The sequence below is a fragment of the Phaseolus vulgaris genome, chromosome 6, assembly GCF_051622355.1.
Source record: "Phaseolus vulgaris cultivar YP4 chromosome 6, ASM5162235v1, whole genome shotgun sequence".
Taxonomy (NCBI): Eukaryota; Viridiplantae; Streptophyta; class Magnoliopsida; order Fabales; family Fabaceae; genus Phaseolus; species Phaseolus vulgaris.
This window is the reverse complement of record NC_143503.1, coordinates 15,408,908-15,480,996: the sequence shown is the minus strand read 5'-3', so window position 1 is coordinate 15,480,996 and position 72,089 is coordinate 15,408,908. Positions and strand designations below refer to the sequence as shown.

The window sequence follows — 72,089 nt, the reverse complement described above, 5'->3', positions numbered from 1 at the left end:
GTAGCAACCTTGGAGTCAGGGGTGAGTCTCGGCTCTGGTGAGTACTTCATGGATGTGTTTGTTGGCACACCTCCTAAGCATTTTTCTCTAATACTGGATACTGGTAGTGATCTTAATTGGATTCAATGTGTTCCTTGTTATGCTTGTTTTGAGCAAAATGGACCGTATTATGATCCTAAGGATTCTAGTTCTTTTAAGAATATAACCTGTCATGATTCAAGGTGCCAATTGGTATCATCCCCAGACCCTCCTCAGCCCTGCAAGGCTGAGACTCAAAGCTGTCCATACTTCTATTGGTATGGGGATAGTTCCAACACAACTGGGGATTTGGCAATTGAAACTTTTACTGTGAATCTCACCACGCCTAAGGGAAAGCCTGAACTCAAGCTTGTTGAGAATGTTATGTTTGGTTGTGGTCATTGGAATAGAGGACTTTTCCATGGGGCTGCTGGATTGCTAGGCTTGGGGAGAGGGCCATTGTCATTTGCTACTCAGCTGCAATCCCTTTATGGTCATTCCTTTTCTTATTGCCTTGTGGATAGAAACAGCAATTCAAGTGTTAGTAGCAAGTTGATATTCGGTGAAGACAAGGAGCTTCTCAGCCACCCCCATTTGAATTTCACTTCTTTTGTTGGTGGCAAAGAGAATCCTGTTGACACCTTTTACTATGTCCAGATAAAGTCTATCATGGTTGGTGGTGAGGTGCTGAAGATTCCAGAGGACACTTGGCATTTGTCAGCACAAGGTGGTGGGGGTACAATCATTGATTCTGGAACCACTCTCACTTACTTTGCTGAACCTGCTTATGATACAATCAAGGAGGCATTCATGAGGAAAATCAAGGGCTATCCACTTGTTGAAACCTTCCCCCCTCTAAAGCCATGCTATAATGTGTCTGGAGTTGACAAAATTGAGCTGCCAGAATTTTCAATCTTGTTTGCTGATGGAGCTGTCTGGGATTTCCCTGTGGAGAATTACTTCATCCAGATTGAACCTGAAGATGTTGTTTGCTTGGCTATTTTGGGGACTCCTAGGTCTGCACTTTCAATAATTGGAAACTATCAGCAACAGAATTTTCACATATTGTATGATGTGAAGAACTCAAGACTTGGATATGCACCCATGAACTGTGCTGATGTTTGACATCTTGTTAAGGATGAAAAAAGATGTATAGGAAAGAAAAACTATGAACATGGCAATTCTTGGGGTCGATTTTTTTTCTTTGGGGTTTTCCCAGTGATGGACACTAGAAAGTGATATACAAGAAGACAGAAAAGAAAATCAGGTTTTGTTTCTTCAGGTGGTATAGAACTAGTCCTAGGTAATTACAGGAACAAGGTCATTACAAACACAAACGTTTCATTGTTTTGTACACATTTAACTGCTTCAATTTTGAGTTCCTTGTCCCTTTCAATTCAATATGATATTGTATCTCTGACTAGCAAGTTTTGTTTTCTTTTTGTTTACCCATTCTCAAAAGGAAAATTGTTCCTTACCTCTGTTTACAAGAAACATGGTCTCATAATTTCACTAACTGGCATTAGCAACAATTTCTATGTTATGTCTATATTCTATATTTCAAGCAATGATTTGCTAGTATATATTCTACTTTCTTTTGGACCATTTACTTCTATCAATACATTTCTTTTTTCTATAATCTTTGTTTTAAATTCTCTCTCTCTTTCTCTCTCCTTTTTTTTTCTTGAATAACTGGTCAAAGGGAATATGGTTGTTTCCAATATCAGCCAGCAATACAATATATTATTCAATGGCTCCTCTGTTAGGTATGTGGCACAATAATTTAACAAAAACAAAGAAAATGAGCATGCAAACAAAGACTTGGTCAGCTTTATCGGTAGGTATCTCTTTATCATACATTTTGCCATCTTCCTTTATACACTGTGTTTGGGAATTTCAGGGTATCCTAAAACAATAACACATACCTATCTATTTTAAACTTTATTAATGTGATTTTTCTCTACCTACCTAATTTATATTTTAGTAATGTTACTTCTTCAGATACCTTTTTTGTTCTTAAATGATTCTGAATATTAGTATTGCATAGAAAAGTGCAATACTATAATATTTTTCAATTTGTATGCTTAGTTAAAAAAGTGAGTTAAATTTTATACTATAATATTTTTTAAACTAATTGTTACAAAACCATAGTTTTTAACAACAATAATTATTCATGATCAAATAATAATATAAGAAGAATTAAATATGTTTTTTTCATGAAATATAACTGTATTTTATTTTTTATCCCTAAAAGATTTCTGTTTAATTTTTTAGTTCCTGTAATTTTTTTTGATCTTAATTATTTTATTTTAATATTTGTTAAAAAAAATTTCATTGTAGATCAAATATTTTTAGTTCCTACAAAGTATTCTCCAAAAGGGCTAATTTTAAATAAGCAAAATATCATAGAGACAAAAATTGAAAAAAATATATTTAAAAGAATAAAATGAAATAACAACAAATAAAATTGAGACTAAAAGTAAAACATGACCATATTTGAAACACCAAAAAAATATTCAAATTTATAAAAACAAATATAGTAGTTAGGTGGGTTAGTGTCCTTTTTCTCTTTTAATTTTTATCTACTTTCCTTTTGCGATAAATTTTCTCCCCTCACACCAAAGACTTGTACTATTGTTTTCCAAGTTAGTGCACAAAAGTAGTATTCATACAAAAACCCAATTTGAAAAGGGTTTGTGATAATGAGGTGTGAAAAGTGATTCTTTACTAGTGACCTAAATAATTGTGAGTGCATTCAAGTGGTCGTGTATTATATGGAGAGAATAATCTTCTTTGACTAGGAAACATAATTTTCTTCTCCAATAACAACACTATTAGAAACAACACTATTAGTATATAGTAATAGTATTTTTTTTAACTTATGAGACACGTTAATCCATGAGTTGAGTGAGTCATCAATAAAATGAAGTAGGTGAAGTAAGCTTAATGTAAAATATGATTCTTAGTTAGAATAGCTATTCTTTGTGGGATACACGTGAATTGAGAACTCACCAAGGACACATCACATGCACTAAAGCAAAAACACCATTTTTAGAGATGAGAAAGGGTCTATGGATACTATAGTAGAGACACATCAAATTATTACTATTCTTTTTATATTATGAATAACTATTAAAATATTCATTAGTACTTAAAAAAAAGCGAGTTTCAAATAAAATTATTTTTTAAAATATAAAATAAAATTACAATATCAAAATTTAAATTCAAATAAAACCAAGAATATCATTAAATATAAACCAATTTTAGAGATAAAAACTAATTAGTTATTATAATAACTAAATTATATATTATTTTAGAAATTAAAAAAAATTGTTAATATATAAATTTTCTATTATTAATAAATACTTTCTGGTATCTAATTAGCTACCAAAGTTTTAGTTACAAAATTTTAGCTAACAACTTTTAGAAAATAATTGGTAGCTAAAACTTTAGTAACTAATTAAATATCAATTTATAAACTATTTATCAATAATAGAAACTAATTTAGATACCACTTTTTTTTAGTTTATAAAATAATATCTAATCTAATCAATATAATAACTATTTTTTTCTCCAAAATAGATTTTTATTTAAAGATTTTTTAATAGTGTTTTAAAATTTTAGTAAAAAAAAAAATTTACATTACGTTTATTTTAAGTATGAAAAATACAAGTAGAGTAGAAAAATAAAAGTAAGAAATAAATAATAAAAAATAAATAAATATGAAAAAAAATGTTTAACTTAATTAAGAAAAAATAATTGATTATAAATATAAAATACTTATGATATAATCCATTAAAAACATAATTATATCATAAATATTTTATTATATATAATTAATTATATTAAAAATATAATGTGTATTTATCCATTATTTTTCAATATAATTGATTACTATTAATCTTTCTTTTGTTATTCCCTTTTTATTATAATAGAGTAAATAAATAAAATAAAAATATTAAAATAATAAATAAAATGAATTTACATTGTGATATTTTGTAAAGTAATTTATGTTAATTAACTGTTCTAAAATGATTTTTTTTCATTTTTTAAGATTTTACAGTATTTTTTTATTTTAGTTTAAAATTATTTCTACTGTAATTTATATTTTTTTTTATGTCAAATTATTTTAGAAAATTATGGATAAGGATAGATATCAAATAGTCAATAGATACACGATTCATAGCGAGATATTATTTAACTTAAGGCGTGTGATATGTATTTAAATATTTTTTAACATTTAATTATATTGAATTTTTAATATGAGGGTAATTTGATCATTTCCCAAATATACTATTTTACAAAACATATTCTATCATATATGTTACATTTTAAAATTTTAAAACTATATACTATATTATAAACCTATACAAAATTTATAGTAATTAAGAATAATAATAATTATATATATATATATATTCACACACACAAATTTATATACACACGGTTAAAAAATTAGTAATTATAAAAAGAGAGTTAAAATAAAAAAAATTCTCTTATTCTCTTTTAATGTATAATTATTATTAAAGTTTATAATACAAATAACTCATATATAAGAGTAAACTATTGAAATAAAATATCAACGTAAGAAAAAGTATATTGTACCAATCAGACCGTACAATCGAATTGAAGTTTAGTGTCCGGTCAAGACCGATCGAGACCATCACACTCAAGCAGAGGAATAACGACTAATCAAAGGTTAAACATTAAATAATCTATTCTTAATTACATATTAAATTCTTAATTGTTAGAAATTTAAGTCTTAAACAAGAAGGGAGAGTGAATTGTTTATGGAGAATTTTCGCAAATACTGAAGGTATAGTGAAGGCCAATGAGAATTAATCAATCAGAAATCTGTTCAGCTGATTTTAAAAAGAGTTTTCGTTTAACAGCAGAAAATCAACCGGTTGTTTTTGCGAAACAATCGGTTGTTTATAGCAGTAGTCATAAACTTCAAGCAAAAACAATTTTAAAGAGATAAAGGATAGAAAGATTCACACACAAAATTTATACTACTTGGCTCTTAGCCAAGAGCTACATCCAGTCCCTAGAAAACCTTTGAGCATTCCACTCAGCAATCAAACACTTTGATTACAACACACGCACTAAAGTGGTGATCTTGAACCATTCAAGAACACACACCACCTTTGACAGTCACACCGCAGAATTTAGAACACCCTTTGAATCTGCACACCAACAGTTCTTTCAGAAATACAATAGTCAAGAGAGAAAAGTGTTAGAATATATGACTTTAAACTAGAGGGGGGTGAATTGTTTAAAGAGGATTTTCGCAAACTTTTAAGCCTTGAATGAAATTACTTCGAGAAAACCTTGATTGAGAAATCAGTTTTTCAAAACACAAAGCTAAAAGAACAACACTAGTAAAACAATCGTTTGTTTCGCAGAAACAATCGGTTGTTTATACCAGTAAACAAATATCAAAACTGAATTCAAATAGTTAGGGATAAAGAGAATGCACACAGATGTTTATACTGGTTCACTCTAAACCCAGAGCTACATCCAGTCTTCTTAGAAACCACTAAGGAATTCCACTAAGCAATCAAACCTAGATCACTTACAACACAACCAAGAAAGTGACCTTGATCCCCTCAAGACACACACTTCTCTTGGCCAACACACCAACACTAAGAATGCTGATCTTGATCCCCTCAAGAACACACAACACTTCTCAGCAAACACACAAACAAACTTGTTCAACAGAATACAAGGATTACACTTTTTACAGAACCAAATATGAAATCAATACAAGCAGAAATCTTATCTCACACTCTTTGATCAATCACAATCTCTAAGCAATCTCAACTCTTTGAAAATCAGAAAACTTGTGTTCAAAAGGATTGTTACTTAAATCTGTTTTTCTGAATTTATTCAAAGATATTGTTTGTTATCAAATCTTAACAAACTTATTCATTGCATTTAAAAGATTGGTCAAAGCATTAAAGACTGGAGCGTAAACAGTTAAAGCATTTAAAGCTCAGTCAAAGCTAAAACAGTTTTTCTGTTATGGTACCAAAACAAACAATCGGTTGTTTCCTCGAATCAATCGGTTGTTTTGGTTTTAACAGCTCAACCATTTGAAAAACAGTTCAATCTTTTCTAAAAACATCTAAGTATAAAACAATCGGTTGTTTCAACAAAGCAATCGGTTGTTTTTCACTTAGTTTGAAAAACACTTTTCTTTTAAAAGATTTAGAATGCCTATGCTTTGGATTAAATATAGAGTGGATAACAAAACTCAAACTACCCCAGATCCTAACTAAGACAGCTCAGCAATAGCAAACACAGCCAAGCCTTCAACATCCTTCAAAGGGTTTGGATTATTCAAAGCTTGAACACCACTTGGTTCAACAATCTCCCCCTATTTGATGAAGCCAAATCCCAGGTGCTTGTGTTTGATTTGATTGAATCTGAAGCAGTACCTGCAAAACTAGCATATATACAGTCTAATGCTTCTTACAGCAGCAGGTTAGATTTTCACACAATTAAAGCATAAAACCTGATAAAAAATCGGTGTTTACTCGAAACAATCGGTTGTTTCTATCAGCAGCAGCAGAAAATAATTTTATATCAGAGATTTTTAACAGATTACACAATTTCAGATAAAGATATACAAGAACCACAAATAGACTTTAGCATGTACCAAAACAAATTTAAGAGAGATTATTAAGATCAAGGATACCTAACTCATTTCTTAGGAAGAAAAACCTCTCTTTTGGTAAAGGTTTCGTGAAGATGTCAGCTAATTGCAGTTTGGTCTCCACAAACTTCACTTCACAGTTCCCATTGTTTACATGATCCCTGATGAAATGATGCCTTATCTCAATATGTTTGGTCCTTGAGTGTTGAATCTGATTTTTGGTAAGATTGATGACACTTGTGTTATCACACATCAAAGGGACCTTGCTGATTTGTAATCCAAAGTCTGCAAGTTGTTGTTTGAGCCACAGAATCTGTGCACAACAGCTTCCAACAGCAATATACTCAGCCTCAGTAGTAGAGAGAGCAACACATGCTTGCTTCTTGCTATGCCATGAGATTAGGCTTGAGCCAAGAAGATGGCAAGTGCCACTTGTGCTCTTTCTATCTAGCTTGCAACCTGCAAAGTCAGAATCTGAATAACCAATTAAATGAATTGGAAAGTGAGAAGGATACCATAACCCAACAGATGATGTTCCTTTGAGATATTTCATAATTCTTTTTGCAGCTTTGAAGTGTGACTCTTTAGGATTTTCTTGATATCTTGCACATAGACACATTGCAACCATGATGTCCGGCCTACTAGCCATTAGATAAAGCAAAGAGTCAATCAATCCTCTGTATTTTGTTTGATCTACATTCTTTCTAGCAGCATCAGCATCCATGTAACAGCTTGATGGCATTGAAGTGCTTGCTTCTTTGCAACTCTCCATTTCAAATTTCTTGAGAATTTCTTTGCAATACTTTGATTGACATAGAAAGATCTCATCCTTTGTTTGCTTAACCTGCAATCCAAGAAAGAAAGATAGTTCTCCCATCATAGACATTTCAAACTCACCTTTCATTGCAGCCACAAATTCTTCACACAAACTATCTTGTGTAGCACCAAAGATGATGTCATCAACATAGATTTGCACAAGAATTATTTCTGCATTTGACTTTTTGATGAAGAGAGTCTTGTCTACCATTTCCCTTTCATAACCATGAGATAGCAGAAAGTTGCTAAGCCTCTCATACCACTGTCTTGGAGCTTGCTTCAGTCCATACAAAGCTTTCTTCAACTTGAAGACATGGTTGAGATACTTATGATCTTCAAAGCCCGATGGTTGATCTACATAAACTTCCTCATTGATGTAGCCATTTAAGAAGGCACTCTTGACATCCATTTGGAAGAATTTGAAACCACTCATACAGGCAAACGCCAGCAGCAGCCTCACAACCTCCAATCTAGCAACAGGAGCAAAGGTTTCACCATAATCTATGCCCTCCTCTTGATTGTAGCCCTTGACAACTAGCCTTGCTTTGTTCCTTGTGATCACACCATCTTCATCTAACTTGTTCCTGAAAACCCATTTCGAACCAATAATGTTCATTTCATTAGTTCTAGGGACAAGAAACCATACCTCATTCCTTGCAAACTGATTCAACTCTTCATGCATAGCTTCAACCCACTTCTCATCCTTGAAAGCTTCCTCAATTGACTTTGGTTCAATTTGAGAGACAAAAGCTCTGTGCCTGCAGAAGTTTGAGATGGATCTACGTGTGGAGACACCTTCCTTTACCTGCCCTATGATGTTTTCCATTGACAGATCTCTAGGAATCCTCCACTCTTTGGGCAGCTCACTCTGTTGCAAAATTTCAAATCGGTTGTTTCTGCGAATCAACCGGTTGTTTTTCTGCACAGATTTCCAGCTTCTCCAAACTGATGCTCTGTTCATCTTCTTCAGCACTGGTCTTCGGGATTTGGATGTTTCTGTGATCTACCTCATCAAAGACAACGTGAACTGATTCTTCTACAGTCATCAACCTCTTGTTGTAGATTCTATATGCATGACTTGTGAGAGAATACCCTATGAAGATGCCAAGATCCGCTTTCTCATCAAACTTTCCCAAGTTTTCTTTTCCATTGTTGAGAACGAAGCAACTGCAGCCAAACACTCTGAGATGGTTGATGTTAGGCTTCCTTCCATTGAAGAGTTCATATGGAGTTTTCTTCAAGATGGGCCTAATAAGCACTTTATTCATCACATAACACGAAGTGCTCACTGCATCCGCCCAAAAGTACTTAGGAAGAGATGATTCACTAAGCATTGTCCTTGCTAGCTCTTCAAGAGACCTGTTCTTCCTCTCTACCACTCCATTCTGCTGTGGAGTCCTTGGAGCAGAGAAGTTGTGCAGAATCCTCATCTTCTCACAGAATTTGCTGAACTTCTCATTTTGGAATTCTCCTCCATGATCACTTCTAATAGAGCCTATGTTGTTGTTCTTTGTATTTTGCAACCTTCTTGCTAGCTTCTTGAATGCAAAAAAGGCATCACTATTTGATTCCAAGAAAAGAGTTCAAGTGTACCTAGAAAAGTCATCAACAATAACAAGAGCATAATAATTTCCACCAAGACTCATAGTTCTTGAGGGTCCAAAGAGATCCATGTGAAGTAGCTCAAGGGGTTTTAAAGAGGAAACAACATTTTTTATTTTGAAAGAACTTTTCACTTGTTTCCCTTTTTGGCATGCTTCACAAATGTGATCCCTCTCAAACTTGAGCTTTGGTAGCCCAATCACAAGATCCCTTGAAATTAACTTGTTCAAGTGATTCATGTGAATATGAGCAATTCTTCTATGCTAAAGCCAAGATTCATCTTGCTTGGATAGAAGACAACCAATTGAACATGGTGAAGAGATATCTAGAAGATACACATTATTGACTCTCTTACCTACCAACATTACCTCTTTGGTGTTGGGTAGACAGATTTCACATGTGTTTGACTTGAACATCACTTGATATCCCTTGTCACATAGTTGTCTAATGCTCAGCAGATTATGCTTTAGGCCTTCTACATAGAGCACATCATGGATGACCAAGATGTCTTTGTCTCCTATGGATCCTCTCCCAAGAATTCTTCCTTTGTTGTTGTCCCCATAGGTGACATGACCTTCTTGCTTAAAGGAGATGCTCAGGAACTTTGATTTGTCCCCTGTCATGTGCTTGGAGCATCCACTGTCCAAGTACCATTGTTGCTTGCTCTCCTCCAAGATTTCCTACAAAAAAAAAAATTCAAGTACAAAGATTTGGTCCCCTTATGAATGTGGGTCCATTTGGTTTAGACTCATCAATAGAACCTTTACTACACTAATCCACTTCATAAAGCCCCTAGGAACAACATATTTTCTGATTTTACAAAACCTCACAGAATGACCTCTTTTCATGCAATAGAAGCATGTAACAATCGGTTGTTTCGATGGTCCAATCGATTGTTTTTCTAGCATTTTCGAAAATGATTTTGAAAATCTATCTTGTTTGTTTTATGGGTTAAAACCCAATCCAACTTTTCCAAAAACACAGTTTTGAGATGCTAAGACACTTTCAAAGTTGGATTGGCCTTTAGAAAGTTTATCCACAGTTTTAACAAGATAGTGGACCTTCTTTTCAAGATTTTCACAATTTTCACAAGCTAGAGCATCACACTTGCAAGAGGAGTATTTGTAAATGATTTCAAGATTTTCAAAATCTGTTTTTGAATTTTCTAATTTCTCTTCCAGTGTCTTTACTCTGTTTTCAAGTCAGCTGTTCTTTTCCTTTAACCGATTGTTCAAGAGGGCTAATCGGTTGGCTTCTTCATGCGTTTCTTGAAAGGCTTGAAACAATTAACCATAATTTCCAGAGTTTGATGAGTTAGATGAACTTACACTACTTGAGTCATCTTCTTTTCTGGCACCATAAAGCAGAGATTGAGGCTTTTCTTGTTTTTCCTTCTTTTCCTTCTTGCTTGGCTTTTTGACCTTGCCTCCTTTGGTTCATTGTTTCCATGAGCAGCCTTGAGTGTGTCCCACATCTCTTTAGCAGTTTTGCATTTTGACACCCTGAAAAACTCATTAGTATCAAGTGCAGAAGCTATTATGTTTTGAGCAGAACAATCAAGCTTGGCCATTTTACATTCATCATTAGTCCATTGAGACCAAGGTTTTGCAATGAAAGAACCATTCTTTTTAAACTTTGGAATGTAAGGACCATTCTAAATTGAATCCCAAATTCCTTGATCAATATATTCCACAAAGATTTTCATTCTGGCTTCCCAATACTTGTAATTCAATCCACAGAATAAAGGTGGTTTGTAGATTGAAGCACCTTCCTCAAAAGATTGTTTTCCAGCCATAGAAAAAAGACTTTTGGATCAACTTGAATAACTTTCAAGAACCAAGCTCTGATACCAATTGTTAGAATATATGGCTTTAAACTAGAGGGGGGTGAATTGTTTAAAGAGGGTTTTCGCAAACTTTTAAGCCTTGAATGAAATTACTTCGAGAAAACCTTGATTGAGAAATCAGTTTTTCAAAACACAAAGCTAAAAGCACAACACTAGTAAAACAATCGTTTGTTTCGCAGAAACAATCGGTTGTTTATACCAGTAAACAAATATCAAAACTGAATTCAAATAGTTAGGGATAAAGAGAATGCACACAGATGTTTATACTGGTTCACTCTAAACCCAGAGCTACATCCAGTCTTCTCAGAAATCACTAAGGAATTCCACTAAGCAATCAAACCTAGATCACTTACAACACAACCAAGAAAGTGACCTTGATCCCCTCAAGACACACACTTCTCTTGGCCAACACACCAACACTAAGAATGTTGATCTTGATCCCCTCAAGAACACACAACATTTCTCAGCAAACACACAAACAAACTTGTTCAACAGAATACAAGGATTACACTTTTTACAGAACCAAATATGAAATCAATACAAGCAGAAATCTTATCTCACACTCTTTGATCAATCACAATATCTAAGCAATCTCAACTCTTTGAAAATCAGAAAACTTGTGTTCAAAAGGATTGTTACTTAAATCTGTTTTTCTGAATTTATTCAAAGATATTGTTTGTTATCAAATCTTAACAAACTTATTCATTGCATTTAAAAGATTGGTCAAAGCATTAAAGATTGGAGCGTAAACAGTTAAAGCATTTAAAGCTCAGTCAAAGCTAAAACAGTTTTTCTGTTATGGTACCAAAACAAACAATCGGTTGTTTCCTCGAATCAATCGGTTGTTTTGGTTTTAACAGCTCAACCATTTGAAAAACAGTTCAATCTTTTCTAAAAACATCTAAGTATAAAACAATCGGTTGTTTCAACAAAACAATCGGTTATTTTTCACTTAGTTTGAAAAACACTTTTCTTTTAAAAGATTGAGAATGCCTATGCTTTGGATTCAATCTAGAGTGGATTACAAAACTCAAACTACCCCAGATCCTAACTAAGACAGCTCAGCAACAACAAGCACAACTAAGCCTTTAACATCCTTCAAAGGGTTTGGATTCTTCAAAGCTTGAACACCACTTGGTTCAACAAAAAGGAATGATAACACTTGATACAATCACATATTGAATAGAAGAAGTACAAAGGAATCCTATTCCACTCTTAGAAAGAATCCAAAGCTTGAAGAAATCTTGGAAAAACTTTATTTAAAAGTATTCTCATGAATCAATAACAACAAGAGCGTAAAATAGATTATATATACTCCAATCAGTTGTTAAAACATTTAATGCAAAAGACAAATCAATTTTAAAACAAACATAATATATTAAATTAGTCCAACTGAATTATGTTGAGAATTTTCAAAAATCAATAGATTGAAAACACGAAACAATCGGTTGAATTGACTTGACAACAAAGTCAACTAATGTCAAGTTTTTTCAAATTCTTTTAAAAAACACTAAGTGTAAAACAACCGGTTGAAACGACAATTCAACAGATTGATTATCCACTTTCTTTAGAAAACACCTTTTTTTCAAAAGAACTTGAATCAAGCAACCTTGGATCAAATCTATAAGTGGATTTACAAATTCAAACTACACAAAACCCACACTCACAAGCAGCAACAAAGTCTTCAAGCAATCTTCTTGTATTTGGACACATCAAAGCCAATGTTCAACATTAATCAGGCCCAATAACGAAGGACTCACAATAATTATATAAATAAGCACAGATCCCAAAGGATCAGGTACGTTATCATCTAGTACTAAATACACTGTGTCGAGTGCCAAAGTTTGACTTGAGCGTCAAAGTGCCTTTTGCAGGTACCATCCGAGCTTGGAGTTCACGAAGATGAGGAGTGGAAAAGTGAGAGGTGAAAAAGAAGTTCATTTGAGAGGAAGGAAGGAAGGAAAAGTAGGTCAACCATTGGAACGAAGGTTGTTGAGGAGTCGAAACCCACTCGTACTTAGGAGATTGTGGGTGAATCATACCCAAATAGGTATTTTCCACCGTCCGGTGCACCGGGTGCATCTCGGAGGCACCCATTCATTGATTATGTGATGGGAGCGCAACTTCCACCTATGTGGAAGGGGCTGAATATGGATCGTTATGATGGGACGACCGACCCCGACGAGCACATGGGCGTGTACACCACGCACATGAGTTTATACACCTCAGACAATGTAGTCCTGTGCTGAATGTTCCCCACCTCGCTTAAGGAAGGGGTCTTGAGTTGGTTCACAAGGCTTCCTCCAAACTCCATTGACTACTTCGAGACCTTGGTGTCCAAGTTTGGGACACAATTCGCCACTAGCCGACCGCACCATCTGACTTTTATTGCCTTGGTCTACATTCGCCAGGAGAAGGGAGAATCTCTTAGATTGTTCGTGGAAAGATTCAGTAAGGTGACCCTAAACATTCGGAATCTCCATGCATCACATGGTCACAACCCTATGGTTGGCCATTTTCTGATAGTTTGTGTAAGAACCCAACTGCAAACATTAACGAGCTTAGCCAAAGGACTACTAAGTATATGCAACTAGAGGAGTTAAGAGAGTATAAGAGTCAGGCTAAGGTCGAGGCAGGTGGGGATAAGGGGAAAGATAAGGAGAAGGAGCGCTAGAACCGACTTGTTGTTGGTCGAGGAGATAGTCATAGGGAGAATCGACGACCCCGATTTACAAGGTATACCCCATTAAATGTTGACAGGGGAAAGATTCTGGATGAGGCCTTGAGTGCCGACCTAATCCCACTGCCGAGAAGGGCTGCAAGCCCTCGAATGGCCGCGTAGGTGCATGTACCATAGAAATAGTGGGCACACCACCAAGGAATGTCTTGCGCTAAAGGATAAGCTTGAGGAACTTATTCAAGTCGGACATCTCCGTCAATATGTGCAGGGGGAAGCAGGAGTTCGAAGTTGTCTATATGACTTAGACGATTGGTGAAGCAAGGGGATCTCTGTTACAACATAGGCGCCAATACTTATTATACAACTGAAACAAAGGTTAATAGATGTATATATAGGCATGTATTTTGTGTGAACCTTTGTAATAAAATCATAGATCAATAGACATGTATTTTGTGTAGAAAATGTGAAAAAACAAGTAAAAAGCCCTTAAACTTCAGCTACACCTAGAGATAAAGAAGAAAATAAGAAATTTGCAAAAATCTTGCAAAAAGGGAAGAAAAACAAGCAAAAAAAAAGAAATAGAAAAACGAGTCAATCCGCCCAACGCATGAAAAATGGCTTAGCAGATTGAGTCCAGAGGACATGCCTCATGAAAAACACTCAAAATGTTGAGCATTTCTACATACGTTAAGCATGAAGGTACAGTTGGATCTAGAAGGGGGATTGAATAGGCACAAACTCAATTTGAGTACCTAAAATTTATCAAAGCAAATACAATATCTAAAAGATAAAGGACAGAAGGAGAGAGAGATAAAAGTACACACAAAGTTTATATTAGTTCACCCAAGACTCGGGCTACATCCAATCCTCTTAAGCAACCCGCTTATGAGCCTTTACTAACACAAATATTCTATACTTCTCCAAGAAACAAGTATTCTACACTTCTCCAAGTAACAAGTATTTTATACCTCTCCAATTACAAATATTCTACACCTCTTCAGGTAACAAGTATTTTACACCTTTCCAAGTAATAAGTCTTAATCTCCCTAAGACTAAGACCTCTCAACAAGTGATAAACACCCTCAATCAAAGAGAAACAATGAAAGTGCACAGGGTTATCTTCACACAGTGAAGGATTTGCAATGTATGACTCACTCCCCTAATATGAATGCTCTAAACAGAAAATTAATATGAAATGTGAGATACAAAACATAGTAAGACTATGCACACTAATGAACACTTTTTATGTTTGTGGTCTCTTATGTATTCTCATGTGTTCTTCTTTATCTTCAAGGTCTTTATATAGCATTCAGATTATGACCGTTGAAGCTTTGAACTCTTCTTTTGTTCATATAGTTGTTAGACGTTGGATATGAAAGTTCTTTAATCTATTTGGACCTTAAATGTAATTTGAATTGTTTCTTTCTTTGTCCAAATGTGAATGTTGATACTTCAATCTTGTAGTCTTTAGTATCTTTATCATATCCTCCTTTGGTATGTATTTTTCATCATTTTCTTCTTATCAAATGCTGAATATGACAACTCCTGCTTTGATTAAATTCTACCTATCTTTGAGTGTGTGAAACAATTTGAATTGTTTCCTATTAATCCTCTGATGTGAATGTTAACCCTTCGATACATTGTAACCTTATCTTCAATCATATTTTCACATTGTATCTTCATAAATACAATGGACACTTCATAAGGAAGCTTTAGCTTTGTTGATATATGCGCATCTTCATCATTTGATATCTGCATCAATGCACTTTTGAATTCCTTTCTATACTTGTGGTTGTCGTGAACGTTGTAGATATATCGGGTAAGGCTTGAATTACGTTTTCCATTTCTTCATCATGTACATGTTCTTTTAAATAGTTTCCTTAATCAACTGAATAAGAACATGGTACTTGATCCGATGGAAACTCAATCTTCATTTTGTGTATCTTCCACTCTTTGTATGAGACGTTGAATTAGGAATGTTCTTATACAAGTTCTGAATATGTCTTTGTAATATGATTTCTCTATAAATGAATTCATTGCACGTGCTTTTTTCTAACTAAGCAATGACTTGATGATACTTGATTTACATAAATCTCGTTCATCAGTTTTCATGATTTCCTTAGTTAGCCTAAGTATGTAAGCTTTGGATATTGACTTGAGTGCATCTTGAAGTTCCTAAAACACATTTAGAAATCCTTCGCGAATCTCAACAATCAATATTAAGACATGGGTATTACCGAAAACAATATCTTTAAATATCTCCGGATTATCAAGTCTTTTCATTCTCGGATATTAATTTAGAAATATGTTTGTAATACTTTCCAAATTAAATTAAATTTAAAAAAATTAAACACAAATAGATTTAATTTGGTTTATATGATTTTAATTACATTTTTGGAAAAACTCTTTAATGTATAATAAATTATATGCTCTATTTTTTTTAAACCTTTTCATACAAATTTGAATATGATCAATAAAGCATAGTTGTATTAGAAATCAATTATTGTAATTACTTAGGAAAATATATTTCTTCCTTGAAACATTTAAGCATATGTATAGAAATAGTTTGCACTGTATTTCAAATCAATTTTGAAAACTTATTCTATTCTCGGCTTATGTTGTTCGTTTTGATTTAAATTATTTCCAGTAAAATCTTAATAGCAAAACAAGTATAGGAATCATTTAATAATCATTTGCACATGCAAGTAATTGAATTACTGAGTATGAAAATTTTTATTGTCAAATGATCATTGTCTGACGCGTTGTTGGAATTTCATCATTTGTCATATATATGAGTTGATCCTCATCTAACACGTAGTTGGGCTTTCATCATTTGTCAAGTGTGTTAGCTCCCACTAACACTGTATAATGAACTTGATCCATTGAGTTCTTTTATAGACATCGTCTACCATCTTTCTAAGACCTTTGTATAACTTTTGTATAGATTGAACATCATCTGACGAGTTCCTTGAGACATCGTCTGAAGCTTTCTGTAAAGGAAAGCTTCTAGCTCTTTTGTGCACCCAGTTCGTTTGATACTTTTAGCAAATATTATGTTTGTTCCTGTCATCATCTAGTAAGGATATATAGTATTTGACAATGTCAAATACTTTGGGTAACACCATCTTTCTTCCTTCTCGGACATCGTTTACAGTTTTATTATCTTCTCCATAGTGTTGTTAGAACTCATAACATATCTTTATAGTTTTCTGTTATCATCAAAACATGCTTGGAGTTTCTTATCAGGAGATCGTCTAGTGTGTCGGGAAACCATCTGAGACTGAATTGTCTAGTGTCTTAACAATCTCCTCATTTTCAACAATGACAAAACTATAAGTGTAAAGATGTCTTTCTAGTTTTTGCCATGTCACTATTTATAACATCATATATATCAAAGATTTATGGGCAAAGGAAATTTCCATAAAAGCTTTTAAAACCATAAACAATTATAAATTGTTCTCAAAGCATATACTATGTCAAAACAAAAGAAGAAACAAAAACATCAAAACAAAACACATTTCTTTTTCTCCCACATTTTTTCATTAGCAAAAAGGGTTGTTGAAAGAAATCACTACTGCGGGAATTGTGGTGGCTGAGAAGGCTGACTAGATAAGGGATTGCCACTCATCACCTAGTTAATTTGGTGAGTGAAACTAAGGGCTAGATCATTTAGTTTTTTCGCCCATTGTGCCTTCATATGATGTGCAAGAAGCATATCTTCTTCTCTGTTTGTCCTCACCTTTTCCTCTAGCCTAGCAATGTACTGATTGATTTAGCGACGTTCAGTAAACAACGTTCTCTTTATCATCTCTTAAGTGCAGTTTACCAACCATTCTTCACTATGGTATGGTTTAGGTTAGCCTACATCCTTAAGCAAGGGTTTAAGAACCTTGTCAGTGTTCTTACTAATGGCTTCTAACCTCGTTCTTTTCTTAAGGAAGCTAGTATTTTTTTCTCGAACTGATTTTCTGCGTTGGGATGAAAGGATTTTGAGGAAATTGTAATGGGTGAGAGTGCCTAATTGGAATGACTCATTTTGAAGTTCGAGGAGTTTTCGAATGCTCTACGACTTTTGGTTTGGATGTTGTGACCTTAGGCTAGTTGTGTTTATATAGATATTGATGTAGGTCCTAATGCAACTCAGATATTATCTTTCTTAGAAAAATAAATAAATTAAAGGTATAAAAAATAGATTTAAAAGCTTACAAATATTCACACATATTTTAATGAAAATGTTCAAGAAAAAATGATTATATCTAGTGTACTAATGAAATTTACGATTTGTTTAAAATCATTCTTATTTGGATAACAATTTGATTGTCTACTGAATGCACAAAATGACTTAATCGTGATGATGAAATATTTTCTATGTTTAGAAAAATAGTTTGTGTTTTACTAAATGATTTTAATCATCCTTTAGTAAAAATAGTGAACTTGTCTCCAAGTAAAAACTTTTTCAACTTCTAAGTTTTATAGTTTATACTCAAATTCTTTTATATAAAAAGAGTAGTGAAACCCTAAACCCTACAATACAAAAATCTTCTATTTTCTCCGTCACCTTATAAAATCCGAATGAAGCATTGCATCATATTACATAATACAACAAACGGTTGGTGGAAACCCCAATTCTATTTAACAACTAGGGATATATATATATATATATATATAATGTTAATGATATATTTATAATTAACAAGTGTATATAAATCATTGGTGTGCATAATGATAGTACATTATTAAATTCCATGCATATAGTTGACATTTTCCCTTTATTTTTATTACAATCTTTGTGAATATATATGGTAATATTGTTGTGTATATCAGATGACCATGACAATTTTGTTTCGTATTCTATATATATATATATTAGAAAAGAAAAATCTTAAAATTGATATTTGTGTTTTCTTTTCTGTCACATTTTTCTGATGCCAAAGCACTTTTATTTTTTTTTACCAAAAAAGGTATTTTTAGTTTTCTTGCCCAATATACAGTAATAGTAGAAAGATAATTTTAATCTTTTACTTCTATCTCATTTATTCCAATGGGAGTGAATAACGTGTTTGAGGTTTTGATAAACCAATATTGTGGGGCTAACATATTTTAGGTCTAGATAACAAATTATGTAAGTTGGGCCAAAAATTCAATGCAAAATGTTCTTTTAACTAAATCAAAATGTATTATAAATAATCAAATATAAATCTACCAAACACCATAAAAAAATGTCTCACGCCTTTAAAATATACTCTTATTTCAATCCTTGTTATGTATATAAAAAGCACACTGAAATTAATGGGAAGTATTCAATTACTTTCAGGGGTGCAGGAAGAAATAAGATGAAGAAAAGGGGCTGCACAAAATTAAGAATGGGAACCCAAAATGTATATCTTGGGGGTTTTGTTTTCATTTTCTCAACATTTAACAAAAGAACATTTAAATTCATCCTTCAGTTTAGGGTTTTGCATTCTATGTTTATGCACAGAAAAAATATCTGCAACTGAGACACTGTAGTAAGCAGTTGCAACCATGGTCACCTTCAGGGTAATCTTATCATGGATTTTTCACCATTTTCCTATCTTTTAACATTACAATCGTGCTATATTCTTTAAATTCCTTGCAAGATGGGTCTTTTTCTGATTTTTTACTTAAAAAACTCTTTTTTATTAATTTTTGTTTTGTAGTTGATTTCATTTTTTTCTCGTGCTTTGAAGAGTTTATAACTTTTTTTTTTTACTGAATCAGTTTCACCAGTACCAAGTTGTTGGGAGAGCTCTTCCCACTGAAACTGATGTGCATCCCAAGATCTACAGGATGAAACTCTGGGCCACCAATGAGGTCCGTGCCAAATCTAAGTTCTGGTAGTGACAACCTTAACTTTCTGTTTCTGTTTGATGATGGGATTGCATGAAAATGCTGAAAAAACATGGAAATTTTCAACCTTAGATTTTTAATCTGCGTGTATGGCTGGTAGGTTCGCACCATTGATAGGCAAACATGCTTTGAATCAAGTTTTTTAATGAGCATGATTCACATGGAATGTTGTTGTGGTGTGAACTTCAAAGGTCTTGTAATTAATTCCTCATCCTTCACGTCAAAGAATAATTTTATTTTTCTTTTGTACAATGAAATTAAGAACTATTTAAAGAAAGTTTCATATTCCTCCACCCGCATAGTTGTAGCTTGTAATAGCTGTCTCGTTTATCTGGATAGTAACCGTGTAGCATACATCTAAACTGTGGAAGTTAATTTTTTCATAACAAGCCTAATACCCTTTTAATGTATTGTGATCGCACTCATGTTTCATGCTTTTTGTCAATGGAAGAAAAGCCGAATTTGCCAGTCTGGTTTACATGAATGTTATGATTTCTCTCCCTTTAAGCCTGCCAGGCACAGGCTAGTGACAAGTTTCTGCACTGTTCCCTTTGGTTTGGACGAGATTAAAGTGTTGTTTTGTTTCTATTGATTCATGAAATTATTGCATAGCTTTCTGTTTGTGAAAAGCATGACTACTGACCATATCCCCTTTTTCTTTTTAATTTTTGCAGGTATTTCTTGAGAAAGCTAAAGAAGGTCAAGAAAAGCAATGGCCAAATGCTAGCCATCAATGAGGTATGCATTCTCAATGGACTCAATATATTTCTCATCGCTTAACACTGGTTATGGCAGCATGTTGGAAACAAGCTATATTTCTACTTGAAGCTTGTTGCTTCTTTCAGTGCTTATGTTAATTTATTTTCCTGATAAAAAAATCACTTGGTACATATAGCTATTGTTTTGAAACCTACATCCCAAGGACAAATCAGATTATATAAAACGCATATATATTGTAAGACTGTTAAAATTACAAAGCCATGTAGTTTTCTGCATGCTTGTTGGGAATTTGGCTTAGGCAAGTAGTTTCTGCTTGACTATCTTTTTATGTTGGACTCATTGCACCACTTTTCTCTCATGCATTGAAGAATTCTAATTAATTGGAAGTTGTTTGTTAGAGTATTTGGAGATCTGTTTGCTTTGTTATTAGGTTACTAGGCATCTTTTAAGTTCCAATGTTTCTTTACGGATGTTTAATTTTAGACACCAGTCTCTATAGTAGTTGTAAAACCTGTGTGAAGAGAGGAGGTTTTAAGCATGAAAGTGTGAAATATTTTGGTAAATCAAGATTGAAGTTTGGTATACATATAGACGATATGGTCAGATACTAGGAAATCTTGGTAGGGGTCATTGAGGGAAACATATTGAAGTTTAGACACATGTTCATCACAGTATTGTTTGCTACCATCTCATGTAACATTTACCATAGATTTTAGCTTAACTTTGCTATGCAAAAGAGTACTTGTAGATGATTTGTTTTCCTGTCTTTAGCATCTGGTTCCAAATGCAGACACTGATGTATATTTTCCTTATGCTAATTACAGATTTTTGAGAAAAATCCTACCAAGATAAAGAACTACGGGATTTGGCTGCGGTATCAGAGCCGGACTGGTTATCACAACATGTACAAGGAATACCGAGATACTACTCTGAACGGTGCTGTTGAACAAATGTACAACGAAATGGCATCTCGTCATAGAGTCAGGTGTCCATGCATACAGATTATTAAGACTGCTACCATCCCAGCTAAACTTTGCAAAAGGGAGTGCACCAAGCAGTTCCTCGACTCGAAAATCAAGTTCCCTTTGGTATTCAAGAAGATTAGGCCCCCTACTAGGAAGCTCAAAACAACATACAAGGCATCCAAGCCCAACCTGTTCATGTAATTCTCAGTCTGCAACATTTCCTACTGGTCATCTTGAGGCTGCTTGATTCATTATAAACGTAAGAGAGCATAGAGAAGGTAATCACATAGTAACAAACTTCATTTCCTGCTACCACAGAATGTTTCTATTCTTATTTTGATTGTTTTTGTTGAGCCCTTGATTTGCTCATTTCCATAAATCTGATCAGGAATGGTTCAAATCAAGTGTTTCATTTTTGTTATGAATGCTGGTTTTTTATTTCTTATTTAATTTTTCCATTCTAGTGATTGAGGAGGAGTACTGTCAGATATATGATGAGCATGACAAGTGAAAAGTTTCATTCAAATCACAGGGAACTTCGGTTATTCTCCAATAATAATGCCTATTGTTTTTCTTCCTTGTTAAATAATATCCATTAAATGGTTTACAGAATGCTTAAAAATCATCCACAATATGTAAGCTGTTTGATCTTTATAAGCTTTGTCTTCTGTTCTTATACTACCTGCTATAAAAAGAATTGGTTTAAACATATCATATATTATTTATGAATAACTTTACCTGTTGTGGCCATGAATAACTTAATTAGACCACATCTAAGGTTTTTTTTTACCATCATGGATTTTTTTTTTTTATCAAAATTGGATCATTGTCAAAAAAATTACAAATCCAGGGAGACGTGTTGTCCACATCATTTTTTTAAAAAAATTTCTTGTTTTTAAATAAATAAATATATTATTATTATTTAATTATAATTAAAATTATAAGTTATGTAATATGTGAAATTAATTTGATAAATAATTTTTTTATGAAAGAATAAATACTTAGGTAAAGAAAATGAGAAAATTAATAATCAAACTTGAAATTGAATTTTAGCTTGTTTGTGCATATAATTGCTTCTATTGTGACCTCTGGTTCTGCAATATGAACATTTTTTTTGTTTATTTAGAATTGAATAATTTATTTTATGGATTAAATTAGACCTCATAAGCTTGGAAATATTGTGGAGACGGTCCATTGGGGATAAATGTTGTTAGTTGTAAATGATAAAATGAGCAAACAATAATTACATGTGGACAAGGGTGATGTATAGTTTGAAATTTTCCACAATTCTCTATTTATTTTCCAAATAATTAATTCTCATTTCTATTTATTTTCAAATGTAATAACACTATTTTCATATTTTTTTATTAATCTAATAACCATGATGGTCAAAACCCCATTTTTTAAAGGGTTAAATATGTTTTTATTTTTTTTATAGCGTGAAATTAATTTTCGTATTTTACTCCACTTAGATTTCGCAAGTGTTTCTAATAAAAAAACATTATTATTAGAATGAGTTTTACTAGATAACGTTAACTTTTTTTTTAACGCAATAAATGAGTTTTTAATAAAGACTATGTTTGTAATTATTATAATTATAAACATTGTGATAATATTATAATTATTATTCTTATTATGATTATATTTATTTTTATTTTTGTCAATAATAAAATTAATAATAAGAATAATAATTATAATGATAACATTAATATTATTCATAATAATCTTACTAATATTTTTAATATAAATATAAGTAATATTAAAAAAATATTAATAATTTTAGTAAAAATATTAACATTTATTAGTGTTATTATTAATAAGTTAAAAATTATATTATTAATAAAAAATAATATTATCTATAGATAGAGTCATGGGTAAATTTATCCAAAAATCTATATTTGTGAATAATACGTATAGATGTATCTGTATAGGTAAATTTAGTCATGAATCTATATCAGGATTTACATACATTAGGTAAATTTTCCCATAAATCTATATTTGATAATATTAATAACAATAATGTTAGTAATATTAATAATGATATTAATAACACTAATAAAATTATTAAAAAATATTATTAACATTAATTACATTATTAATAAACGTATTAATATAAATAATAATATCAATATTTATCAATATATTATTAAAAAAACTATAAAAATGTTATTAGTAAAAATAATAATATTATTAATACTATCCATGAATATAAATTTGTAGATAAATTCATCTATCAATATTGATTTGTAGGTTAAATTACCTGTAGATACATATATGCAGATAATACCCATATATGTGGATAATATTAAAATTATTAATAATTTATGTTTATATATAAAAGGGATTTCTCTTTTAACTGTTTTTTTTTTATAATTTTCTTTTTCAATTTTAAACTTATATCAATATTTATTTTATTATTTTATTTTAGATATTTCAGTCATTTCATCATTTTTCTAAGCAGTTACTAAATATACAACAAAGATTTGGTTTTGATTTTTTTTTCTTTTTCTTTTTAATATTTTTTCTTTATTTTTTAAAATTAATATTTAGTAGTGAGTGTTTTCTATGCACATCACACGTTTTTTATTATTTTATTATATCATTTTGTATCTACTTCAATAACAGTTATAGGAGTTTTGAAATGGCAAAATTGGAAAATGTTACTTAAATTGAAAATTAAGAAAAAAAATTAAGTCTTAATATTAAATTTGAAAAAAAAAAAACTGATTTAGAGACTTGGAGAGGTTTGTGTTTTTTTTTTTGTAAAAAAGAAGTTATTAAAAAGGTTATTGGTGAAGTTGGTTTCTTTGGCATGTGTTACGGGTGTGAAAAAAAGGATTAGTTGAATCTATATAAAGGGTTGGAAGAGAAAGAAGAAAAAAACAAAAGATTGAAAATACAGGGAGAAGACAATCTCCACGAGAAGTTTATTCTCTTATGCATTTTTGTTCACTCTCAATGTTACATCTTTAATCAATCACATTTTTTCTTGATAGGAAAAATATGAGTGCACATGATGAAAAGGAAAGAACATGGCAACCAAAAGAAACAAGAGAAGATAAATGAGACTAAGATGGAGAAGCGCGGAAACTATCACGTGGATATAATACCCACAAACTAGACTCAAAGTCAAATCCCTTGAGTAACCAAAAAAACTTTAACTACTACACTAGACAAGTTATTTTGTCATATTATAATTTTTTATATACTTATTATTATTATTAATATGAATATGAATATTATTATTATTAATATTAATATTATAAATATTACAAGTATTATAAATATTATTAATATTAATAATAGTATTAAATATTGTTAATATTCTTATTTTTACAATTATTAAAAATATTTTGTATGCAATACTTTATATACGGATACAATCCATATGTAATTATTCCTACTTCATGGCACCAAAATTACATACTGATTAAATCCGTATGTAATCACTTTTGGCTTACATATGGAAAAATCCGTATGTAACGTCTATTTACCTACTGAATTAAATTCGTATGTAAATATCTATATGTAATCACTTTTGGCTTCCATACAGAAAAATTCGTATGTAATCACTTTTATTTTTATATACGGAAAAATCCGTACGTAATCACTCTTATTCTTACATTTGGTCTCACAAGAAGTACTCACTTAATTCTCCCCTTTATTACTCATATTAACACTTTAAAACTTCTCTAACTCTTCCTAACTTTTGTCAGAATTTTCTACATGTGAACTTGCATCAAGTATTTCTCAATAAGCTCGTTTGTCACTCTCCGAAGGATCCGCTTGACTTCTAGCTCAACTTCCTCGAAACTTCCTAAAATCCACCATTTTCGCTCCATTTCATTAAGAACAATTCATAATTATGTCCTTCGTTCTCAAAAATATTTTTTATATACCAAATTTATGAAAATATCATAAAAATATAATTATAAAAAAATTCTCTAAAAAAACATGTTTTTTGACCACCATGCTCTTTTTTTCATTTTTTAACAAAATGAGTATGCTTTTAAAAAAAATTACAGATTTGGAAAAGTCGTGCGAACATGGCACGACTTCATATGAAGAACTTGTGCAAGTTGACACAACTTTGTCCACGTCATATGAAGTCATGCATAGATAATGTTTGACGCTAATGTAATATATTAATTTGGTTATTTGATTATACAACATGTTAGGCCCAACACTATAATAGTAGCATACAACCTCCTATGTATGTTGTCTTGGTGATAGTCAATTCCATGACTAATACACGATAAAGACACGCCAAGACAACTGAACCCCAACAAGTGACAACATGGGTCAAGTCAGCTAATAATAATAGGGTTACCCAAATTAATATATTACATTACGTCAAACATGATCCATGCATGATTATCCAATTTTTTTGTCGCTAAAAACTAACATCCTTAAAATTTTATTTATCAAATTAATTTCAAATATTACTTAACTTACTATTCAAATTTAATTAATTTCAACTATAATTAAATAATTAATAATATATATTTATTTAAAAATAAGAATATTTTAAAAAAATTAACTAAAGTCAAGCTATTCAAATTTTCCGGTTTTTGGTGTGATAGAGTGCCGAACTCCTGGCACTTCAAGCATTTTTGGACGTACTCGGTGCAATCTCCTTGTACGGTCGGCCAGTAATATCCAGCTCGCAACACTTTGGCAGCCATAGTTCGAGCTCTAGAATGGGTTCCACGTACTCCTTCGTGCAGTTCGGTTATCACGTAAGTGACTTGCTCAGGGTTAAGACACTTTAGGAGAGGATGGGAATATCCTCTCCGATAAAGATCTTGGTCAATGAGTATGTATCGGGCGGCCTGCTGCTTCATCGTTTTTTCCAAGTGCGGGTCACATACTCCTTCAGTCAAGTATTGCTTGATGGGGGTCATCCAGTTAGGCTGAGTGTCGGTTGCCATGCATTCTTCAGCACCAACACTTGGTTTGATTAGAGTCACGTGTATGACCGACCGATGGACTCCCTTCTGTTTGACAGTAGCCAGTCTTGAGAGAGCATCCGCCCGAGTATTATTCTCTCTCCGGACGTGTTGGAACGAAATTTCTTCAAACCCGCTTAAGAGATTTTTGACAAAGTGGAAATACTGTTGAAGTAAAGTCTCCCTTACCTCATATTCTTTTGTGAGTTGTCCAACGAATAGGCGGGAATCGCTCTTACAAATTAGAGTAGTTATTTCTAATTCGATTGCCAGGTGTAGACCGACAATTATTGCTTCGTATTCGACTTGGTTGTTTGAAGTTTTAAATTCAAACTTCATGGCTTGTTCGATAACAATCTCTTCAAGTACCACTCCTTCCCCGCACGAACGATTGTTCGAAGAGCCGTCTACATACAACGTCCATTTGGATGTCTTCTCTTCGGTCGGGTAATGAGTGAGTTCCGCTGTGAAATCAGCAAGTGCTTGGGATTTAATGGCTCCCCTGGGTTGGTACTCAATATGGAACTCTGATAATTCGATTGCCCAACCTATCATTCGTCCATCTAAATCAGGTTTGGTGAGGATCTTCATAATGGGATAGTTAGTTTTAACTATGATCCAATGATTCTGGAAGTACATCTGCATCCGTCGTGCGGTAATGACTAAAGCCAATGCCACTTTCTCCACCATCTGATATCGAACCTCCGCACCGTGCAACACTCGGCTGACGAAGTATACCGGTCGTTCCTCTGTTTCAATTTCCTGCACAAGAACATAACTTACTGCTTCGTTGGAGACGGCGATGTATACCGTGATGGGCTCGTGTGTGTTTGGTTTCTGGATGACCGGTGGGGATTCCAGAAATGTTTTGAGCTGGAGGAAATTCTGTTCGCATTCCTCTGTCCATTCAAACTTAGTCGTTTTCTTTAACAGTTTTATGAGGGGTCTCGTTCGTTCGACAAGCTTAGGTACGAATCGAGACAATGATGTAAGACGACCGATCAATCGTTGAATCTCTTTGAGTCCGTTGGGACTTCTCATTTCTGTAATAGCCTTGCATTTTTCTAGATTTCCTTTTATGCCCCGATGGGTGAGCATGAAACCTAAGAACTTTCCACCTTCTACGCCGAACGCGCACTTTTCTGGGTTTAAGCGCATGCGATATTAACGCAAGGCTTGAAAAACTTCTTTCAGATTTGAGATGTGTTGTTCGCACGAGTCTGATTTAACAACAATATCGTCAACATATACCTCTACATTTCGTCCGATCATATCGTGAAAAACATAATCCATTAGCCGCTGATAGGTGGCTTCGGCAATTTTGAGGCCGAATGGCATGACCTTATAGAAGAAATTGTCGGAGTCTGTTCTGAATGCTGTTTTCTCTCGGTCGTGATGGTGCATCTGTATCTGATTGTATCCTGAGTACGCGTCGAGGAAACTTAACATTTGGTGCCCGGCCGCGTCGTTGACCAGTCGGTCGATAGTAGGTAAAGGATATGAATCCTTTGGGCATGCCTTGTTAAGATCCTTGTAATCTACACACATTCGCCACTTGCGATTTGCTTTCTTGACCATTACTACATTGGCCAACCACGTTGTGTAACGGGCTTTCTAGATGAACCCAGCCTGCACATTTTATCAGTCTCCTCTCATGTGGCCTTGCGCCGCTCTACACCCAACTTTCTTTTCTTTTGGGCGATCGGCTTAGCTTCTTTATAGACGGATAAACGATGAGTGATAACATCCGATTTTACCCCTGGCATATCTGCAGCAGTCCAAGCAAAGAGGTCAACATTTTTTATTAATGTCTTACCGATTGCTTCCCAGTCGTCCTACTTGAGAGACGTTCCCATGTGTGTTTTACGGTCTTTTTCACGAAGGAATATGGGTTGAAGATCTTCCCCTGCTTCCATTTGAGGATCATCCAGCCAGGGATCTAGGTCGACGAGAGCAACCAAGTGCCTTCTAGAACCTCTTCCTCTAGAACGCCTTTCCGGTGATCGACCTCTTCGGTCTGGGGATCGGTCAGTCGTTGTGGTATAGAGCCGTCGGGTTGGCTCGACTTTCAGGCTGGCCACATAGAATTCTCGTGCTATCTTCTGATCTACATGCACTGTGGCTATATCTCCATTGACCGAGGGGAATTTCATGGCCAGGTGAGGGGTTGAAACAATGGCTTTCAGTCTGTTGATGGATGGACGACCTAGCAAGATATTGTAGGATGTATTGGCGTTGACCAACAGGTATCGTATGTTGATAGTCTTGCTGAGGTAGTCGTCGCAGAACGTAGTGAATAAGTCAATGTATCCCCTTGTATCTACTCTTTCTCCCAAGAATCCGACTATCTGTTCATTGTAAGGCTGTATTTTTGCCTCTGAAATCTGCATTTTCTTAAATGTCTCCCAATATAAGATGTCGACCGAACTACCTTGGTCTACCAGCACTTTGGCAATTGCGAACTTGTCGATCTCTACGGTTATGACCATGGGATCATTCTGAGCGGGATCAATTGCGGTGAAGTCGTTGCCCGTGAATGTGATTGGTGGTATATGCGGTCGGCGTGTGTGGAGGCCGAATGGACGGACTGGATAGCCCTTAAATGTTTCTTCCTTGCCGAATTGGAGCATCCTCCACTTGCAAAACCACCTGCTATATAATTAATCTCTTGTGGAGGTACGCCGAGCGACACTGGCTCGACAATTGTGTTGATAACTTCACGAACTTTCTGCTTGGTTCAGCTTCTACGCTCGGGACTTTCACTCTGGGGCCTTGTCCGTCTGACTGGACTTTCGCTTCGTTTTCTTCTATTTGTGCGACGATGATCATCGCGGATTCGGTCGTCTCGTCGTCCCGAACGTTCTCGGGAGTCAATGTCGCGCTGGGGCGATCTAGGTGTAGGCACGGTCGTCTTCACAAACTTGTGAAGATGGCCGACTTGGACAAGTTCTTCTATTTTGTCCTTCAACGCTTGGCAACCTTCGGTCGTATGACCGTAGTTGCGGTGGTACTGACAGCGTTTAACTGTATCGGCGTTGGGAGGTGTTTGCGCTTGTTTTAATGTTGGGATCAATTCAGTTTGCAGGGCTTCATCCAAAATCTTCCCCCTCGGTACGACCAACGACGTATAATTGTGGAAGTGTGGACCTTTATTGGGGCGATACCGGTCTCGGTCGGTCGGTACTATTGGAGGACGAATGCCCTTGTTTCTTTCTGTGTTCTCAACATGTGTCTTCCTATGATAGTCCACATGCTCTTCAATTTGCATGAATTTTGTTGCTCTTGTTCTCAATTCATCCATATTGTACAGTGGTCGCTTGATAAGGCTTTCTGTGAACCGTCCGGGTAGTATGGCCGAAACCAAATGATGCATTGCTATGTCCGGATTCAGATTCCGTATCCCCATACAGACTTTACTGAACCTGTCCATAAAAGCTCTCAAGGACTCTCCTCTTTCCTGTTTGACATTAAGAAGGGACATACTGAGTAGTGAACTTCAATTCCAAAACATCAAAGCTTGCGATGGAATTAGGGGGAAGGTCAGTAAACCATCCGAGAGGCCCTTCCCTGAGCGACGTAGGAAAGACTTTGCACCACACCGTCTGATCAACCGTGTAGATGGTCATCTGCGTTCTAAAAATATTCAGGTGTTCGTTCGGATCAGTGGAACCATCATAGAGGTTCATGGTTAGACCTCTCCATTTGTTGGGGAGAGGCGTGGCTATGATGTCATCCGTAAAAGGATGGCCCCTTGGGTTCGCCACTCTGTTTGGGACCACATGTTTTACGCTTTGATGGGTATGGTGGACGAGTGACGTGTGAGGTACTATTTGGGCTAACACTCTTGTCCCAGATTGATGTGGTGGTGGTGTAGGTGTCCGTGAGTGTCCTTCACGTTCAGATTGTTCAAGTCTTTCCAGCAACCTTTTGTTTTGCTCCTTTAATTGAGCCATTTCTTCTGCTTGCCGTTGTCGCTCCTCTTCCTGTTTCCGCCTTTCCTCCTCATGACGCAATTGGTCACTAATTCCTTTCTGAAGTAACTCCTGCATCCGGGTTTGGAGCATCATCGTATGCTCCTCCGCTACGTTATCATTGTTGGTGTTATTCACTGCTGAAACCATCTTCACTTGTTGGAATCCTTAGGTCTGGGAAAGTGATTACTCGGGCCCCACGGTGGGCGCCAATTGTACCTGTGTGGATGTCAGGGCCTGAGTAATGTCGATCCACGTCGATACACAATTGTCGTTGTGCTTGAAGATATCTGGTTCGTCGAGTCTTTCTTCCTTCTCGCGTGCGTTCGTTCGGTCGGCGGGGTACCTGCGATTGCACTCTGACGCTCAAGTCAGTGCTAGTGTTTTGTTAAGTCTCTCTGATCTATGAAAAAACGTACCTTTCCCCCTTTCAGAAGTTCCTTTAGTAGGTTGACTTGGGTCTTGGCTCGTGTGGGCCAAGTAACTGATTGCTAGAGACATGCTTAGTGGTCTCTGGGTCGTGTCTGGTGGTTCCCTGATATTAAGGGAGTGTTCTACGAAGTGTCCTTGACCCATTTAATGGTAGTTACAATTGTTTATTTTTCACGTATTACCATATTTATTTATTTATTTAATGTGCAATCTTCGGTCGTCCGGTGCCGACCGGTACACAACATGTTAGGCCTAACACTATAATAGTAGCATACAACCTCCTATGTATGTTGTCTTGGTGATAGTCAATTTCATGACTAATACACGATAAAGACACGCTAAGACAACTAAACCCCAACAAGTGACAACATGGGTCAAGTCAGCTAATAATAATAGGGTTACCCAAATTAATATATTACATTACGTCAAACATGATCCATGCATGATTATCCAATTTTTTTGTCGCTAAAAACTAACATCCTTAAAATTTTATTTATCAAATTAATTTCAAATATTACTTAACTTATTATTCAATTTTAATTAATTTCAACGGTAATTAAATAATTAATAATATATATTTATTTAAAAATAAGAATATTTTAAAAAATTAACTAAAATCAAGCTAACTTGCAACGATTTTAGTTGAACTAATTTATGTAAGCTTCGTGTTGAATAAAAATATTATATTAAATTTTATTACTAACTTGTTCTTGTAATAAAAACATTCGAACATTAATCATAAATACCATTAATTAATTCAAATCAAATTTGGCTTTCTCTTTTAGAAAATACCAATCATCTAAACACATCTTTATAGATTTTAGCTTTTAAACAAAATCTATATCGTAATAAAATATATTGAGTGCTGACAATGGAAACAAAAGTTAAAATTAAAAAATAGTCACTGTCAAGATTAGCACTTGAGAAAGCAAAATGCTATTTGTGCTCAATAATTTACTGAACAGTTGAGAAGTATCGCTATACTCATGAATGAACACCATAAAAGCACAACATATGACAGACATACACAATCAAACTACAGATAAAAATATTTAGACACAAAAATGGTGGTGAAGGTGTATGGTCCAACTTATGCATCCCCAAAAAGGGTGCTTGTGTGTCTGATTGAGAAGGAAATCGAGTTTGAAACAGTGGATGTTGATCTTTTCAAGGGAGAGCATAAGGAACCTGAGTTCCTTAAGTTGCAGGTTCAATTTTTCTTTTGCTACTTATTTTTTTACCCACATAAGCTGCACCTTCATTTGGTTTTAGGATTTTGGTAATATTTGCGTTTTTTTTCATGTTTAATTCTACCTGTGCCTAATAATTCTGCAGCCATTCGGATCAGTTCCTGTTATTCAAGATGGTGATTATACTCTCTATGGTAAACCACAAAGCCCCTTTGTTTTCTTCTGCATGTTTTTTCTTGTGCGTATGGTTAAGGAATGTGACTTTTCAACTTTTGATCTTTCTAGTGATGTTCTTCACCTTGAGTGGCCCTTATTTATGTGAGTAGTTCAAACTATTTATCTAGAATGTTGTTTTGTGAGGTTAGGATTGTTCATTCTTGCTCTGCACCCCCATTGCTAAGGGGATGCAGAAGGGGATGTAATTCTGTTACTCCATGAAATTGGTGATTTAGTTGTTTCTGATAAACATATGTTATGGTTTGATCCTTGATGCATCATGCATGTAACTTCCAGAAAACCTAAATAGGGTAGTAATAAGACTTAGTTTTTGCTGTGTGAAATTTCCAATGTAGGATAGTCTAAAACGCTGAATGCTTACTTTCCCATATTCATTTTGCGATTGTAGGATAGTCTGTGCTCATTCTAATACACTGATTTAAACCAATGTTGCAGAATCTCGTGCAATAATCAGATACTTTGCAGAGAAGTACAAAGATCAAGGAACTGAGTTGTTGGGAAAGACAATAGAAGAAAAGGGTCTAGTGGAACAATGGCTTGAAGTGGAAGCTCATAACTTTCACCCACCACTCTACAACTTGGTTATCAATATTCTGTTTGCCCCATTAAAGGGTGTTCCTTCAGACCAAAAAGTGATAGAAGAGAGTGATAAAAAGCTTGAGAAGGTGCTAGATGTTTATGAGGAAAGGCTCTCAAATAGCAAGTACTTGGCTGGTGATTTCTTCAGCCTTGCTGATCTTAGCCATCTCCCATTTGGTCATTATTTGGTGAACCAAACTGGAAGAGGGAATTTGGTAAGAGAGAGGAAACATGTGAATGCTTGGTGGGATGATATTAGCAACAGACCATCTTGGAAGAAGGTGCTTCAGCAATACAAATACCCTGTCTAGATGCTTAATTAGCTCTATATCCATCATGGTTTCGGGATGAGACTTCAGTGTTTCCTAATACCTGCTTGGAAATAAAATGGAGGCTATATGCAAGATGTGGATTTGGATTTGGATCTTTTCCTTTTCTTAAATAAAACTCCTTATATCTTATAAGTTGAATCTTGTCACAAATACAATCTAAATAATGACCATGAGGGCAACCTCTCATGTTTTGCAAGACTGGTTATTGTTCATTTTTCATATGGATATGGATGCATGTTTTACGTTAATTACTGTGACATTGATTTTAACAGGTAAAGATTTTATCCTTGTAATTCTTACAAGTTGCTGTTAAAGAGTAAAAAGAAGGCGCACCAAATTATCTTTCTTGGTTTTGCCTCCATTTTTTTCATCAACCTCTTAACTTTTCATTATACCTAACATAACATGAAAGCCTAACGGCCATAATCTAGAGCACTTCTACTTGTGGAAGAGTGACGAACATAATCTTAGGAGTGAAAGGATGATAGTCATTAGCATTTTTACTTGGAGGGTATAGTTGGTAGAGTTTTCACAGCGCAGGAAGCAGAAGCTATCCCTTATTATTTGGATTTCTTTTCTTCTTCAAAGAACACTTGTTTTAGCAATTTTGCATGTTGAATAAGTTGTTTTTAGTTCTTAGATGCATGATTCAACGACATACTTGGTATGATGAGTTTTATGACTTTATTGATCATCTTCATTATTAATGTTAGATCTAATTAAGACATGGCAGACGATTCAGCCTTCGTTCCCCATGTTGAAAATATTCTAAGTAATCAAAAGAAAGTATTGAAAACAAAGATTGTTATGCATATAGAAAGATGGAACACAATAGGTGTTCTAGATGTTGTTCAAGAACGTCTATGAAAATAAACATGATAGATGTTGTCATATATAAAATTTTAGAGAAATGATATTTTGACAACCATAAGAGTTGTATACAACTTTGATATGATTGATTTAAATATAAATATATGTAATAAAGGGTAAATTTGAAAAGGAACTTGAAACATGAAAAGACAAACAATGTCACGTATAAAACATCACACGATGTCAAATATGAACACGTCAAACGATGTCAAATGTAAAAATATTAGTTGAAGTCTTCGTTGAAAGCGTAAAACGATGCTTAATGGATTTTCTAAACAAAACACATAGAAGAACTCATGTATTGAGCAAAAACACAATTCATTTGTCCGTTTAATCAAGTTAATGCAAATGAAAATGTAGAAACTGGGAATGAGAAAGTAAAACAAGAAAGAACAAAGTACGAAAAATTACACAAATAGTTGGAAAAAAATTGATAAATGTTTTTCGTTGTTTTCTTAAAAAAATCACACAAATAGTTCTATGTGGTTCGACTATTAATCAAGTTTACATCCATGAACAAAGTTTCCTTATGAGTATCCTTAGAGATTACAATACAAAGTTTTTCTCTAAACCTCACAAAAACACTTTGAACTATTACGTTACAAATAATTGTCAAGTTCACGTTCCTAAGTACAAGACATAAAATTATTGTCTTAAACCTTCCCATTATGTGCATTTCTCATAAAAGTCAACCATGTGTACAACAATTAAAACTAAAATTACCATGAGACGCCTACCGTTACAAGGAAATTATATAAAACTAACATTTCATCTGATGAGGCTTAAAAAATTTCTCTTGAAGAAAAACTCATAACAAAAACAATCAGACGAACGTTGTTAAGAGCTAATTTTAAGTTTAACTCATCTAATTCAAGAGGATCAAGTTAGATGAATATTTTTATAGCTAGCTAAATCTCTTGACTAATAAATATTCATGTTTAATTTAACCATTAAATAAAACATTAGCTTCTACTTATTCAAAACAAATATATTTACATAAAGGTCAGCAAAAGGAAAGTTCAATAAAATATTTTAATAGATTTTCACACATCAACTTTCCTTATTGAGTTAGTTTAGATGATTACAACATGCAATATAACAAGAGATAAGAAAGAGAAAAAATCACACACAATAATTTATATTGGTTCATCTATCGCAACAAACTACATCCAATTATTGACTAGCATAGTTAAGTTCAACTAAGTTGACTAATGTTGCAAAGTACAAATCGAGTATTCTTTATTCTCATAGTCAGTCCTAGCTAATCCCTTGAGTATTCTTGACACGAGCTACTCTTGGTTCATCATGAGTATTCTTTACACCTAGTTACTTCTGGCTAACCAAGTATTCTTTCGGATTGCAGTCACTCTTGACTAACCATGTCATGAAGTATTCTTTACTCAAGCCAATCCTAGCTTCCCTGAGTATTGTTTGTGAAACACTCACTCTTGGCTAAGATATGAAAGTTTAGTGTTTCAATGATCTAGTGATCATTAGGTCCGATAACTATAGGGAGGATTGTGTATGAATATAATGATTAGGATTACTCTTCTAGTTTAGATCATTTTGCTCTCTAAAGAGGGCAACGTCTTTCAACGTATACAAAGATTTGGTTCACTTTTCTAAGTAGCTGAAAAAACACTAATACATTATTCTTCTTTCAACTTGAGGATCATTCTAGCAAGTTATGAGGTGTGTGTTATCATTTGATTAGTATATCTAGAGGGTGCAACCTCTACTCTCTTAGCTTTTATGAGTGCTCTTCTTGTGAGTGGCCTATTTGGCATTTCATATCCTCTCTTATATGTATCTCCCCATCATCACCTTCTTCTTGATAAATTTTATTTTTATAGACTTGTTGAAGAAGGTAGTCGTTAGATGATCGTTTATAGTTGTTGAGAAATTTTAGCTTTTATATATTGTCTGTTTTGCGTTTGATGAACTTTATTATGATTGTTGATATTACCTTGATCTTTGCTCATTTTCTTCATAATGATGTTGAGAATTGACAATGCTTATTATTTATAGAGAAAAGAATTCTTAAATTATTTATTAAAATAATTTGATTACTTTAAAATAAGAAATTTTAAATTTTACTTCAAAATAAGAATTTTAATTTCTTTATAAATTTTTCTTTTTATTTATATTTTTCAATTTGTTCTTCTTCACGGTATTGTTAACTTAACTTCAGTGGGTATATCATTCAACCTTGGTTCAGATGCTTTCACTTATTTTTATTGATATAAGAGATTTCCAGTATGATATAAATATTTTTTTATTAATAATATTTAAATTATTTTTATCCTAGTTTATATAAGTTAAAAGTCAGTCAAAATACTTTTTTCCACTATTTATTGAGAAAGAAAGTTTTAGCCTACATTACTGGAAAAAAAAATATTAACAAATACCATTAAATATATTTTAATAAGTACCACAAAATAATTAAGAAGAATATAAGCTGAAAATAACTTCAACTTATATATATCTAACAAAATCTCTATTTATGTTAGCTAAAAAATCTTAAAAGGTTTTGACTTATCGATTAACATTAACTAAAAAACACTATTAAATAGTATTTTGTTCAAATTATTAAACATTGTTTAATATTATATTTTTAATTAAAATACTTTAACCAAACAGAAACATTAAAATGTAATAAATCTAAATTTTTATCCAAATAAAATAAATAATTCACATTTAATATATTTAAATAATCTAAATATATATATATATTTTTTCGTAACAATTTTAATAATTAAATTATATCAAGCGAATTTACGTGAATATGAGTTAATATAATAATTTAACTTTTTGTAAAATTAAATTTCTAATTTATAGTAAAAGAAGATAACGATTTTGGTTACGTTTCAAGAAACACGTTTAATAAAAAATGTTTCAAAGTGAAAACATTTTCTATTATCTAATAAATTTCATGTGAATACTATCAAAACAATTCGAAAAAAAAAATGTTTTGCAAATAAAACTTACTTGAAATTTAATAATAAAAGTACATATTATTTGCATTTTTCATTTCCGAAATACCTTGTATATTAAAAAGAAGTGTGATATTTAGACTTTGGGGGCTGTTTGGTTGGTGAACGCCACGAGGAGGCAAAAGTGGTAGGTGGGAATAACATATTACTTTTAATAGTGGGTAGATGAGAAGCTTTAATAAATGACTTAATAGCTTATTCACTTAACTAATACTTGATGAATTTATTTGAGTTTTTTTTAAATCACTTTTCTTAACATAGAAAATATTTATAATATTTTTATACTTATTTAAACATTTTCCTAAAAATAAAAAATATAACTAAAAGTAATTTATTTCGATAAACTATTTGGGATACTTATTAAAATTATTTTCAAAAAAATGAAGTAACATATTTAATAAGAAATTATTTTTTAAATAATAACCTATGAATTTCAAACACAACTCTTAAATGGCATAAGTGTCCGATTAAAATTTGTATTTCCATATTCATATTAATATCCATGTCAGTGTCATTTGGTGGAATTAGGAGAAACTGTGGGTATTATTGCGGGCCAATCCATTGGAGAACCGGGCACTCAATTAACATTAAACATTAAGAACTTTTCATACCGGCAGAGTATCCACATGCAAAAACAGGTGCGAGCACCTTGTTACAAAAATAATAATAAAAAATAAAAAATAAATTAATTTTTTTAAAAGTCATTTATTTGCTACCATTTTTTTCAAAACTATTTTAAAAAACTCGAAACAAAAAACATATATTAAACTATTTCTCGTTTCGCTACGAGTATTGTAATTAATTTATAACTACATTTATTTCTTTTGTATGATTTCTTTTAAATTGAGGAAATATGCATAATATTTTTTTACTTTTTTTATTAATATAATTTGTTAACAAAACTTATATATTATACATTTATTATTATTATTGTAATGAATATTTAGTAGTTTGTATTAGTTTGTGTACATGACGTGTATAGCTGACTACGTTGACTGCACTTTCTTCCTATTTTCTTGAGAGGGACTTGCCAGTGCAACTGCAATAGACAGAAAATAATTATTTAAATAAATAAAAAACACAAAATATTATAAATAAAAAATAAAAAGTACATTTTTTTATCAGTTTTTTCATAAATGGACAAATAAAAAAAAAATATCTTTTTTACTAGTTTAAAATAAATGTAATCTAAAATAATTTCCCATAATTTCTTCTAAGAATTAATCATTCAAATTTGGTGTCTATATAACTCAGTAGCAACTATAGTTGATCATGCTTCTTTCATTTAGTTTTTTTTGTATCTAACTTTCCTTCATACTCACCCTTAATACAGGTTAACTTCAACTTGTTAATTTTAGATTCACTCTTTTTACTTTCTTAAAATTCAATGTCTTCTTTTGTGTATAAATTTTGTTGTCTTGATTAAACATGCCATTTCTTGTTTGATTGTGCAGCATTCACCTCTATGGCACCAAACTCTGCAGTGCCAGAAGAACAGGTAAGCCCAGAATCATGCTTCCAATATTTGTTTTTTATTTTTTGGTTTTGATAGATCAGTGTCATTCTCTTTTGGCATGCTGCTCCTTCTTTGGTAGAAAAGAAAAATTGTGTTTGTAATTGCTACCTACCGCCAAAAATGGGTTTCTGCAACTTTTGTTCAATCAAGATAAGGTAGTAAGGAATAATACACAGTTGTTGTTGTTGATTTTGATGTTAAGGTTGTTGTCGGAGAGGAGATAGAGCATGTAAGGGTGGTCACTTTGAACAGGCCAAGGCAGTTGAATGCCATCTCACCAGAACTGGTAGATCCAGTTAGCTCAACTTTCAAAATTTTCCCTTCATTACTGCTGCTGTTATTAGCTTGTAAGAAGAGATGAAAACTGTTGAAATGGTTTCAGGTTTCTCTGCTAGCAACATATTTGGAAAAGTGGGAGAAGGATGAGAACGCAGAGCTAGTCATCATAAAGGTTGATGTTTTACTTGTTATTTATTTATTTATTCAATTATGATGACTTCTGTATGATAAATTTGATGAATTTTGAAATAATTATTCTTAAAGGACATATCTAAGATGATTTCTAATTGATTGGTTATATAGAGATAGCTTAGTATCAAAATTAAGCTCTATTATTTTACTATTTTGGTTCCAAAAGATGATTTACCACATAATCTGAACCTGCAGACCCTTATGTTTGTGCTACAATTTTACTGATTCAAAATATTGGAGTAACCTTATTAGCTTTTATTAATGGCCTCTTTCAAATTTTTCCTGACAGATTCTGTTATTATATCCTACCAAATGAAACAATTCACCTGCCTCTTGAATTTGTTTTTTTTTACTTATGTTCACTTCACTCAATTGCTGTGCAATTGTTCTTCCAGGGTGCTGGTCGAGCATTTTGTGCTGGAGGGGATTTGAGAGTGTTCTATGATGGCAGGAAAACAAGTAAATGAATCTTTCTCACAGGCATTTAGAGGAATATGTGCAGACAAGTTCACATAGAGATTTCATTCTTTTTTACTGTAGGAAAATACCTTGCAGCATACTGTGAAACACAGTCTATTCAAGACATTATTATTTAGTGAAATTCATGTGAGACAATTTTATTACGTCTCAGTGAATTTCACCCAATAGTAATGATGAAAATTTGGGTGTTTGTTTTCTTTTCTTCTTTATTGAGTGAGGTCTAGTAGAAAAATAAAGTAATATATCCTTACATTGTTTAGTCTCACTTAAAGAGTAATTCATTTTTCTTCACAGAGGATGCCTGCCTTGAAGTTGTCTACAGATTTTACTGGCTTTGCTATCACATTAGTACCTATAAGAAAACCCAGGTTTGATTTACAACTTAATTCCACTTTCTCCTTTTTAAGGCAAAATATTATTGTTAAAATGTAGTGAAGTCTCCTGTTATTTTAATGGTTCTATTACCAAATAAAAACTAATTTATATTATATCAATTAAATTAAATATTATTTTATAAACTAAAATATTATTTATAAAATAATTTCTATTATTAATAAAAATTTATAAACTAGTTTCTAAATTGGTATCTATGATGTTAACTATCAATTTTAGAATCTAAATTAATTGATAGCTAAAACCTTAATAACTAATTAAATATCAATTTAGAAACTAGTTTATAAATTTTTATTATAAATAAAATAATATTTTAGATATTAATAATTTTCTAGTTAGTAAAATAATATTTAACTTATTTAATATAATAATTAATTATTTTTTTCTCTTATGTTTAATAATTTTTTGTGGTGTATTATATTATAAAAGGTTGCTCTTGTTCATGGAATTTCAATGGGTGGAGGTGCAGCTTTGATGGTTCCACTGAAGTTCTCAGTTGTAACAGAAAAGACTGTGAGTATTTATCTTCTTTGAGATGGGATAGAATTGTTGACTTTTGTAATAACTACTTTAAATCTAAAGTAATTTTTATTTGTGGACAGAGTAAGAATCATTGTGCTGACTATATACATCAAAATTAAACTCATTTTCTAAAAGGTTAATTTTGTGGTATACTAGTCAAGTACTCATCCTTAACTTTTTGGTGGTGTGTTCTAACAATGCTTGAACAGGTTTTTGCCACTCCTGAAGCAAGTTTTGGTTTTCATACTGATTGTGGCTTCTCATACTATCACTCTCGTTTACCAGGGCATTTAGGTAAACCACAGTCTCTCAAAGAATTCCTTTTACTGTTTTGAAAATTTTCCCTCTTTACATTTCTATGTTCCTGGCTGTTTATTCTTCAATGACAGTAGAAGTGTCTTTAAAATTTTACTGAGTTAGCATAAATGGTTATAAGAGTGAAGAAAAATTCATTAGAGAATTACACAGAAAACTGCAGAGTTGTAATCATGCATGTAATATTACAGGTGAATACTTGGCACTGACTGGAGGAAGGTTGAGTGGGAAGGAAATAGTTGCTGCTGGACTGGCAACCCATTTTGTCCCTTCTGAGGTTTGATTATCTTTAATCTCTGCAATCTATGACTTTCTCTTTTATAAAGTTCTCACCAAAATCATAACAAATTTCAATTATAATAAATATGCTTTATTAGTTTAATAAGATCTCATCTTGTTTTAGGCCTATGGTAAACAGCTCTAATAGATTTGTTTACATTTTCTGTTTATTGATCTCAGAACATTGGTCCACTGAAACAATGTCTTGTCAAATGTTTATGAAAAAGGAGAAAAATTAGTAAAAAAGCACCAGAATGTTGCTTTTAAAAGTGCTTCTTAGCATCCAAGTCACTGGGTGTTTGTTACATATAGTAGGGGTTTTAAGTGTTACTTTGAATGATGATGCTTACATTTTTGGTGTACCAGAAAATTGGTGAGCTAGAGAAGCGCCTGATTAGCTTGAATTCTGGTGATGAGAATGCCATAAGATCAGTAATTGAAGAATTTTCTTCAGAAGTTAATCTTGATGAAGAGAGTATCTTAAACAAGTAATCACTTTTTCATCAATGATCTATTATTTATTTTCTAGTTAGTTTTATTCTCGCTGTTACCAGCAAATTGCACTATGCTCAAGACAGTAGTAACCTTTGGAGATTTTTAGGCAGTCAACAATTAACGATTGCTTCTCAAAGGATTCTGTAGAAGAAATTATAAAATCATTGGTAAGTTTCTTATTATTTCCACAGGAATAGTATTTTCTAATTGCATGTTGAGTCCTTTCTAGGCTGTTATATATGACTATGCAATTCAATCTGAAGGAAGTTGAAGCAAACAAGGAAGGAAATAGATGGATAGGTGCAGTTGTTAAAGGAATGAAAAGATCATCACCAACTGCATTGAGAATAGCATTAAGATCGGTAAGATTTCTTAATATGAATTTTGTAAGATGTTAGACTGGATTCTGGATATTGAGTTCTTCAATCAAATCATTGAATGGAAGATAAAACTTGAGGTTGAAACAACCAAAGATATATGGACTCTCATATGCAGACTACCATTATTTATTTTTTCCTAAATTCTGATGTATTTTCTTCTGACTTGATAAAATGCAAAAGGTGAAAACATCCTAATCAGCTTTATAATGGTGAATTGGCCATGAAAATACACACATTCATGCATTCATACTATGAAGTTGTGTTTACATGCAACTAAGGCAACAATTTTCCCTTCTTGGCTTTTAAAACTGCTCTCTTTCAAATCTATAAGAAACGAAATCAGGACAAAGAACAGAAATGGTAAATACATAATCAAGTTTGCCTTGTAAAGTAATAATGACATGTTTCTTGATTTCATGCTTCTATATATATATTGTCTTGGATATGTACAGGTTCGTGAAGGAAGGAATGAAACACTAGCTCATTGCTTAAAAAGGGAATTCAGATTAACAATAAATATACTGAGAACTACAATATCTGAGGATATGTATGAGGTAACTGGTGTTGGTTGAACAAATTTTGACAGAAGACAGCTCAATTTTGTTAAAATATTTTGAACGTGTTCCCTACTAAATTCTGAAGCAAATTTTTTCTGTCTTTTGATGAGAAGGGTATTAGAGCTCTTACCGTTGACAAGGATAATTCTCCAAAGGTATTCTCTCTCTGTTTTCTCTTATCTTCCAATACACGCATTCTCCTTTTATATGTAATAGAATTGCCTATTTTTCCAATGTGAAAGAGGGAGTAAAAGTAGTTCATTAATAAATTTAGTAAACATCCATTATCAGTATAAAATTTTTACACCATTAAGCAATCATAAATCTTTTTTAGTATAACTTCAAAAAAATCATTAAAGTTAACAAATTTATCATGCATAGCAGTTTGTGATTCACAACAGTGTAAAATGTCTTTTACTCTGTCAGTACATGTACTATTTATTCTTCATTAATTTCTATAGTCTTTCTTTTTCCAATGTGGTTGAGTAATCAAAAGATAGAACTATACAGATGTTGCACCTTTCCATAAGTTGAAATCTATAACTTGATTCTACAGAGAAGGGCAGTTAGTAGTTTACAAGGTAATTGTTAGAAAAAGTCTACAATGATAAAAAATGAACAACACATACGAAAGGAAAATTAAGTTACTTGTTTAAAGCTTCTCAAATTCATAGATGAAATTCTGCAGTATAAGATGCAAGCATTTGCAGGAACTCAAAATTTGCATCCTTCTCTCCACACCCCATGTCTCTTCTAATTTAAAATCTAAGCTTAAAACCTGATGTATATGTTTGGTTACAAAATTAAAACATACATCAAAGCCAATTAAGGAATGCCAGTTTTATGCTATTAAACACAAAATCTAATGACTACTAGCAAAATCAGTCCAAAACTGCATTTTATTTTGACAAAAAAGTATTATTCTTTCTGTTTGTCTTTTATAATACTAAAATACAACCTTGTTTAGTGGGAACCTTCATCTCTTGACAAAGTAGAAGATGCAAAGTTGGACTTGATCTTTCAGCCATTTGATAAGAATTTGGAGCTGCATATTCCAGAAAGTGAGGAAAGCAGGTTGGTTGGTGTTTGAGTTTTGATTCAATAAGTATCAATTCTTAAATTAAATTCATCTGTTGTATAACAAAAGTTTCTCTCTAACTCCAAACAGGTGGGATGGCAAATATGAGAATTCAGCTTATGCTGTTCCCAATTGAGAAAAAATTTCAATCACTGGTTGAATGCTGCTTCTTTTGGAGTACCTCCAAAATTATGTCATGAATTTTTCTACTTTCTGGTATGCATTTATCCAGGTTGCTGTTATGCTATGTTCATCAATAAATTTCTACAGATGAAGAAAGTTCATGCAGAGGAGCCCTCTAAGTTTGTTGTCACTCTTTTGCCGGAAAAAAATATGTACTTTGAGATGCTACAAGTATACATGAATTATGATGTAAGAGTATAATGCTCTGCCTATTTATTTCAACAAACTTCACTGTCAAGTTTATGAATAGCCCATTTGATTAGTTATTTTTTAAATAAATGCTCAATTCATGACATCTAAATGAAATATTTTGATGCAAAAAGATTCATTATAGTTAAAGAGTTTAGAGTAGTTGGTAATTTTTTGATGGACTCTAAACATCACTCTTAGAATTTTCAACCCATAAATGTGTGATAACAATTGAGAAACTTTGGTGCCAAGGAAAATAAGTAAAACAAAAAACTAGTGTTGTAACACCTCTCACTGTTTGAACTTGCCATAAAATATGTTTATGAGGTTGTAACGACAGTTTTGCAAGGAAAGATTTTCAAGAACTTGATTTAAGTATAATTCATTCTCAGAAAACGGATTTACAAGGTGATGATTGTTCTTATTTATACGCGGTAAATTGACGACCATATTTTTAATTGATTGGGATCTTCAAACCATTTTCTTATGCCAAGACATATATATCTTGAGTATGAAACTAAATATTTGTGGATGATTCAATAGTGACACAATAACAAGTGGTACAAGTGGTACAATAGAGACATTCCTAAGGCTTTATTAGAAAGAAAAAGTGGAGTGAAGTTGTTTGAATGTAAAAGAATTTAACGAAAATGAGTTAAAAGTTTATAGATATGATGTAATTGAGGTGACTAAAATATAAATAAAATTTAATTGTATATTTAATAATTTATCAAAATATTCTTGTCTTAAAAATCTTAAGATTAATATATTTTTATTTAAAATAAACATGAATGTTTATATTTAAAGATTTATATTTTTATTTATATATTTTTATTTAAGTTTTTATTTTAAAAAAAATTCACAATTATTTTGATAGACATATGGTCACACTTTTAAAAGTTGGGAACATAATAGAATTTTTATTAATAATACAACTAAATAAATAACGTCATAAAAAAGATAACGAAACCTACATTTATATATTTAGATGTCGATTTTATCTGTTAATGAATATAAATACTAAAAGAAAATTTGTAAAATTACTAATATTTGTATATCTTTCGAAATTATTCATATTAGTTACATAAGTAAACATTTTTCCTTAAATATAAAGTGTAATTATACCAATTTTTAAAACTAATAAAATTAAAAATATATTTCTATAATATCAAATAAATTTCTAAACTTACTTACATATTTTTAATTATATAAAATGATTAAGTCATCTAACTTTTTAAATTTTAGAATAAAATAATTGATAAATTATACTTTAAAGTTTTCTTAATTTTTTTAAAGGATTAATGTGACTAATAAAAAAATAAGTATGATTTTCCTCCAAAATAAAATTTAAAATAAAATAAAAAAACATTTCTTCAAAAGATACGCATTATAGAAACATAATCGATTATGTCATTAACCATAATTAATTATGCTTTAACACATATATGTAATGAGGAATAATCCATTATGTCATCAACCATCCATATATAATTGATTTCTTACAGTAAGAATCACATATAAACTCAAATGTATTATGGTTAAAGGGATAAAATACTAAAATTCATCATATTTTCTCTTTTTTATTAGCATCTAAGAGGGTCACTCCTCTTTCTTTCTCATCCTTTCCAAACATAAATAGTGATTATCTTTTTTTCATGAAGAATGATTAAACTTTCTATTAATATCTTGTATGAACGTTAGTGTTTATACGAAAGTTTAAAATGCATATAATATAAATTATAAATTTAATTATTTATATCTCCCCTAATTTTTTATCAAAAATTTTACAATTACAATCAATGATGGAATCACAAAATTGATATAAAATTAAACTAATATAAAAATTGATGAGGAAAATAGTTCACGATATCAATTAATTTTTTTATAAAAATTTATCTTAATTTTATTTAAACTAATATATATTATATCATTTTGTTTTCTCAAAAAAATATTTACTATTTTGATTTCTCAAAATTTAAATTTTATTTTCTACTAATAAATTTGTACCAGTTTTTGTTGATTTGACGTTTGATTAACCACGTAAAAAAGAATTAACAGTCGTTAGTGAGAGAAATTAAAATAATAAAGTTTTAAATTTTGAAAATCAAAAGATCGAAAAAACAATAGGAGTGAAAATAGCAAAACGTATATATTTGAGACGTATATATTTGAGAGAACTTATGTATAGTATAGATATATTTTTAAAGGATAATGTAATTAATTAGTTAAAACCAAGGAAAACTAGATGAAGTTATACGACAAATAGATGGAATATATATAATTATTGATTAATGGTATTTTGGTATGTTGTGTAAACTTATTTTCTTCAACTTTTAATAATTTTACAGTTATATTTTTATAATAAAATTAATTTAAGACAATGATGAATTTATGAAGAAGTAATATTATGACAAACTAACAATTATGGATATAATAAGATTAAAGATCACAAATAAACCTTCACACCCAAGCTACTTGAATTCGTTCTGATTTCGATGAAAATTCTTGAGTAAAATTATGAGTGATAATTGATTTTTCAAATTGGATATATGAAAGTAAAGTTGAATATATACCTATCGTCATATTCATGTTTCCATACTTATTGTTTAAAATTATTAAAATATTTTTAATTTATTACATAAATATGTTTTTGTTAGAGGTGTTCACAGGTTAAGTTTGATAGGTTAAGTTTCTCCAAAAAAAATTTATGTTAAACTCAATCCAACCCAGTTCATAGTTGATTAAAATTTTTTAAAAATATTCTTTTTTTTAAATTATAATTTTCAAGTATCATCCTAATTAATAAATAACATAACTTTATAAAAATTAAATAAATGTTTTAATCAAATTAATAAATTAAATCATAATAAATTTATTCAAAAGACATGAAAAGAAAAAGATAATACAATTATCCATAACATAAGTATGAGAGTGAATTTTGAATTGGATAACTATGACCAAATTATAAATAAACACAATTCAATCTAATTAGGATGAATTGAGTCAAGTTGGATCACATTATGATAACCCCACTCAATCAACATCCATATATTTTATTTGAAAAATCCTTCTTTTATTACAACAATTTTCTTTCTTTTCTTCATTTGTTTGACTAATTTGATATTCATTAAGTTCGTTCAAATTATTTTTTTTTCTCTTATCACAATCTTAATTCATATTTATTTTATTATTTTAATTTCGTTCAAACAATATATTGCATTTCAAGAAAAATAAACCTCAATTTTATTAAATTAAATAGCTTCTAAAACACATTTGATCCTTTATATTTTTTTTCTTATATATTTCTATCTATTATTTTATTTTCTTTACATAAGAATGTCTCAATAATTTCAAATAGTGTCCTTTTAACATTGAATCATTCATAACATGATATTTGCTATATTATGATTTTTACTTTTTTTTTATCAAAATATAATTTAATTATTGTTTAGGACTTACAAAAATAAATAGTAAACACGAAAACGAATTTCATATATATGTCTAATACAAGAACATGAACAAATATATTTTTATTTTTAGAAATATGTATAAACAAACTCACACCTCCATTTTTAATTCCTAAATATGACATGAAATGTAGACAAATGATGAAATTTCTAATATATTTAGGGTCATTAAAAATGTTTTTTGTTTGATTTTCACTTTTTAAAATAATAAAAGCAACTTATAATTTTCATGTATAAACTATATAAAACACTAAAATAGCAGAAAATGAAAATAGAAAACTATTTTCAAACAAAAAGACTCCCTAATCAGCGCAAGGAATTTCTCAAATAGAACCATAAGAATGATTTCAATAATTTTTGTTAATTATTTCTATTACTACTCTTTAATGCTAATTTTCTAATACTTAATTAAGTTTTAGAAACATTTGTTTCGTTTAGCAATGGAATGTTGGAATAAAACCATTACTTTTCATTTACTTTTTTTAGTTAAAATAAAATAGATAACTTCCTTAAATAAAAATTCGAAAAAGCAAGAATCAGAGATTGTGTAATTATACAAGTGAACAAAAATAATAAAATAATCTACCAAGAAAAAAAAACTCTAATTGTGGTAAAATTCATTTTATTAAGTGAAGTAATTCTCTTTATTATTGTTATAGATGATAGAATTTCACTTAAGAAAATCAAATTTTCCATACTCATTTCCTACTTCTAAGTATCTTACATTAAATATTTTTTTTTAAAAACTAACTTTGACACAAACTAAAATTTAAAAAAATTATTTATTTAAATATAGTGAAATAAATAAATTATTCTATCCAATTTAAAAATATGAAATATAAGATATGCATTTATGTAAAAAAAGCATTTAAGAGGGGTAGAATTGTCACACAAACAAAATAAATGAAATAAGAATTTAGCAATGGTTAATACAATTCAACTCAGCCGTGGTCACTACTCAGACAAATTGTATTCTTATTAGCATACAGGTATACAGAAAGATAAAAAAAAAATAAAAAAAAAATAAAAAAAAAGCAACAAACTAGGTGAAAAACTAAAAAAGACACCATCTCAGCACATTTACCACTCGACATTAGCATATAAGATACATTATTTTTTTTTTCACAATATACACAATAAATATTCCTAAAAGACAATAATAAGGAAGAAGGAAACTGTGAAAAAATTAAGCACCTTGGAAAGACAACCGATCTCGAAGGGTATCAAATATTGATGAAGCTGCCGCATTTTGTGCAAAAGTCAATTTCAACCGACCAAGTAATTCACCATCTTTTGCCTGTGATGCAGCATCCGCGGCTTCCTTCGCCAAACCAATTCGAGCATAAGACTGTCCAAGATAAACAAAAAATCACAAAACTATACTAAAAGGGGATAACTCATTTACTAATTTCAGATAGAAGGTCAGTTAGGATCATTTTTTCTATAAACACTTGAAGAATATGAAAATAAGAAAAAGGTGAAACAAGCTTTTTCATAAACTAAAACTAAAGTATTCACAAGTTAGAAATCTAATTTCAAAATATAACTAATATGAGAAACATTTTACAAATTAGTTTATGCATAAGCTAATTTTAGTTTATAAAAGAGTTTATTTCATTTTTTTCTTCACATTCTTTTCTCTTAGAAGTTAATCTAAACAAACCCAAAGTCTCACTTTTTATAAAAGCTCTACTTTGTGCTCAAAATTGTACTCTATTTATATGATGCTACAGTTTGTAACCTTTCTCGAAGTGCACAACACAATGCTTGCAACGATATAAAAATTAGTTTGACTTCAGCTCGACATTGTACTGAAGGCTACTCAATGGAGTTGTTGTTTCGGATAAATAGCCTTTTTACAGCATTTCTTAATCTCATCAATATCCGAGTTGCAACTTGAATTTTCTATCTTATAGGATATCTTATCCTATGCCTAGTTGTACTTGTTTTTAAATAAAAAAATACCCAATTCCCCAAGAATATCTCTAGGCTAATTCTGTTCCTGCATCATAGTAACAACAAAAATAGTAGTAGTATTGAGGTGATGAAGATTAAGATAATTACGATCACAGGCAGGGTAGGAATTTAGGCAATACTGATGACATTTATATTTATGATCCCTTGATAACTTTATTAACTATAAATATGCGAAGAGAATTTTTTTTTTCTATTTAGAAACACTTATTCCACTTAGCTGTGGTTTATGGCTTTTTGCAAAATTTTGTGTCAATTTCGGCACAAATTGTAGGCTTTATTTACAGGAGACATGATGATTATTTATGAAACAAGGGAAATTGTTCAAGGAACTATAAGAAAAAACTATGATAGAGGATGGAATTTGAAACGGACTTAGCCCTAGATTGTTTATCATACGATAACTATTAGAATGTGCCTTTTTAGCCATAACCATAAAATCCTTTTTAGCCATACCATTTCAATTTATTAATTCAAATCTCACAATCATGTTGTATGGATACATGTTAAGATGAAAAGTAAAGAATTATGTCGTTTGGAACAAGCACAAAATACCTCAGCTCTTTCTCGAGGGTCTGCAAGTTTTGGGATATATTTAATGGCTTCTGCCTTTTCATCTGCTTCAATGCATGCCTCCACAAATGGCCTAAAACCTATCGATACCAGAACATGTAGGTATTGAATGTTAGAGTAGTAATTAGTTAGTAGCTAGCATAGCTGAAATAAAGAAAAAGTTCATTTCCTCTGCGCTGAAATATAAAACAAAGAGTCAAAATGCTTGATTTGCACCACTCTAATATTTCATTAACATAATGCTGAACTCTTCACAGTGATGATAAACATATGTATCTCACCCATTCATTTCAGATTAGCAGTCTAGACTTTCCAATTCCCTACAAATTATAAAATGAAAATATTAGTCTAAAACTTACCCATTGGAGGTTTCTTCTCCTTTGAAAACTTTTCTAGGGCAACCCAATCCTTGATTGTAGCCAAAGCAAAAACTTTAAGCCAATACCATCTCTTCTCAGACACCTGAGGAGAACAAACGAAATTGTGTGCCTCAAGAAATAATTTACAGAGAAAGTAGGGGGATAGGGGGATTAAAAGAGTTTCTATTTTAATATTTTTGGATTTTGTGTCAACAAATTATTAGTGCAAATAGGCACTTATTAATGTAATTTCCCAACCTTAAATTCTGTTTTCACTTTCAATGCAGCTCGATGATTTCCCAAGACAATACAAGTACGGATTGTATCATTTATACTAGAGTCCACAAAAATGGCCTGCTTTGTAGTCACTTCAAGTTCATGCTGAATTCTGCAGTAGCAACAGTGTAATAATGTTCCTCTTGATCGCATGAAATGAATATTTACTCAACCCATACCAAAGTCTAAAAGTTTCTCCAGAAATATATGAACAGCCTCTTCATACATATATGGAGATATTATCACAACAAGCGTAACAAATAAAATGCTAGATTATTTTATAGTCCTAGTGATTTGACAAGAATTAGTCACACCTTAACAGTTTTGCATGCTCTTCAGCTGCCTTAGATTCGAAGATATGCTCCTTGGTTTCAGCAAAAAGACTTTGTGCCTTCTCAATAAGTTTTATTCGAGGACCATGAAGTGGAGATCCTTTGCTTGCCATCGGATTTTTCCCAAGTTCCCATGATTCTTTCCACAAAAGAAATGCCACATCCTACAAGGATTGACTTTAGACTAAATCCCAGAATTTAAATGAAAAGAAAGAATGTTGAGCATACAAGGAAATGATCTGGCAGACTTGATTAAATCCAAAATATCAGGCATAACAAGTATGATTATAAAGTTTCAGACAGTTGCAACATAAAAAAATTGCAAGGCAGAATCGATAGTAGACCAATGACCAGCTTAATGTAAAAGGCATATTTGGAGAAAAAGAAAACAAAATAATAAAATGCTGTGTAATCAGGATGTGTGGATAGATAAATAGACAATTCCACAAAAAAAGTCTGAGTGAAATGGCAATAACCCGATCACCCATACGTTTGTGGTATATTTGGGGGTGTGAGGCTATAGGGCGAACGGGAAAGGATTAAAACATCATTTCTAATAAAAATTCTCTACTTTGATATTCTTTTTACAATAACCTTAATATCCTCATCTTTTATTTATTTTTATAACATTATATAATTTAAAAATAAAAAAAGTTGTCCTCTCCCTCCTTCCCTTTCTCTCATATGTACAGATTCAAAATTAGAAACTACACAAGCAAATCATTGCAAAGAATGAAAACATACTTGAAGTTGTCCAGTTGATAAGAAGAAGTCCTTCAAAAATTCATGTTTATAGAACCTGAAATTGAGATGTGGTCATTAATTCCAGGATGACATGCCCTTTTAACATTGAATAAATCAAATAAGAACACATGAACACAAATATGCCTAAACAAAAAACATGAACAACATAGAAAATGCTGTTCATCTTCTAGTTTAACCACTACATTTCACCCTTCCCTGCCTTTCTTTCTTTATTAAATGTGTACCTCCCAACTTTACCATTTAAGATGTAATTATTAATGAATGGATGATATGTTTTAGGAGATTGAATATGCAAAAACTAGGATGGTAGCAAGAAGAGATTAAAGATCAGAAAATTGGAGAATTACAATAGAGAAATATGTATCTGTGTTGATTAATATTAATAAAAAAAGGATGTTCACAGCAGTTAACTGGGATAGTGGTTTTTTTTTTTGATCCGCAATGAACTGGGATAGTGGTAGCAAGAAGATTAAAGATCAGGAAATTAGAGAATTGCAATAGAGAAATATGTATCTGCTGTTGTTGATTAATATTAATAAAAAAAGGAGGATGCTTCTTCACAGCAGTTACTTCTTCTCAACTGACTCCACAAATTCAGCTCATTTTGAGAATATTTTAGCCTCCCTAACATACAATACATCTTCCTATTTAACTCCAATTCTAACTGCCAAACGACTGGATTCCTGACGACCACAAATGCCATCCAACTGTTTCTTTTTTTCATTTGTTCTTTTGCACATATGATTCCCAGGCCCTCTTCTTGAGGTTGAGGTCCCATCACACATTGATTACTTCAAACCATTTGGCTTTGGTTTTGATCATCTTAAGAGGAACAACTATGTTTAGGCTAAAAGGCATGAATATTAATATACAAAGGTTTATACTAGTTATTAAAATTATACCTTAACCATCATATTTCACCTATTTTCCTTTTTTTTTAAAAATACATGTTCTCCACAGACACACTGTTACACTGAACATTTCAAATCATGTGTTTTTAGTTATGGTTAACAAATGGGAACGCCTAGGAAAAAAATCATGGACAGATTCATAAAAGCTACTGACATCCTCTTGACATAACATTGATACTTATTGCACCTTTGAGGTAAATTGTCCCTAAAGAAGCAAAATGAACATTGAATTGTACAGTAGGACCATAACAGGCACTAAATAAATAGTAGCCAGTGATGCATGGGAAGTAGTAAATGGTTGTGGTAAGATTATTTTTAACTCTGCCTATGGTCTCATAGTCAGTCCCATGCCCAAGCACGACGACGGTGTTAAACCCTCAACATTCAACTTAATACTAATCAAAAACCAAAACGTGGACAAAGAAGGCCACATTAGGGCCAATGAGCAAAGTAGATTGCATGATTTTTAGTTCTATTAGAAGGGCTAAAGGGAGGCCAAAATCGATACTAGAGAAAATTACTAAAATGAAACCTGTGGTATGTGATTCATATGGCTGATCTCACCTACCAGGATAAAGCTATTGTTGCTATTCTAATTCAATCAATCAATCCTACCACAACGTTTTCCTACAGCTACAAGAGGATTTGGGATTGGTATAACAGAATGCAAACATGTCCATGTGGCATTTTATGGAGTAGATGCACACTTCATCACGAACATGGGAGCAAAACTCAGCATTGATAATTAGAGCTCCAAGGAATTGCAAAATAAGACAGTTACCTCAAACCTCACATGACAGTAGAAATGCTTTGGGGCCATAAAAGAAAGACTGAGGCAGGTAATTTAGAGCAAACAAAACATTTTGAGATTTTTTTTTTTTGTGTAACATGTACGAAAACTTGGACAGCAAGGGCACAGGTTACACTGTAAATAAAGAATGTGACAAGATTGTTACCATTAACAGTTAACAGAATGTCCAAGAGTCTGTTGGTAGCATCCCACTTAATATTTAATATTCAATTAATCAGATGTTCCACATTGGCTAGAAATTTGATCAAAATATTCCTTATAAAACTTGGGCAATCCCTCTCCCTTGAGCAAACTTTTGGAAGTTTGGTAAGTCTAGTTCTAGTATTATATCAGCTTTTTGAAGTGAGTTATTTGGTTTGTTATCATAACACAATATTGTACAGTTTGCCATTACATTAAAAACACTAGTGTATGCATCTTATTTTCTTTATTTGGTTAGGAATTAGCAGTGACCTTAATATTATATAACTCGGAGGATCCACACTGTCTCTTGGCTTCTGGAAAATGGTTCAAGGTCACATACCGTGCATAAGTCACAAATAAGTCCCGTGCTAAAGGTCGGGCCTGTATAGTGCCAAAGAACTCCAATGGTTGCCTCTGCATAGAAGAATCGAGCATTGAAAATAAACTCATTTTACTCCATACACATCACATAACAGACTATAAAATATTAAGATTTCCTGAACCAATACCTTTTGCCAAATATGAAAAAGTACAAGGTAAACAAGATCAGTATCCCCACATTCAGTCGCCTTCATCAAGGCTATATCTTCTTCTCCAATGCTTAACAGGAGAGGAACCTGAACATAAGAATCAATGAGTACAATAATAAAATAGCATTGGATAAAACATGGTGGACAATAAATACAAGCCAAGAAAATGGGTTGAAAGATGCATGGAAGGGGACAAGATTAATAAGCCATTAATTTCAACGTGTATAAATACAAGAGAATCAGAATAGCACCTGTTTTGATGAACGAGGCTCGTGTTCAACAAGTAAGGCAGCTAACTTTCTTCGGCCACTTTTGTCTGCATGAGCAGCAACCGCTGCATAGGATATGCCTTTGCACAGTTTTAACTGAGTAAAAGAAAAGAAATTTCAAGCTTTATTGCAAGAAAGTAGAAAGAATTATCAAACAGAGCTTGAAGTGGGGGGAGGAGAACCTTATCCAGCAGAATCTCCAAAAGAGCTGCATCAGGAATTGCCAAGGAAGCAGTTATCTTTGAACATGCCCAGTGCATTATCACCACCTCCTACACAAAAGCAGTCACAAAAATATCAAACTCACATGTATACTTAAAGAAGACTGCTAATGTGCTGATGATATTTATGGCAAGAAGGAGAGAGAAAGAGAAGAAAACAGTCTATTCAGTTGCTGCAGTTGTTAGATCCACATAGTATTTTCATACAAGTTCAGTTGTACTCTTATACTAAACACCCGCATATAAAGAAGAGTAGTGACTATCATACCACTGGGAATGTTCCACCCAGCACCCACCCATAAAATGTGGTTAAAAATGACAGCATGGTTATTTTATATGGTTACGCACAACTGTAAATATGGTTTAACTTTTTCTCACAAAGGGTTTAAGGGTAAAAAAATGTGATTATATACAACTATCGATTTGTGCTTGTGGCACTAACAGTTAAATGTCTCGCAGGTGGTTAATGTGTAGTGAGGTTATTGAAACTTTGAAATGTCCAATAGTAGTTAATTTTGTGTGACAAGTGGTTGAGAGTAAATGAATGTGATTGAATCTAATTGTCAATACTTGTGGCAGTAATGCTTAAATATGCCTCACAACACAAGTGATTATTAGTGTAACAAAGTTATTGAAATATCTAATGGCAATTAATTTAGCTTAGTTCAGTGTTCAGGTTCATTGTGCATGTGATTAGTTAGGTGCAGGTTCATAGTTAGAGGGAAATTGGGACCTGTGTCTTCTGATGCACCCCTGCAGGTAATGGACCTCATCCTCCATCCAATTGTGTATAATGTAGAAAGGAGGCGGCACATAGGTAGAATAGAGAATGATTTGGGAAGTGTAGTAGCGGAGGTTGTTATGAATGAGAAAGATGGCACTGAAAGACTGGACACTTGGCAACACAGAAGGGAATGTGAATATGAAAAGAATGGAAGGAAGTAAGGAGTTATTGGATGGATCGTAAAGAAATTCAGAATGGCTGCAGCCACAGGGCAGCAATGGCATTTTGCTTCTTTGATATTATTCTCTTATTTGCTGCTCTAATTTTAATGATTCTATATTCCATGCATTTGAAGCTTGCCCTCAGTGGATTTCCTTCTAATTTTCATAGCTAAAATAAGAACTTGTCATACTAATTATTAAATTAGTTTAGATTAGATTAATATATATTTAGTTGACAACTAGAGTGTGCATTGCACCTGTTTTCAACTCCAATCGAACCACTGTTCTGCCATGACCTTTCCAATCACCACAGTTATCTGACATAATCATATCAGCAAGCCTTGAGAACCTGCCTCCATCAGAACCTCCTACACTGCCCACGTATCCCAGTTACATGAGGGTGCATCCAGAAAAAGGTCTAGTTGTCACCATTAATGACATTTGACTAGCCTGGATATCCTCAGTCCAGATCTAGATTCATTTTTCCTTATTGCTCCTTGAGTTGACATATATTTTATTAAAGACATTACAATTTACAACATGCATTGAAGAAATATGCAAAGACACCTGTTTTATCAATTATGTCAGTGCTTTCCTCTGTACTGACAAATTGCATGGAAGAAACAAATGGTACATCAGCAGGACTTAATAAAGGTCCATAAAACAGTCAACCATATATGCATGCTATACTTTGATGCACATGGCTGTTGTGTAATTCTTGCATTTTTTAAGGGGATTTCTTTGGATGAGAAGAGCAGCAACCTTGGGTTAAAACCTATGATGCATGAATCTGGTGTGTGCCAGATACAATGCATATCCAATACGACAATACGCTTATTTTGAAAATAACACAATACGATCCGTGGCAGATTCATATTTAAAAATGTATAAAAATTCTTAAAATACAATAATATATAATTGCAATTGTGCGGATCCAAATTAAGATCACATTTTTTAGACATTGTCAAAATAAAAAATTATAAATTATAGCCATCATAAAAGTATTAGTGCTTCATAGATTGGATATATCATTGATAAGTATCGGTAAAGTATCCTAGAGTATCAGATCCGGATATGTGACACAAATTGAAGTACGGGTGCATCAAAAGATAAAACTAAGCAATTAGCTTCCACATGTGCAAACTGTAAAATACTCTATTTTTAATATTATAAGACTGAATTTCCTTAACATATGTTGAAGGATTGGGTAGCATAGCTTCATTAAAGTTTTCTTCTATTGTGTCCTGTTGAAGTTCCTTTTGTTATAAAGAAAAATTCTTATCCTCCTAACTCATCGGAGTTGTCTTTCTTTTGTCTTAATGAATTTCTTCTTTATCCAAAAAATATAATGGCAACAGCATCAAAGACTTGACAAGTGATGCACAAATTTCTGATTTGCAAAATAGCATCCAAGACTTGACATTGATTCACAAACTTCTGAGCATATAACGGGAAGTTTCAATCTTGTTAGTCATTAGGTGTGCCACACAGCCATCAACCAAAATGCACAAAACTATACAATACACACAAACTTACTTGATTCATCCCAATATATTCTGATATTTTCAGTGCAAGCAGATGTCGGTGAGCATTAATCAGGCGACCAATCAGAACAGATGGTGTAAGCAACTGATGACAAAAAGTTAATTCAGTACAGTGTCAATACAGGCAATTTCAGCACTGATATAAACAAGTAAGCCTTAAAAACCTTGTATTGCTGAATACTAAGAGGAATGCCAATGTCAGGGCTGCACACTGCATTCAAGACCCGCAGAATTTTACACATCTCTTGGATACAATCACGTTGAAAATTGCTGCCAAAGTCAACTGGATATCATTACCGAGAGCAAATATCAGAAAATATGTGTGTCCCTCTTTAATCTTGAGACATTCACTATCAAGAACAACGTAATTAAGACAACAAAACATTTTTATATAAATATCCCCAGTATATAAATCAAACTCACCTACAAAAGGCCTGCCCATAACTGGCTGCCCTTAAGAGAGTTTGCTGGCGTGAAGCGTCAAATTCATGACCTGCAGCATCAACACAAGCTTCAACTGCCTCAGGAAGGGACGATTTTATCAATCTCAAATTTTCATCAGCCTGGGAAATGACAACAAAATCAGAATCTCATTTATAAGCATGAACAGTTTGATGATGCCATAATTAAAATCCAAATGAAGACCTCAGACATCAACTAAGATCCAAATATAGTAAGGTCTTTTTTCTTAGTTTTAATACCGAAAACAAGTCATAAATCATCCACAAAATTCTTGTTTGATTGATCCATCATTTTCCTTTCTGTTGCATTAAATTAGAAAAAATAAATAAATAAACTCAGATTCAATGAGCCAAGTTTAACTACATTTTCCATTACTGGAAATAGTAGTCATTCTTCTTTTCCTTTAAATTGTAGCAAAATAGATGTATATTGCGTTGTCAACAGAAAGCAATGTTCGAAATGTTCAACTCTAATGATTTAAAATATACTTGATTTGTGTAGAAAGCTGTAAAAGCCTAAAATATTAACAATAAGTAAGACATATTTGATTATTCAATTTAGTTGTTGTTTACTAACAAACTAAAATAAAATAAAATCGGATAGCAACGTTACAGACTTCCACAAATAGAACAGCATCAAAGTGCTCAACAGAGAAGAAACTAGTGAATCTATATTTATATATTTAAATAAAAGGCTACACCCAAACATCTAACACGGACAGATTCTTGGTAAGAATTAGCCTATCAATTTATGGCTCAAAGCACATCTAGTCGCTAACAACTACAACAGACAAGCAGAACAAGCCTAGTAAAAGAAGAAAAACCAGTTAGCTGGCACTTGGCAGTGAGTAAATATGAATTTAATCAAATGGCACTGATTGAATTCACTTATTTAAGATACTACCAGATAAGGCAATGGGTCAATTCTTGAAGATATAGGATACAATGCATTTAAGATACACATTCAAAAAATTAAAATGAAGAATGTATATGTAAGTGTGAATTAAAAATTAACGTACTTTATATGAGATCAATTTTTGTAAGTGTACAGCTGCAGTTATTAATCAAGTACATTTTTTTTGAAGTATTATTATATATGTTTTCTACTACATAATAAAAATATTTAACACAAAATATGCAATACATAGTATATTAAAACGAAAATATACATATTAAAGTAAATAATATAACAATGAAATAGGTTTTACACAGTATTAGAGTAGTGTTACTCAACAGAGATATTTTAGTTTAGGCACATTGTACGGTTGTCTTTATATTCTAACTAACTCCAAGTCAGTTGGGTCTGTCACAGGTAGTTTAGATGTTTGTTACAGGCAGTTCAGTATATCTGTTTCAGATAACTTTCTATACTTGTTTTACGCAGTTACTCTTCGCAGTTACAAAATCCATCTTCACATAAATTCTCAAATAACTCAACCAGAAACTGTTTGGTCTATTCACAGTTTATCATTTTCTCACATTTTTGGGGTGTTCTTGTTTTCCCCATCTTAGACCTTAAAATACTCATAAACTTCAATTCTGCTCACAAGAGTGTGTTTTTCTTGGCTATTTCACCTCTCACTAAGGCAACAAGTGCCATGCTGCTGATGGTCGCATATCCAAAGATGTTTTTATTAGTCCTGGTTCCCATACACTGAGTTGGTCTCATAGTTCTTTTATTTCCACTACTTCTGTTTCTGTTCCTCTCACTATGTCATCTCCAGCACCTACCACTTCCCCTGCGCCTACATCCATACCTTCCTTTAAGCCCAACATCAAATTCATCAGTCTCACAAGTCTGTCCCTAATCTTGCACCTCCCTCTCATCCATCTGATACTCAGTCTGTGCAAACAGAACAAAATCTGTATTGTCAAGTCTCATGTCCACCCCACTCTCCTTCTAACTCCCCTTGAACTTAAAAACTGCAAAACAGGCCCTGGCCAGTCCCACCTGACATACTGCTATGAAAGAAGAATATGATGCTTTACTTAAAATATACTTGGACTCTTACTTCTCAATCTTCTAATCATGGTACCATCAGCTGTAAGTAGAATTTTAGAATAAAATATAATCCCAATGGCTCTCTTAATAAATATAATGCAGACATGTGGCTCAAAGATTTCATCAACAACATGGTTTTGATTACAATGACACTTTTCTACAGATTATTCTTACTCTTGCTCTCACACATAAGTGGCCTATAAATCAGCTAGATGTCAATAATGGTTTTCTTTGTGAAGAGGTACATATTTCTTAACCTCCTGGTTTGAGAACTGTACCGACCAGTCCTCGGGTGTCGTTGACCGCTAGTAATGATAGAGCCACGTAAGCTGGGTCCCACGAGCGGCGTGGGCCAGTGTCTCGCAAGGCAAGTGAGCCAAGGTGTCAAAGAGTGGTCAGGCGTCGATCACCAGGATGTACTGATGTGTCCTCGGCAATATAGTGAGGACGATGAGAGATCAGACATCGGTGACTCGAACAGCAGAGCTGAGCCACGAGAGGAGGATCCCAGACCACACATCAGTTATCAGTTAGGGAGAAGCCTAGATCACGAGGGGTCCATGCATGTGGTGTAGATGACGCGTTCAAGCGTAACACGAGTAAAGAGCCACTGGAAGAGATACGACCTGTGAGGGTCACGTTTCAGGGGTAAACTGCATGCATGGAACGTAAACAGCTAGGGCACTCCTAGGACGGATGGCCCCAGAGATTAGGTGCACAAGTTGGTACCCAGGTGGTCATCCCGTCGGAGGTTGCACTCCAGTAAGGGAGCCTTACGCGCTAGATTGCCCTAAGAGTGGGTGATAGGGACGCTAAGGCACACCCTCAGTAACACCTAATTGCGGTTAGCAGAAACCCTAGAGTATATAAGGGGTAGCGATTTACACACTAATTTCTTACGCAAGTTTACACAGATTACAGAGTTTTTTACAGCTTACCTTTGGTGTTTCCTAGCCCTATACTAACTTGAGCGCCGGAGTGCAAACGGCCTCTAGGGCGCCCTTTGTCTTTGCATTTTCAAGTGTTTGATCGAAGAAAGGCACGAACGAAAGCAAGTATAATTGGGCGTGTGATCGTCGTAGACGCGCAAAGATAATCGAGTCAACCGGCAAGAACAAGAACCCTGATAAATCTCTTGTATGCAGACTTAACAAATCAATTTATGGGCTTAAGCAAACCCCTCAGACCTGGTTTGATAGATTAAAATCTACTCTTCTTAGTTTGTTGTTCAAAGCCAGGAAATGTGTTCCTTCACTCAGTGTATTTTCTTCAAGAAGTTGTGGTTTACATTTTGGTTTGTGTAGATTACATCATTATAATTTATAACTAGCATCGATTCTTCTACAACACAGCTCAACTCAATTTTCTCACACAAAGTTCTTAGTGATCTAGACTACTTTATTGGTATTGAGGTAATATCATAAAAAGATGCTCTTTGGTTCTCACACAAAACAAATACCTTCATGATCTTCTTCGAAACCAAAAGTGGAACAAGCTAATCCTATTTCTTCACCCATGATTGTTGGCTGCAAGTTGACTAAACAAGGTTCTGATCTTGTTCTTGATGCCTCTCTTTGTCACTCATTCGTAGGAGCTCTACAGTATGTTTCTATAACTCAACTAGAAATTAGCCTTTTAGTGAACGTTTGCCAGTTCATGTCAAATGTTTTAGAAAAACACTGGACAGCAGTTAAATAAATTCTAAGGTATCTCAAAGGTACTGTGTCTTTGGATCTTCATCTTCAACCTGCACAGTATCAAGCTCCTTTAACTCTGCAAGCTTATTGTGAAGCAGACTGGGCCTCAGACCCTGATGATAGAAGGTCTACATGTCATGCCTCAATTTATCTTGGTCCTAATTTTGTTTCTCGGTTGTCCAAAAAAGCAAACAGGTGTTGGGCATTCCAGCACAAAGTCTGGCCCTTGCAGCAGCCAAAGTCATATGAATCAGACTTTACTTTCTGAACTGAAGGTTCCTCATTCATCTCCACTTATTCTCTGTGACAATTTAAACACCATGACTCTCTCTCATAGTCCTATTTTCCACTCATGGAAAAAAACACATGGAATTAGATAGATCTATTCTTGTTCATAAGGAGGTTCTCAGTAAAGAAAGTTAGTCATCTTCCTGCCACTGATCAATATGCAGATGCTCTGACCAAAACTTGCTCTCCCACTGTCTTTTTGATCCAAGCTCAAAGTGGTTCCTTCTTTTCAACCCCCTTGAGCATGAAGGGGAGTATCAGAGTATTGTGGATGAGCTTAAATCTTTCTTTTATTTTTTTAATGTAAAGTGGGTCAATTAGTGACCCAATAGTCCGACCATTGACACATTGCCCTAGAGGTCACTGACCAAGCCAGTTTTCACAACACTAACTTCTGTATACAGGGACAAAAAAAGGGATGTTATGCAGCACCACCACCATGTCAAGACAAATCTATCCACAAATTTTATATTTTCAGAAAACATGTATCCAAACCATATCAGATATTTTACTTTTTATTTTTTAAAATAAAAGGATAATGAATACTGATAGGAAACATATCTTTCCTGTATCTGTACATGGCAAAAAATGGTATATCGGTGCATCAGAGATTGACACTTTAACATATGTTCTACATAGAATCAAAACTACAGAAATCTAGAATGATGTATCAGTCTAGCAACAGTAAAATAATTGCACAAATAACCTCTCTACCTTGGCACTTCGCCTATCAAAATGATCCAGGGCATCATATAGTAAAGCAGCAGGTGATGTACTTCCAATTGTGAATATTGAAACAGTGGAATCAGGCACCCGCTGTAGAAATTCCATACTAGTGTTGGACAATATCCTCACTCCATCACACTCAGGTATAAGAATTATTGGTTCATCATAAAGGTAGTGAACTGGTTCTCCATCAGGACCCATCATTAAAAGCATATCATCCCAGTACAACAGCACAGCATCCATTCCACACCAAGCAATCTGTTCCGGAGGAAGGGCTGACTGCATGCACAAAAGCAATTAGAGTTAAGGGTGACATGGAAGCTACCAATCCAAACCTAATGAGAAATAGGATAACAATGGTTTATAGGTACGCAAACACACACATAACAAATAGAGTAGAAAATTCACAACATAGAAATTATATAATATTAGATACACCCATTTTTGTGTTAAACAGCACATGATGGCGGCAACAAAATATAATTTACAAAATAACAAATTAAATTGATGCAGAACACAAAATTCAAACTTCCACTACACGCATACAAACAACAAATTCTTAAGCATTATGACTTTCTGTATCCTACAAATTTGAATATATGCAAACACAACAATTTTCAATATATACAAACACAACAATCTGTATATACAAACACAACAACTTGCATATATACAAACACTAGAATTTGAATATACAGAGACACAAGTATATAGAAACAGTGTGTCTATGTTTATACATACACAAAAACACATCCATAACAATATTAAGATCATAAACAAACGTCTCGTTAATGATTTAGATATACCCCCATTTTCATAACTTAGAACTTGATATACTTAAATAAGTCAACACCATCCGAAGATATCTATCAAATAATGACTTGACCTTACTCCAAACTTTTGGCTACATTCATCCAAAATAAAATTCCCAAGCAATGTACCATGTCCAAGCTTTAAAATTGTGGTCACCACACAGCGCTGAAGTTTCATTACGATCCTTGGTATAACGAAAAAGTTGCAGACAACTGTGCTATTCAGTCATGGAGACAGAGACTAAAAATTCCTTGACAAATATGGCGCATGGTCATGGATTGTTTTCTAAAACCATGATCATGTTCCACAAACTATATGAACACCTCCCAAAACCCATAAAATATAACATGTATGAAGAGGGCTAGCAAACACACTTGTTCTGATACACATCTTTCTTTTCGTTAAATATTGTTAAAAATTATAAAAATCATGACCAAGACTATGGGTTACTACTCGCATTTCTCTAACACTCATTTCAACTTCAACACCAAAAACAATCCCACACTCAGACCAACCCATAACAAACACAACAATTTCAATCCACCCAAAGCATGATTCTAAAACCCACCTCGCACTCCCTCTCGATGATAACGCCAGTCAAGTCCGAAGTAGTCACCAAAAGCTTCCCGTCATGCGTAAACGACGCGAGCCACTTGCCGTCGCGTGAAACCACCATCTTCTGCAGTGGTCCACGCAGAACTCCCTCCCCGAGCCTCTGCACGCCATCCTCCTCCACAGCGAGCACCACAGCATCATCCACGCCAAGCAAAACCTCAACATTCCCCGAAACCGTATACTGCGGCTCAATCACCGCCATACAATGAGGCATCTCATCGATCATGGGATCCGCGAGCTTCACCGCCTTAGGGTTCCTGAAATCCGCGATGCAGAAAAGCTGGTTCGCCTCGGTGATGCAAACCAAGCCATTCCCCCAAAATGCACAATCCGCAACGTTGTCCTCGAAGCACTCTTTTCCTAGAGAGAGGTTAGGTTCGATCAAGTTCGCGTGGACGTCGTAGCGGTAGACAGTGCCGTCCTGGACGATGCAGAGGAGCGTCTGGTCGTCGGTCCAGGACATTCCGATTAGGCGGCCGCCGGAGTGGCGCCAGACGGTGTCGGCTAGGGGGCGGCCGGAGGAAGAGAAGAGGCGGAGCTTGCGGAGGGCGGACTCCGCGTGGAGCTGGACGATCTTGGAGTCATCTCGGATGACGGCGACAGGGCCGCCGAATGGCGCGACAGCGACCTTGGTGCGGGCGAGGTCGACGTGCTTCCACGGCATAGGGTAGAGCTCGGGCTTGCGGTAGTAGCGGTTGTAGAGGAGCTGCCACTCCGCGGCGACGGAGACATTGGCCATGGAGGGGGTGGGTGGAAGAGCGCAATGCAATTGTTACGGTTATGGTTTGGGATGTAATCAGAGGGTGAACATTGATCGATCGCACTGTGGCTACGGTTCAGGGGAATTGGGAAGAGGAAAGTTGTATACAGGAACAGAGAGTCAAAGAGCGAGAAAGAGAAATATGATCAGATTAAAAAAAGTTTAATAATATTTAAATGTGAATATTTTTATATCAAATAATAATTTTTTTTAGTATATTTAGAATTTATTTTATCAATTATAATTTGATTTAAATTAACAAGTTATAACCTAGTCTTGATATTTAAATACAAATACTTTTATATATAATATTATTATTAATAAAACATGAGAATAAAATTGTGTAATACTACACGGAATTTATTTAAATAAAAAAATTGAATTATAAGAGAAAAATAATGAATTATAATTTTTTTTTAAATCACAACTAGCTACTGTTACAAAACACAATATCACAATATCAATAATGCACTTAAAAATTGCACTTAATAAGAATGAAAATAGTAGTTAAAGGAAGTCAAAATTAGATATAAGAAGAATAATTTAAAATAATAGATATCAAATTGACAAAACTTATAAAAGGTGAGACCTACAATATAATAATTGTTAAATTTTGAGTGTTTGACTACATAAATATATTAATTCAATATATTTAAAATAAAATATACATAATAAATAAAATTAAAGAAGCAAACTGTCCAAGCAAAAACACAAAAATACTTATGTAGAAATAAAAGTCACAATTAGGAAAAAGAACATATCAATAAGACATGAAATATACATGTGATAAGACATGAAATATACATGTGATTTCGTGTAGCTCACACAATATTACTTTGAATCACGTGAGATTATTGAATAAACAAATTTGAAATAAGGCAACACATGATCAATTAGAGCATAGCATGCAAAACATATGCATGAACTCACGGAGAATAGTATAAAACATAAATTGTATACAACAAATTTGTAATAAGTGGCAAAACTTAACAAAATGAACACGAAAAATAACAAATGAATGCATAGGTGTTTTTGTTTAACTGCCAGAATTTGAGCATGTCCATATGAGATTATTATGTTAACAAATTTGAAAGCACATGACGTACATGTAAAAATTGTATTGGAAAAACATACACTTGAAAATATATTATATTCATTACAATTTTGTAGTGGAGAAGCTAAGCTATTAAAACAACTTTCACGTAAGTGACAAAACATAACAGAATGAACAAACAATAGCAAATGAAATACATAGGTATTTTTTCTTTAGCTGTCATAATTTGAGTGTTGAGCAATATTAGATTATAATGTCACACATTTGAATTAACACAACACATGACATATATGTAAAAATTGTGGAGGAAAAATATAGACCTACAAATAAAAGTAACCCAAAAGTAATAGAAATTATAGAAAGAATAACATATGAGATATAGAAGAGTGTGTTGCATAGTTTTAGTCTTACCACCTTAAAAGAAAGAGTATGCAAAATTTTCTTTTTCCCAAAAGTAAAGATGTTAATAGAGAGTAATACACAACAAAAACATTTTTAAAAGATATTATATTCATTACAATTTTGCATTGTAGTAGTACAACAATGATTACAAAACACTATATCACCCTGCAAGTAATAAAAAAACAAAATAAATACATATAGTGAAAAACAAAATTATAAATGCGAATTATGAAAGTTATGTCAATAATATTAATATACAAATATATAGTCCAAAAATATAAAGCTAAAAGTCACACTGACCAAAAACATAACATAAATTACAAAAGGAATTAACATATCAAATATTGAAGTGCAATTTTGTACCTATGAAGATTTAAGTGTTGAATTCATTAAATGATTAAATCAACACAATTGAAATAAGCCAATAAATTATGAGTTAAAAAATATAAATGAGAAGGATAACTCTTTTTTGGTCCAAAAGCATAATTGTCATTAGGAAGCCATGTGGAAGAAGATTATTAACTTCATTTATGAAAAATTAAAAAATTAAAAATAAAGTCAGTACAGATAAGATAATGTTTATATCTCATATGTATGATACTATGTTATACGTATGATTAAAAGGCATGGACATTGGGCTTGAACTTTTATTTATTTTTTTGTCCAAAATCAATTTTGTCATTACCAAGAAGCATGGAATGAGATTACTAGATTCATATATTAGAAATAAATAAATAATTAATGAAATCATTACAAAATAAGTTAATGTTGATGCCTCATATATATCATATAATGTTATATGAGTACTTAAAAATACAAAACATAGAAACTTTACACATGACAATTGTTATTAATGAGAAATAGGCAACAAAATATTTAAAAACTATACTTTATATTGATTACAAATTGTAGTGGAGAATCACAATTGTGATTACAAAGCACATTATCATTCCTAAAAGTAATAAAATATAAGAATAAATACATATAATGGATCACAAATTATTAAGAACTATATCACAGAAGTGCAGATTTGTACTTGTGAAGATTTTCAGTGTTATCTTCATCAAATGTTTAAATTAACTAACACAATTGAAATAAGTCAATAAATTATAGTTTGTAGTGGAGAATCAGTGTTGTGGTTACAAAGCAAATTCTCATTCCTAGGAGTGATAAAAAATAAGAATAAATACAGTTAGTAAAAACCAACACTTTATAAATTTGAATTATGAAAGTTATCCTAGTAACCTTAATGTATAAATCATAGTAAAAAAACATACAGGTACAAATCAGGTCAGAAGAATTTTTGTGTCCAAAAGCAAACCTATCATTGTAAAGGAGTATAAAATGAGATTGTTAGTTTCATATATGAAAAATAATGAAACAACAAATGAAATAACTTTAAAATAACAAATGTTCATACCTCATATGTATGATGTTACGTAATGTTTAAACAAAAATCAAATATTTTATCGTACACGACATTAGTAGTTGAAGTAGCTACATTTCCATCTTCATCCAAAATTAGTATTTTTAACCCTTTCTTAGATTTTAACTCTAGAAACAACAACATATAACTGACCATGTGTGAATATTAGACGTAGAAGATAAACTCAATTTTAGAAAGTGTTTGACATTGACTTTTATTTATATTCATTATAAAGCACAAGGATATTGGAAATTGTCTTAAAAGGCAATCCTGAATCTAAAGGAATCAAGTTCATTCTAGGTATAAATATGTTATCGCCAACGTTTTTCCCTGTATTACAGTAACACCAATAACATTCTTCCCCAAATCATTGAATTGTAACATTGTTCCATCACATAGTTCATTTGCTTTATCAATATTACTTAAAAGCATTATAGGTACATTGACTTTCAGTTTAAGGCAATGATTAGGAATTCCCAGGCATCTTATATCATTCAAAAAATCTGATGTAAGCCACTCACCTTAAATGTCTTGTTGTTCATTAGATTGACAAGTATTAAAGATAAGATAAACTCATTCACTTGATTTATACATTCAGTTGTAGGACAAAGTTTTGTCCTTTCATAAAAAAAAAAAAAAAAACAGAGTTCATATTATGCATAAATCTAGGATAAAAAAATTCCACCAAATTGAGTAAAGGTGACTTACTATTTTCAACTAAAAGATGTTGATGTATTTCAACAATGCCTTCACCTATTTCATTTAAGTTCATATCTTTGTCTCCAATCTTCAGGATTCAATCAACAAATTATTTGATGCATGTTGCACTTTCAACTGATTGCTCATTGCGTAAAGCAAAGCGGAGTTCATTCCAATATCTGATTGGAGGGTTATGTTGTCACCTAAGATCTCAAGAATAGGCAATCCACAAGTCATGGCACCCTCTTGGAAACTAAGGGTTGTTAAGACAACCCGACGCTCATAGTCAACATGGTGGCATTCGAAGATTTGCTCAACATTCATTTCCCGGTTTAAGTATTCATCGACACTAGTCGTTCCATGAAAAGAAGGAAGAGTTATTTTAGGTTCACGAAAAGTAGAACGGTCATGATTGTGAGGATTTTTTGAGGGTTTTGGTAATAGTTAGTATTATGATGGTTGCTATTATCATTGTGACTATGAGGGGGGTTAAGATGGTGATCACTGGTGCGGTGATGGGAAGGCTCCCTATGTCGACTGTGAGACCGATGAGGTTTTTGGTAACGTTTAAGCACAAGTTGATGTAAAAGGTTTCGAATTTTTGTTAATTGTAAATCATGGTTTTGAAGAGTAGCACTGATATCGATGAGAGATATGGAGTATTTAAATTCCCATGCACACTGGAATGATGCGAAGGATCACTCATGATGGCAATAAGATGAGCAACTAGAATAGACAGGGAGAGGTGAAGTTTCAAAAGAAAAAAAAATTGAGAACAAAAAACTTCAAAATAAAATTTGCACAATTGGTTTGAAAGAAAAAAAAAAACAACTAAAGGGAATCCAAAAAGCGCCAAAGGATGAGAGTTGGTTGGACGGGGTGAGGTGCATACTGTGTGTGAATTGTTTTGAGCAAGATTAAACCAAACAAAATAGAAGACAAACCAAGGGAATTACACACAACACATATTAAACGGTGAAAAAATTCAAAGAAACTACAAAGGAATCGATCAAACCAAAAAAATAACAAGAAACAAGTGAAGAACAACAAGGATGTGCAACGAAACATACCAGGAAATGGAGAAGGCAAGGTGTGCTGATTTGGAGTGGTAGAACAACTGTTTCAAACGATGGAAACCAAAGAGAAACCGTAAGAAAACAACAAGAAAATGCAAAAATTGAAGAACACCGAACAAAAGTAGAGGTTGTGCAACAGAATGCCAATGAAGATGTTTGATGAATGTTCCAATGAAAATAAACGGTGGAAAATTGTTTTTAAAGGGTGGAAACAAATTATAATCGGTGAAAAATGATTATAAACGGTGGAAAACAAAGAATTATGAACAAACAACCAAGAACAAGTATGAACCATGAAGAACAAGACTTGACGGGAATTTTTTTTGTGAAAGATGACTTAGTTTGACCAAAGGACCTTTGTTGTGCTCTAATCCATTTGATGCAATCCAAGATCTTGATTGTGAGAATGAATGGAGTAATGCAGTGGAATGAATTGTAGATGATATAATCAAATGGTAAAGAGGTGTTAGGGTTACGGTGGTTGACAATGCAATGAAGGGGAAGGAGGTTTAGCCAACCTTCCAAAGTTCACTAGGCCAAAAGAGGCTCATAAGAAAGAGAGATTTGGGAAATAATGAGTTTCAATTCTAAATACTTCATTCAATAATGTGCAAATTTGAATACCTGTATGAAGTTTAGGGTTTTTATAGATGAAGGTGGTTTGTTCCTTAAGCTACCATAACTCTAGTTAAGTAGACTTAACTATGGTGAGTATGGTGGTTTAAAGAAGCTGTATGCACTCTTCTAAGGTGCTCTAAAAGCCCTTACTTGTGTGACAAGTCAGGGTTTCTAAAGTATCCTTATTTCATCTATAAAATACACTAAGTGAAATGTAAATCCTATACAAGTTATTTCTATTATTGATACATATAGTTCATTTGTCTTTTATTCTTGTGTATTGGTGGCTTTGAATGGAACTCCATCGGGTTAGTTCTCTATAGGACTCGAGGAAACGATCAAAGGGCGAACTCAATGGAATGTCTAGGTCAACTAATTGATAGACCACCACTATTCAATGGAGAAAAATACAACATGTGAAAAATCAGGATGAGCGCCTTCCTAAACTACATGGATATAGATCTAATAAAGACAAAAGACCATATATCACCATAATAAAAAAGGGACCATACGAGCTTTTCAACATATGAAATGAACACACATGAGGATGCCTTGAAAACATCCAAGTCAGATAATGAGGCAAATCTCCTTTACATACACTTTATTACGAAAGCCTATCTAAAAGAGGTTATAGTGAACATAAATATCACATATAGACTTAAGGTACTTAGAGCAAACAATTATGCTTTTGAGAAAAATAAATTCTTTTTCAACGTACGTAGACAACCTCTAGAACTCCTTCTCATAAATCCTATAAGTTTCTTCATGCACCCCTACACTTTTCTTCCTGCACCCCCACAATTTTATAAATTCCAAAACTAACCTTCACTTGTTATTTGAATTCGGGTTATTTGAATTCGGGATCTGGGAGTGTGTTACGAATTCATCAATCCGAAAGTGAATCATGTTGCTTTCTGGATGAGGGGGTGCTATGGAAACAAAGTTTGCATAAATTGTTGATTTCCAGATTACTTAATCTGAAAGCCTAATTTCTATTACAGATTGGTGGATCTGGAATGATTTTTTTCAATTATGGATTTCTGAATTCAGAATGCATATTTTGAATTATGGATTGGCGGATCCAGAATGGTTTTTTCAATTATGGATGTTCTGCATTTTTTTATTTTGGATTAACACTGCCGTTCATGTACTACCGGAAGCACCAATCCAAAAGATTACTATAAAATTTTACTGGAAGCGCCAATCCAAAAATTTTCCGGATTTCATAGTCCAGAATGCAAACAAAATAAGTGTACAGTTTTATATAGGGACAATTTTATTTTTGCGCAACCTTGTGGGGTGCAGGAAGAAAAATGTGGGGGTGCAAGAAGAAATTTCCTTAAAACTAACGACTTGTTTTAAGACAGTTGAGGGCTTGGGCCTGAAATATAAAATTACTATCGTTACACCTTTAAACCCAATATATATCTTAGCTCATAAAATTGAAAACTTTACTCAAGCTATCTTTTTCTGAAAACCCTTGCTCTTCTCTCATCTCAAATGGATTCAAAGATCATCATCAACACTTATCAGACTAAGTGAAAAAATTGTATGGTACTTTATTGTTGATCAAACAAAATACTTATATTTTGCATGATATGCTATTTTTATACAACGTTTATAAGACACGACTTCTCTATATTTCATGCTTTCTTAAATTAAGTACTTAGTCCAAATCATAAGACTCTTGCAAAATATTACATTTATAAAAATTGCATTTTCTTACTTAATTTATCCAACATCTTTCTCAGTGTATTATTCTAATATCTTTTAATAATATTTTTTTAAAATACTATACAAACTCAATCTAAAATTTTGAAATAATATTATCATTGAAACTTTCTTCTTCTCGTTATCTAAATATTTCGATGACATTCCACATTAATCTTAATTATAACATTCAACGTCACATGCTATCGAAATACTTTTTCTCCTTAAAAAAATTCAATTATTTTTCTCTAGTTCTGATAACAGCATAAAACAATTATGAACAAAATAACTATAGAAAAGATTTCCCCAATATTCTAACAATAAAATAAAACAGTTAATTAAAACAAAAAAAATATACTATATATAAAAGAAACTGACCTTACCTTTATTTCCAATATTTGAACTCTACACATATAATGCTTTAAATATATATTTACTCTTCAATTTTTTTTTCAAAATAAATTTTGTTTACATATATCTCATACGTTTAAAATAAAAATAAAAAAATAAAAAAATACTAAAAAATTATATTTGATAATCACCCATCTAACAACCTCTTAGAACTTTGAAGAGAAAGACGTTACTAGTACTCACGTAATATTAAAGTAAAATCTCTATATTAAATACTTACACTAATCTTCTCATCATCACTCTCTCACAACTATTTAGCCTCGAGTGCAAATTATATATAATTTTTTTCTTGACTAGTGAAAACATATTATTTGAACACAAACAAAAAAAATGTACTTTATTAACTTTGGGGATCAAAATATTTTTATTTTATTTTATAAAAGCTCTAATGTTAAGCATCACTATGAAACTTGACATCTCAACTAGGTTGACATCTCAAGTAACAACAATCATCTGTCACCATATAAAAAAAATATTATTAAAAGAAAAGAAAAGAAAGGAAATACCAGAAAATATGGGGACTAGACCAAAACTCATATATTAACAAAAACTATAAAGGTAAGAGTACCCATATATTAAGGTACGCT

General features: G+C 32.6%; 6 protein-coding genes across 11 annotated transcripts in view; 4 read left to right on the top strand and 2 right to left on the bottom strand.

Annotated features, from left to right (window-relative positions):
* LOC137831061 (aspartic proteinase nepenthesin-2) overlaps positions 1–1,419 on the top strand; it is a 2,387-nt gene extending 968 nt beyond the window's left edge. The window contains exon 1 of the mRNA XM_068638576.2: positions 1–1,419. This exon is cut by the window's left edge and continues 968 nt beyond it. Coding sequence (XP_068494677.2) covers positions 1–1,143 — 1,143 coding nt within the window. The 3' untranslated portion in view covers positions 1,144–1,419.
* Positions 1,420–18,992: 17,573 nt separating this feature from the next.
* On the top strand, positions 18,993–21,759 carry LOC137831060 (large ribosomal subunit protein eL20). Of its 4 annotated transcripts, none has more exons than XR_016521566.1 (5): positions 18,993–19,158; positions 19,360–19,452; positions 20,163–20,226; positions 21,033–21,451; positions 21,638–21,759. XR_016521566.1 is itself a non-coding variant. In XM_090303536.1 (4 exons), the coding sequence occupies exons 2-4, from the start codon at positions 19,448–19,450 to the stop codon at positions 21,372–21,374; spliced, it is 411 nt and encodes a 136-aa protein (XP_090159662.1). In that variant the 5' UTR covers positions 18,993–19,158; positions 19,360–19,447; the 3' UTR covers positions 21,375–21,594. The 4 variants fall into 4 exon arrangements, 2 of the variants coding, with proteins under 2 accessions (XP_090159662.1, XP_068494676.2); XR_011084323.2 differs by having other exon boundaries at positions 19,034–19,158; positions 19,360–19,475; XM_090303536.1 differs by lacking the exon at positions 21,638–21,759 and having other exon boundaries at positions 21,033–21,594.
* Positions 21,760–24,895: 3,136 nt separating this feature from the next.
* LOC150027186 (uncharacterized) lies at positions 24,896–27,280 on the bottom strand. Its single transcript, XM_090303854.1, has 2 exons — positions 25,762–27,280; positions 24,896–24,990 (listed from the first exon to the last, which is right to left on the bottom strand). The coding sequence occupies exons 1-2, from the start codon at positions 27,278–27,280 to the stop codon at positions 24,896–24,898; spliced, it is 1,614 nt and encodes a 537-aa protein (XP_090159980.1).
* A 4,194-nt stretch (positions 27,281–31,474) lies between these two features.
* On the top strand, positions 31,475–33,059 carry LOC137831059 (glutathione S-transferase F9). The gene is made up of 3 exons (XM_068638573.2): positions 31,475–31,733; positions 31,861–31,909; positions 32,388–33,059. Exons 1-3 carry the CDS (start codon positions 31,590–31,592, stop codon positions 32,840–32,842), a joined length of 648 nt encoding a protein of 215 aa, XP_068494674.2. The 5' UTR covers positions 31,475–31,589; the 3' UTR covers positions 32,843–33,059.
* A 4,888-nt stretch (positions 33,060–37,947) lies between these two features.
* LOC137831058 (ATP-dependent caseinolytic (Clp) protease/crotonase family protein) lies at positions 37,948–43,696 on the top strand. The gene is made up of 16 exons (XM_068638571.2): positions 37,948–38,059; positions 38,181–38,224; positions 38,445–38,528; positions 38,625–38,693; positions 39,109–39,172; positions 39,488–39,561; positions 40,016–40,099; positions 40,318–40,402; positions 40,615–40,700; positions 41,069–41,190; positions 41,304–41,364; positions 41,461–41,559; positions 42,030–42,131; positions 42,248–42,289; positions 43,102–43,208; positions 43,303–43,696. The coding sequence occupies exons 2-16, from the start codon at positions 38,192–38,194 to the stop codon at positions 43,346–43,348; spliced, it is 1,158 nt and encodes a 385-aa protein (XP_068494672.2). The 5' UTR covers positions 37,948–38,059; positions 38,181–38,191; the 3' UTR covers positions 43,349–43,696.
* A 4,238-nt stretch (positions 43,697–47,934) lies between these two features.
* VCL1 (vacuoleless1 (VCL1)) lies at positions 47,935–64,254 on the bottom strand. 3 transcript variants are annotated; one of them, XR_016521506.1, is made up of 15 exons: positions 63,300–64,254; positions 61,907–62,197; positions 57,168–57,307; positions 56,909–57,014; positions 56,737–56,829; positions 54,217–54,306; positions 54,017–54,130; positions 53,745–53,852; positions 53,506–53,649; positions 51,310–51,364; positions 50,548–50,729; positions 50,216–50,345; positions 49,958–50,060; positions 49,581–49,678; positions 47,935–48,399 (listed from the first exon to the last, which is right to left on the bottom strand). XR_016521506.1 is itself a non-coding variant. In XM_090303412.1 (15 exons), exons 3-15 carry the CDS (start codon positions 57,184–57,186, stop codon positions 48,238–48,240), a joined length of 1,347 nt encoding a protein of 448 aa, XP_090159538.1. In that variant the 5' UTR covers positions 57,187–57,307; positions 61,907–62,197; positions 63,300–64,254; the 3' UTR covers positions 47,935–48,237. The 3 variants fall into 3 exon arrangements, 2 of the variants coding, with proteins under 2 accessions (XP_090159538.1, XP_068494671.2); XM_090303412.1 differs by having other exon boundaries at positions 53,576–53,649; positions 56,909–57,027; XM_068638570.2 differs by having other exon boundaries at positions 53,576–53,649.
* Between the last annotated feature and the right edge of the window lie 7,835 nt (positions 64,255–72,089).

Excerpts from the sequence above, each read along its gene's own strand:
- LOC150027186 (XM_090303854.1), bottom strand. The coding sequence starts at position 27,280 with ATGCGCTTAAACCCAGAAAAGTGCGCGTTCGGCGTAGAAGGTGGAAAG. Across the intron at positions 24,991-25,761 it reads CTTGAAGTGCCAGGAGTTCG|GAAGTTTCGAGGAAGTTGAG; the intron begins GCACTCTATCAC and ends GGTGGATTTTAG.
- LOC137831058 (XM_068638571.2), top strand. The coding sequence starts at position 38,192 with ATGGCACCAAACTCTGCAGTGCCAGAAGAACAG. Across the intron at positions 40,701-41,068 it reads CCCATTTTGTCCCTTCTGAG|AAAATTGGTGAGCTAGAGAA; the intron begins GTTTGATTATCT and ends TTGGTGTACCAG. Across the intron at positions 42,290-43,101 it reads ACAAGGATAATTCTCCAAAG|TGGGAACCTTCATCTCTTGA; the intron begins GTATTCTCTCTC and ends AACCTTGTTTAG.
- VCL1 (XM_068638570.2), bottom strand. The coding sequence starts at position 64,085 with ATGGCCAATGTCTCCGTCGCCGCGGAGTGGCAGCTCCTCTACAACCGC. Across the intron at positions 53,650-53,744 it reads TTTTTCATATTTGGCAAAAG|AGGCAACCATTGGAGTTCTT; the intron begins GTATTGGTTCAG and ends TCTTCTATGCAG. Across the intron at positions 50,730-51,309 it reads TATCAACTGGACAACTTCAA|GATGTGGCATTTCTTTTGTG; the intron begins GTATGTTTTCAT and ends CAATCCTTGTAG.
- LOC137831059 (XM_068638573.2), top strand. The coding sequence starts at position 31,590 with ATGGTGGTGAAGGTGTATGGTCCAACTTATGCATCCCCAAAAAGGGTG. Across the intron at positions 31,734-31,860 it reads CTGAGTTCCTTAAGTTGCAG|CCATTCGGATCAGTTCCTGT; the intron begins GTTCAATTTTTC and ends ATAATTCTGCAG. Across the intron at positions 31,910-32,387 it reads TGGTGATTATACTCTCTATG|AATCTCGTGCAATAATCAGA; the intron begins GTAAACCACAAA and ends CCAATGTTGCAG.
- LOC137831060 (XM_068638575.2), top strand. Across the intron at positions 19,476-20,162 it reads CGTGCCAAATCTAAGTTCTG|GTATTTCTTGAGAAAGCTAA; the intron begins GTAGTGACAACC and ends TAATTTTTGCAG. Across the intron at positions 20,227-21,032 it reads AAATGCTAGCCATCAATGAG|ATTTTTGAGAAAAATCCTAC; the intron begins GTATGCATTCTC and ends TGCTAATTACAG.